Source organism: Macaca fascicularis, chromosome 20, assembly GCF_037993035.2.
Source record: "Macaca fascicularis isolate 582-1 chromosome 20, T2T-MFA8v1.1".
Taxonomy (NCBI): domain Eukaryota; kingdom Metazoa; phylum Chordata; class Mammalia; order Primates; family Cercopithecidae; genus Macaca; species Macaca fascicularis.
The window spans coordinates 36,514,370-36,586,206 of NC_088394.1; positions in this window are offsets into that span (position 1 = coordinate 36,514,370).

The window sequence follows — 71,837 nt, forward strand, 5'->3', positions numbered from 1 at the left end:
TTTGGAAGCCCATAGAAGGCTATGGTGAAAAAGGAAATATCCTCAGATTAAATCTGGAAAGAAGCTTTCTGAGAAACTGCTTAGTGTTCTGTTAATTCATCTCACAGAGTTACATCTGTATTTCGTGGATCTCTTTGCTAGCCTTATTTCTGTGGAATCTGAGAACAGATATTTCGGATCCCTTTGGAGACTATAGGGCCAAAGGAAATATCCTCTGATAACAAAGAGAAAGAAGCTTTCTGAGAAACTTCTTTGTGTTCTGTGAAATCATCTCACAGAGTTACAGCTTTCCCCTCAAGAAGCCTTTCGCTAAGACAGTTCTTGTGGAATTGGCAAAGTGATATTTGGAACCCCTAGAGGGCTATGGTGAAAAAGGAAATATCCTCAGATGAAATCTGGAAAGAAGCTTTCTGAGCAGCTGCTTAGTGTTCTGTTAATTCATCTCACAGAGTTACATCTGTATTTCGTGGATCTCTTTGCTAGCCTCATTTCTGTGGAATCTGAGAAGAGATATTTCGGTTCCCTTTGGAGACTATAGGGGCAAAGGAAATATCCTCCGATAACAAAGAGAAAGAAGCTTTCTGAGAAACTTCTTTGTGTTCTGTGAAATCATCTCACAGAGTTACAGCTTTCCCCTCAAGAAGCCTTTCCCTAAGACAGTTCTTGTGGAATTGGCATAGAGATATTTGGAAGCCCATAGAGGGCTATGGTGAAAAAGGAAATATCCTCAGATGAAATCTGGAAAGAAGCTTTCTGAGAAACTGCTTGGTGTTCTGTTAATTCATCTCACAGAGTTACATCTGTATTTCGTGGATGTCTTTGCTAGCCTCATTTCTGTGGAATCTGAGAACAGATATTTCGGTTCCCTTTGGAGACTATAGGGCCAAAGGAAATATCCTCCGATAACAAAGAGAAAGAAGCTTTCTCAGAAACTTCTTTGTGTTCTGTGAAATCATCTCACAGAGTTACAACTTTCCCCTCAAGAAGCCTTTCGCTAAGACAGTTCTTGGGGAATTGGCAAAGTGATATTTGAAAGCCCATAGAGGGCTGTGGTGAAAAAGGAAATATCCTCAGATGAAATCTGGAAAGAAGCTTTCTGAGATACTGCTTAGTGTTCTGTTAATTCATCTCACAGAGTTACATGTGTATTTCGTGGATCTCTTTGCTAGCCTTATTTCTGTGGAATCTGAGAACAGATATTTCGGATCCCTTTGGAGATTATAGGGCCAAAAGAAATATCCTCCGATAACAAAGAGAAAGAAGCTTTCTGAGAAACTTCTTTGTGTTCTGTGAAATCATCTCACAGAGTTACAGATTTCCCCTCAAGAAGCCTTTCGCTAAGACAGTTCTTGTGGAATTGGCAAAGTGATATTTGGAAGCCCTTAGAGGGCTATGGTGAAAAAGGAAATATCCTCAGATGAAATCTGGAAAGAAGCTTTCTGAGAAACTGCTTAGTGTTCTGTTAATTCATCTCACAGAGTTACATCTGTATTTCGTGGATCTCTTTGCTAGCCTTATTTCTGTGGAATCTGAGAACAGATATTTCGGTTCCCTTTGGAGACTATAGGGCCAAAGGAAATATCCTCCGATAACAAAGAGAAAGAAGCTTTCTGAGAAACTTTTTTGTGTCCTGTGAAATCATCTCACAGAGTTACAGCTTTCCCCTAAAGAAGCCTTTCGCTAAGACAGTTCTTGTGGAATTGGCAAAGTCATATTTGGAAGCCCATAGAGGGCTATGGTGAAAAAGGAAATATCCTCAGATGAAATCTGGAAAGAAGCTTTCTGAGAAACTGCTTAGTGTTCTGTTAATTCATCTCACAGAGTTACATCTGTATTTCGTGGATCTCTTTGCTAGCCTTATTTCTGTGGAATCTGAGAACAGATATTTCGGATCCCTTTGGAGACTATAGGGCCAAAGGAAATATCCTCCGATAACAAAGAGAAAGAAGCTTTCTGAGAAACTTCTTTGTGTTCTGTGAAATCATCTCACAGAGTTACTGCTTTCCCCTCAAGAAGCCTTTCGCTAAGACAGTTCTTGTGGAATTGGCAAAGTGATATTTGGAAGCCCATAGAGGGCTATGGTGAAAAAGGAAATATCCTTAGATAAAATCTGGAAAGAAGCTTTCTGAGAAACTGCTTAGTGTTCTGTTAATTCATCTCACAGAGTTACATCTGTATTTCGTGGATCTCTTTGCTAGCCTTATTTCTGCGGAATCTGAGAACAGATATTTCGGTTCCCTTTGGAGACTATAGGGCCAAAGGAAATATCCTCCGATAACAAAGAGAAAGAAGCTTTCTGAGAAACTTCTTTGTGTCCTGTGAAATCATCTCACAGAGTTACAGCTTTCCCCTCAAGAAGCCTTTCGCTAAGACAGTTCTTGTGGAATTGGCAAAGTGATATTTGGAAGCCCATAGAGGGCTATGGTGAAAAAGGAAATATCCTCAGATGAAATCTGGAAAGAAGCTTTCTGAGAAACTGCTTAGTGTTCTGTTAATTCATCTCACAGAGTTACATCTGTATTTCGTGGATCTCTTTGCTAGCCTTATTTCTGTGGAATCTGAGAACAGATATATCGGATCCCTTTGGAGACTATAGGGCCAAAGAAAATATCCTCCGATAACAAAGAGAAAGAAGCTTTCTGAGAAACTTCTTTGTGTTCTGTGAAATCATCGCACAGAGTTACAGCTTTCCCCTCAAGAAGCCTTTCGCTAAGACAGTTCTTGTGGAATTGGCAAAGTGATATTGGGAAGCCCATAGAGGGCTATGGTGAAAAAGGAAATATCCTCAGATGAAATCTGGAAAGAAGCTTTCTGAGAAACTGCTTAGTGTTCTGTTAATTCATCTCACAGAGTTACATCTGTATTTCGTGGATCGCTTTGCTAGCCTCATTTCTCTGGAATCTGAGAACAGATATTTCTGTTCCCTTTGGAGACTATACGGCCAAAGGAAATATCCTCTGATATCAAAGAGAAAGAAGCTTCTGAGAAACTTCTTTGTGTTCTGTGAAATCATCTCACAGAGTTACAGCTTTCCCCTCAAGAAGCCTTTCGCTAAGACAGTTCTTGTGGAATTGGCAAAGTGATATTTGGAAGCCCATAGAGGGCTATGGTGAAAAAGGAAATATCCTCAGATGAAATCTGAAAAGAAGCTTTCTGAGAAACTTCTTAGTGTTCTGTTAATTCATCTCACAGAGTTACATCTGTATTTCGTGGATCTCTTTGCTAGCCTTATTTCTGTGGAATCTGAGAACAGATATTTCGGTTCCCTTTGGAGACTATAGGGCCAAAGGAAATATCCTCCGATAACAAAGAGAAAGAAGGTTTCTGAGAAACTTCTTTGTGTTCTGTGAAATCATCTCACAGAGTTACAGCTTTCCCCTCAAGAAGCCTTACGCTAAGACAGTTCTTGAGGAATTGGCAAAGTGATATTTGGAAGCCCATAGAGGGCATTGGTGAAAAAGGAAATATCCTCAGATGAAATCTGGAAAGAAGCTTTCTGAGAAACTACTTAGTGTTCTTTTAATTCATCTCACAGAGTTACATCCGTATTTCGTGGATCTCTTTGCTAGCCTTATTTCTGTGGAATCTGAGAACAGATATTTCGGATTCCTTTGGAGACTACAGGGCCAAAGGAAATATCCTCCGATAACAAAGAGAAACAAGCTTTCGGAGAAACTTCTTTGTGTTCTGTGAAATCATCTCACAGAGTTACAGATTGCCCCTCAAGAAGACTTTCGCTAAGACAGTTCTTGTGGAATTGGCAAAGTGATATTTGGAAGCCCATAGAGGGCTATGGTGAAAAAGGAAATATCCTCACATGAAATCTGGAAAGAAGCTTTCTGAGAAACTGCTTAGTGTTCTGTTAATTCATCTCACAGAGTTACACCTGTATTTCGTGGATCTCTTTGCTAGCCTTATTTCTGTGGAATCTGAGAACAGCTATTTCGGTTCCCTTTGGAGACTATAGGGCCAAAGGAAATATCCTCCGATAACAACGAGAAAGAAGCTTTCTGAGAAACTTCTTTGTGTCCTGTGAAATCATCTCACAGAGTTACAGCTTTCCCCTCAAGAAGCCTTTCGCTAAGACAGTTCTTGTGGAATTGGCAAAGTGATATTTGGAAGCCCATAGATGGCTATGGTGAAAATGGAAATATCCTCAGATGAAATCTGGAAAGAAGCTTTCTGAGAAACTGCTTAGTGTTCTGTTAATTCATCTCACAGAGTTACATCTGTATTTCGTGGATCTCTTTGCTAGCCTTATTTCTGTGGAATCTGAGAACAGATATTTCGGATCCCTTTGGAGACTATAGGGCCAAAGGAAATATCCTCCGATAACAAAGAGAAAGAAGCTTTCTGAGAAACTTCTTTGTGTCCTGTGAAATCATCTCACAGAGTTACAGTTTTCCCCTCAAGAAGCCTTTCGCTAAGACAGTTCTTGTGGAATTGGCAAAGTGATATTTGGAAGCCCATAGAGGGCTATGGTGAAAAAGGAAATATCCTCAGATGAAATCTGGAAAGAAGCTTTCTGAGAAACTGCTTAGTGTTCTGTTAATTCATCTCACAGAGATACATGTGTATTTCGTGGATCTCTTTGCTAGCCTTATTTCTGTGGAATCTGAGAACAGATATTTCGGATCCCTTTGGAGACTATAGGGCCAAAGGAAATATCCTCCGATAACAAAGAGAAAGAAGCTTTCTGAGAAACTTCTTTGTGTTCTGTGAAATCATCTCACAGAGTTACAGATTTCCCCTCAAGAAGCCTTTCGCTAAGACAGTTCTTGTGGAATTGGCAAAGTGATATTTGGAAGCCCATAGAGGGCTATGGTGAAAAAGGAAATATCCTCAGATGAAATCTGGAAAGAAGCTTTCTGAGAAACTGATTAGTGTTCTGTTAATTCATCTCACAGAGTTACATCTGTATTTCGTGGATCTCTTTGCTAGCCTTATTTCTGTGGAATCTGAGAACAGATATTTCGGTTCCCTTTGGAGACTATAGGGCCAAAGGAAATATCCTCCGATAACAAAGAGAAAGAAGCTGTCTGAGAAACTTCTTCGTGTCCTGTGAAATCATCTCACAGAGTTACAGCTTTCCCCTCAAGAAGCCTTTCGCTAAGACAGTTCTTGTGGAATTGGCAAAGTGATATTTGGAAGCCCATAGACGGCTATGGTGAAAAAGGAAATATCCTCAATGAAATCTGGAAAGAAGCTTTCTGAGAAACTGCTTAGTGTTCTGTTAATTCATCTCACAGAGTTACATCTGTATTTCGTGGATCTCTTGGCTAGCCTTATTTCTGTGGAATCTGAGAACAGATATTTCGGTTCCCTTTGGAGACTATAGGGCCAAAGGAAATATCCTCCGATAACAAAGAGAAAGAAGCTTTCTGAGAAACTTCTTTGTGTCCTGTGAAATCATCTCACAGAGTTACAGCTTTCCCCTCAAGAAGCCTTTCGCTAAGACAGTTCTTGTGGAATTGGCAAAGTGATATTTGGAAGCCCATAGAGGGCTATGGTGAAAAAGGAAATATCCTCAGATGAAATCTGGAAAGAAGCTTTCTGAGAAACTGCTTAGTGTTCTGTTAATTCATCTCACAGAGTTACATCTGTATTTCGTGGATCTCTTTGCTAGCCTTATTTCTGTGGAATCTGAGAACAGATATTTCGGATCCCTTTGGAGACTATAGGGCCAAAGGAAATATCCTCCGATAACAAAGGGAAACAAGCTTTCTGAGAAACTTCTTTGTGTTCTGTGAAATCATCGCACAGAGTTACAGCTTTCCCCTGAAGAAGCCTTTCGCTAAGACAGTTCTTGTGGAATTGGCAAAGTGATATTTGGAAGCCCATAGAGGGCTATGGTGAAAAAGGAAATATCCTCAGATGAAATCTGGAAAGAAGCTTTCTGAGAAACTGCTTAGTGTTCTGTTAATTCATCTCACAGAGTTACATCTGTATTTCGTGGATCTCTTTGCTAGCCTCATTTCTGTGGAATCTGAGAACAGATATTTCGGTTCCCTTTGGAGACTATAGGGCCAAAGGAAATATCCTCCGATAACAAAGAGAAAGAAGGTTTCTGAGAAACTTCTTTGTGTTCTGTGAAATCATCTCACAGAGTTACAGCTTTCCCCTCAAGAAGCCTTTCGCTAAGACAGTTCTTGAGGAATTGGCAAAGTGATATTTGGAAGCCCATAGAGGGCATTGGTGAAAAAGGAAATATCCTCAGATGAAATCTGGAAAGAAGCTTTCTGAGAAACTACTTAGTGTTCTTTTAATTCATCTCACAGAGTTACATCCGTATTTCGTGGATCTCTTTGCTAGCCTTATTTCTGTGGAATCTGAGAACAGATATTTCGGATCCCTTTGGAGACTATAGGGCCAAAGGAAATATCCTCCGATAACAAAGAGAAACAAGCTTTCTGAGAAACTTCTTTGTGTTCTGTGAAATCATCTCACAGAGTTACAGCTTTCCCCTCAAGAAGCCTTTCGCTAAGACAGTTCTTGTGGAATTGGCAAAGTGATATTTGGAAGCCCATAGAGGGCTATGGTGAAAAAGGAAATATCCTCAGATGAAATCTGGAAAGAAGCTTTCTGAGAAACTGCTTAGTGTTCTGTTAATTCATCTCACAGAGTTACATCTGTATTTCGTGGATCTCTTTGCTAGCCTTATTTCTGTGGAATCTAAGAACAGATATTTCGGTTCCCTTTGGAGACTATAGGGCCAAAGGAAATATCCTCCGATAACAAAGAGAAACAAGCTTTCTGAGAAACTTCTTTGTGTCCTGTGAAATCATCTCACAGAGTTACAGCTTTCCCCTCAAGAAGCCTTTCGCTAAGACAGTTCTTGTGGAATTGGCAAAGTGATATTTGGAAGCCCATAGATGGCTATGGTGAAAAAGGAAATATCCTCAGATGAAATCTGGAAAGAAGCTTTCTGAGAAACTGCTTAGTGTTCTGTTAATTCATCTCACAGAGTTACATCTGTATTTCGTGGATCTCTTTGCTAGCCTTATTTCTGTGGAATCTGAGAACAGATATTTCGGTTCCCTTTGGAGACTATAGGGCCAAAGGAAATATCCTCCGATAACAAAGAGAAAGAAGCTTCTGAGAAACTTCTTTGTGTTCTGTGAAATCATCTCACAGAGTTACAGCTTTCCCCTCAAGAAGCCTTTCGCTAAGACAGTTCTTGTGGAATTGGCAAAGTGATATTTGGAAGCCCATAGAGGGCTATGGTGAAAAAGGAAATATCCTCAGATGAAATTTGGAAAGAAGCTTTCTGAGAAACTGCTTACTGTTTTGTTAATTCATCTCACAGAGTTACAACTGTATTTCGTGGATCTCTTTGCTAGCCTAATTTCTGTGGAATCTGAGAACAGATATTTCCCATCCCTTTGAAGACTATAGGGCCAAAGGAAATATCCTCCGATAACAAAGAGAAAGAAGCTTTCTGAGAAACTTCTTTGTGTTCTGTGAAATCATCTCACAGAGTTACAGCTTTCCCCTCAAGAAGCCTTTCGCTAAGACAGTTCTTGTGGAATTGGCAAAGTGATATTTGGAAGCCCATAGAGGGCGCTGGTGAAAAAGGAAATATCCTCAGGTGAAATCTGGAAAGAAGCTTTCTGAGAAACATCTCTGTTATATGTGACTTCCACTCACAGAGTTACATCTGTATTTCGTGGATCTCTTTGCTAGCCTTATTTCTGTGGAATCTGAGAACAGATATTTCGGATCCCTTTGAAGACTAGAGGGCCAAAGGAAATATCCTCCGATAACAAAGAGAAAGAAGCTTTCTGAGAAACTTCTTTGTGTTCTGTGAAATCATCTCACAGAGTTACAGCTTTCCCCTCAAGAAGCCTTTCGATAAGACAGTTCTTGTGGAATTGGCAAAGTGATATTTGGAAGCCCATAGAGGGCTATGGTGAAAAAGGAAATATCCTCAGATGAAGTCTGGAAAGAAGCTTTCTGAGAAACTGCTTACTGTTCTGTTAATTCATCTCACAGAGTTACATCTGTATTTCGAGGATCTCTTTGCTAGCCTTATTTTTGTGGAATCTGAAAACAGATATTTCGGATCCCTTTGAAGACTACAGGGCCAAAGGAAATATCCTCCGATAACAAAGAGAAAGAAGCTTTCTGAGAAACTTCTTTGTGTTCTGTGAAATCATCTCACAGAGTTAAAGCTTTCCCCTCAAGAAGCCTTTCGCTAAGACAGTTCTTGTGAAATGGGCAAAGTGATATTTCGAAGGCCATAGAGGGCTATGGTGAAAAAGGAAATATCCTCAGATGAAATCTGGAAAGAAGCTTTCTGAGAAACTGCTTAGTGTTCTGTTAATTCATCTGAAAGAATTACATCTGTATTTCGTGGATCTCTTTGCTTGCATTATTTCTGTGGAATCTGAGAACAGATATTTCGGAACCCTTTGAAAACTATAGGGCCAAAGGATATATCCTCCGATAACAAAGAGAAAGAAACTTTCTGAGAAACTTCTTTGTGTTCTGTGAAATCATCTCACAGAGTTACAGCTTTACCCTCAAGAAGCCTTTCGCTAAGACAATTCTTGTGGAATTGGAAAAGTGATATTTGGAAGCCCATAGAGGGCTCTGGTGAAAAAGGAAATATCCTCAGATGAAATCTGGAAAGAAGCTTTCTGAGAAACTGCTTAGTGTTTTGTTAATTCATCTCACAGAGTTACAACTGTATTTCGTGGATCTCTTTGCTAGCCTAATTTCTGTGGAATCTGAGAGCAGATATTGCCCATCCCTTTGAAGACTATAGGGCCAAAGGAAATATCCTCCGATAACAAAGAGAAAGAAGCTTTCTGAGAAACTTCTTTGTGTTCTGTGAAATCATCTCACAGAGTTACAGCTTTCCCCTCAAGAAGCCTTTCGCTAAGACAGTTCTTGTGGAATTGGCAAAGTGATATTTGGAAGCCCATAGAGGGCGCTGGTGAAAAAGGAAATATCCTCAGGTGAAATCTGGAAAGAAGCTTTCTGAGAAACATCTCTGTTATATGTGACTTCCACTCACAGTGTTACATCTGTATTTCGTGGATCTCTTTGCTAGCCTTATTTCTGTGGAATCTGAGAACAGATATTTCGGTTCCCTTTGGAGACTATAGGGCCAAAGGAAATATCCTCCGATAACAAAGAGAAAGAAGCTTCTGAGAAACTTCTTTGTGTTCTGTGAAATCATCTCACAGAGTTACAGCTTTCCCCTCAAGAAGCCTTTCGCTAAGACAGTTCTTGTGGAATTGGCAAAGTGATATTTGGAAGCCCATAGAGGGCTATGGTGAAAAAGGAAATATCCTCAGATGAAATCTGGAAAGAAGCTTTCTGAGAAACTGCTTAGTGTTTTGTTAATTCATCTCACAGAGTTACAACAGTATTTCGTGGATCTCTTTGCTAGCCTAATTTCTGTGGAATCTGAGAACAGATATTTCCCATCCCTTTGAAGACTATAGGGCCAAAGGAAATATCCTCCGATAACAAAGAGAAAGAAGCTTTCTGAGAAACTTCTTTGTGTTCTGTGAAATCATCTCACAGAGTTACAGCTTTCCTCTCAAGAAGCCTTTCGCTAAGACAGTTCTTGTGGAATTGGCAAAGTGATATTTGGAAGCCCATAGAGGGCGCTGGTGAAAAAGGAAATATCCTCAGGTGAAATCTGGAAAGAAGCTTTCTGAGAAACATCTCTGTTATATGTGACTTCCACTCACAGAGTTACATCTGTATTTCGTGGATCTCTTTGCTAGCCTTATTTCTGTGGAATCTGAGAACAGATATTTCGGATCCCTTTGAAGACTAGAGGGCCAAAGGAAATATCCTCCGATAACAAAGACAAAGAAGCTTTCTGAGAAACTTCTTTGTGTTCTGTGAAATCATCTCACAGAGTTACAGCTTTCCCCTCAAGAAGCCTTTCGCTAAGACAGTTCTTGTGGAATTGGCAAAGTGATATTTGGAAGCCCATAGAGGACTATGGTGAAAAAGGAAATATCCTCAGATGAAGTCTGGAAAGAAGCTTTCTGAGAAACTGCTTACTGTTCTGTTAATTCATCTCACAGAGTTACATCTGTATTTCGAGGATCTCTTTGCTAGCCTTATTTTTGTGGAATCTGATAACAGATATTTCGGATCCCTTTGAAGACTACAGGGCCAAAGGAAATATCCTCCGATAACAAAGAGAAAGAAGCTTTCTGAGAAACTTCTTTGTGTTCTGTGAAATCATCTCACAGAGTTAAAGCTTTCCCCTCAAGAAGCCTTTCGCTAAGACAATTCTTGTGGAATTGGAAAAGTGATATTAGGAAGCCCATAGAGGGCTATGGTGAAAGAGGAAATATCCTCAGATGAAATCTGGAAAGAAGCTTTCTGAGAAACTGCTTAGTGTTTTGTTAATTCATCTGAAAGAATTACAACTGTATTTCGTGGATCTCTTTGCTAGCCTAATTTCTGTGGAATCTGAGAGCAGATATTGCCCATCCCTTTGAAGACTATAGGGCCAAAGGTAATATCCTCCGATAACAAAGAGAAAGAAGCTTTCTGAGAAACTTCTTTGTGTTCTGTGAAATCATCTCACAGAGTTACAGCTTTCCCCTCAAGAAGCCTTTCGCTAAGACAGTTCTTGCGGAATTGGCAAAGTGATATTTGGAAGCCCATAGAGGGCGCTGGTGAAAAAGGAAATATCCTCAGGTGAAATCTGGAAAGAAGCTTTCTGAGAAACATCTCTGTTATATGTGACTTCCACTCACAGAGTTACATCTGTATTTCGTGGATCTCTTTGCTAGCCTTATTTCTGTGGAATCTGAGAACAGATATTTCGGATCCCTTTGAAGACTAGAGGGCCAAAGGAAATATCCTCCGATAACAAAGAGAAAGAAGCTTTCTGAGAAACTTCTTTGTGTTCTGTGAAATCATCTCACAGAGTTACAGCTTTCCCCTCAAGAAGCCTTTCGCTCAGACAGTTCTTGTGGAATTGGCAAAGTGATATTTGGAAGCCCATAGAGGGCTATGGTGAAAAAGGAAATATCCTCAGATGAAGTCTGGAAAGAAGCTTTCTGAGAAACTGCTTAGTGTTCTGTTAATTCATCTCACAGAGTTACATCTGTATTTCGTGGATCTCTTTGCTAGCCTTATTTTTGTGGAATCTGATAACAGATATTTCGGATCCCTTTGAAGACTACAGGGCCAAAGGAAATATCCTCCGATAACAAAGAGAAAGAAGCTTTCTGAGAAACTTCTTTGTGTTCTGTGAAATCATCTCACAGAGTTAAAGCTTTCCCCTCAAGAAGCCTTTCGCTAAGACAGTTCTTGTGGAATGGGCAAAGTGATATTTGGAAGGCCACAGAGGGCTATGGTGAAAAAGGAAATATCCTCAGATGAAATCTGGAAAGAAGCTTTCTGAGAAACTGCTTAGTGTTCTGTTAATTCATCTGAAACAATTACATCTGTATTTCGTGGATCTCTTTGCTAGCCTCATTTCTGTGGAATCTGAGAAGGGATATTTCGGTTCCCTTTGGAGACTATAGGGACAAAGGAAATATCCTCCGATAACAAAGAGAAAGAAGCTTTCTGAGAAACTGCTTAGTGTTCTGTTAATTCATCTCACAGAGTTACATCTGTATTTCGTGGATCTCTTTGCTAGCCTCATTTCTGTGGAATCTGAGAACAGATATTTCGGTTCCCTTTGGAGACTATAGGGCCAAAGGAAATATCCTCCGATAACAAAGAGAAAGAAGCTTTCTGAGAAACTTCTTTGTGTTCTGTGAAATCATCTTACAGAGTTACAACTTTCCCCTCAAGAAGCCTTTCGCTAAGACAGTTCTTGTGGAATTGGCAAAGTGATATTTGGAAGCCCATAGAGGGCTGTGGTGAAAAAGGAAATATCCTCAGATGAAATCTGGAAAGAAGCTTTCTGAGAAACTGCTTAGTGTTCTGTTAATTCATCTCACAGAGTTACATCTGTATTTCGTGGATCTCTTTGCTAGCCTCATTTCTGTGGATTCTGAGAACAGATATTTCGGTTCCCTTTGGAGACTATAGGGCCAAAGGAAATATCCTCCGATAACAAAGAGAAAGAAGCTTTCTGAGAAACTTCTTTGTGTTCTGTGAAATCATCTCACAGAGTTACAGCTTTCCCCTCAAGAAGCCTTTCGCTAAGACAGTTCTTGTGGAATTGGCAAAGTGATATTTGGAAGCCCATAGAGGGCATTGGTGAAAAAGGAAATATCCTCAGATGAAATCTGGAAAGAAGCTTTCTGAGAAACTGCTTAGTGTTCTGTTAATTCATCTCACAGAGTTACATCTGTATTTCGTGGATCTCTTTGGTAGCCTTATTTCTGTGGAATCTGAGAACAGATATTTCGGATCCCTTTGGAGACTATAGGGCCAAAGAAAATATCCTCCGATAACAAAGGGAAACAAGCTTTCTGAGAAACTTCTTTGTGTTCTGTGAAATCATCGCACAGAGTTACAGCTTTCCCCTGAAGAAGCCTTTCGCTAAGACAGTTCTTGTGGAATTGGCAAAGTGATATTTGGAAGCCCATAGAGGGCTATGGTGAAAAAGGAAATATCCTCAGATGAAATCTGGAAAGAAGCTTTCTGAGAAACTGCTTAGTGTTCTGTTAATTCATCTCACAGAGTTACATCTGTATTTCGTGGATCTCTTTGCTAGCCTCATTTCTGTGGAATCTGAGAACAGATATTTCGGTTCCCTTTGGAGACTATAGGGCCAAAGGAAATATCCTCCGATAACAAAGAGAAAGAAGGTTTCTGAGAAACTTCTTTGTGTTCTGTGAAATCATCTCACAGAGTTACAGCTTTCCCCTCAAGAAGCCTTTCGCTAAGACAGTTCTTGAGGAATTGGCAAAGTGATATTTGGAAGCCCATAGAGGGCATTGGTGAAAAAGGAAATATCCTCAGATGAAATCTGGAAAGAAGCTTTCTGAGAAACTACTTAGTGTTCTTTTAATTCATCTCACAGAGTTACATCCGTATTTCGTGGATCTCTTTGCTAGCCTTATTTCTGTGGAATCTGAGAACAGATATTTCGGATCCCTTTGGAGACTATAGGGCCAAAGGAAATATCCTCCGATAACAAAGAGAAACAAGCTTTCTGAGAAACTTCTTTGTGTTCTGTGAAATCATCTCACAGAGTTACAGCTTTCCCCTCAAGAAGCCTTTCGCTAAGACAGTTCTTGTGGAATTGGCAAAGTGATATTTGGAAGCCCATAGAGGGCTATGGTGAAAAAGGAAATATCCTCAGATGAAATCTGGAAAGAAGCTTTCTGAGAAACTGCTTAGTGTTCTCTTAATTCATCTCACAGAGTTACATCTGTATTTCGTGGATCTCTTTGCTAGCCTTATTTCTGTGGAATCTAAGAACAGATATTTCGGTTCCCTTTGGAGACTATAGGGCCAAAGGAAATATCCTCCGATAACAAAGAGAAACAAGCTTTCTGAGAAACTTCTTTGTGTCCTGTGAAATCATCTCACAGAGTTACAGCTTTCCCCTCAAGAAGCCTTTCGCTAAGACAGTTCTTGTGGAATTGGCAAAGTGATATTTGGAAGCCCATAGATGGCTATGGTGAAAAAGGAAATATCCTCAGATGAAATCTGGAAAGAAGCTTTCTGAGAAACTGCTTAGTGTTCTGTTAATTCATCTCACAGAGTTACATCTGTATTTCGTGGATCTCTTTGCTAGCCTTATTTCTGTGGAATCTGAGAACAGATATTTCGGTTCCCTTTGGAGACTATAGGGCCAAAGGAAATATCCTCCGATAACAAAGAGAAAGAAGCTTCTGAGAAACTTCTTTGTGTTCTGTGAAATCATCTCACAGAGTTACAGCTTTCCCCTCAAGAAGCCTTTCGCTAAGACAGTTCTTGTGGAATTGGCAAAGTGATATTTGGAAGCCCATAGAGGGCTATGGTGAAAAAGGAAATATCCTCAGATGAAATTTGGAAAGAAGCTTTCTGAGAAACTGCTTACTGTTTTGTTAATTCATCTCACAGAGTTACAACTGTATTTCGTGGATCTCTTTGCTAGCCTAATTTCTGTGGAATCTGAGAACAGATATTTCCCATCCCTTTGAAGACTATAGGGCCAAAGGAAATATCCTCCGATAACAAAGGGAAAGAAGCTTTCTGAGAAACTTCTTTGTGTTCTGTGAAATCATCTCACAGAGTTACAGCTTTCCCCTCAAGAAGCCTTTCGCTAAGACAGTTCTTGTGGAATTGGCAAAGTGATATTTGGAAGCCCATAGAGGGCGCTGGTGAAAAAGGAAATATCCTCAGGTGAAATCTGGAAAGAAGCTTTCTGAGAAACATCTCTGTTATATGTGACTTCCACTCACAGAGTTACATCTGTATTTCGTGGATCTCTTTGCTAGCCTTATTTCTGTGGAATCTGAGAACAGATATTTCGGATCCCTTTGAAGACTAGAGGGCCAAAGGAAATATCCTCCGATAACAAAGAGAAAGAAGCTTTCTGAGAAACTTCTTTGTGTTCTGTGAAATCATCTCACAGAGTTACAGCTTTCCCCTCAAGAAGCCTTTCGATAAGACAGTTCTTGTGGAATTGGCAAAGTGATATTTGGAAGCCCATAGAGGGCTATGGTGAAAAAGGAAATATCCTCAGATGAAGTCTGGAAAGAAGCTTTCTGAGAAACTGCTTACTGTTCTGTTAATTCATCTCACAGAGTTACATCTGTATTTCGAGGATCTCTTTGCTAGCCTTATTTTTGTGGAATCTGAAAACAGATATTTCGGATCCCTTTGAAGACTACAGGGCCAAAGGAAATATCCTCCGATAACAAAGAGAAAGAAGCTTTCTGAGAAACTTCTTTGTGTTCTGTGAAATCATCTCACAGAGTTAAAGCTTTCCCCTCAAGAAGCCTTTCGCTAAGACAGTTCTTGTGAAATGGGCAAAGTGATATTTCGAAGGCCATAGAGGGCTATGGTGAAAAAGGAAATATCCTCAGATGAAATCTGGAAAGAAGCTTTCTGAGAAACTGCTTAGTGTTCTGTTAATTCATCTGAAAGAATTACATCTGTATTTCGTGGATCTCTTTGCTTGCATTATTTCTGTGGAATCTGAGAACAGATATTTCGGAACCCTTTGAAAACTATAGGGCCAAAGGATATATCCTCCGATAACAAAGAGAAAGAAACTTTCTGAGAAACTTCTTTGTGTTCTGTGAAATCATCTCACAGAGTTACAGCTTTCCCCTCAAGAAGCCTTTCGCTAAGACAATTCTTGTGGAATTGGAAAAGTGATATTTGGAAGCCCATAGAGGGCTCTGGTGAAAAAGGAAATATCCTCAGATGAAATCTGGAAAGAAGCTTTCTGAGAAACTGCTTAGTGTTTTGTTAATTCATCTCACAGAGTTACAACTGTATATCGTGGATCTCTTTGCTAGCCTAATTTCTGTGGAATCTGAGAGCAGATATTGCCCATCCCTTTGAAGACTATAGGGCCAAAGGAAATATCCTCCGATAACAAAGAGAAAGAAGCTTTCTGAGAAACTTCTTTGTGTTCTGTGAAATCATCTCACAGAGTTACAGCTTTCCCCTCAAGAAGCCTTTCGCTAAGACAGTTCTTGTGGAATTGGCAAAGTGATATTTGGAAGCCCATAGAGGGCGCTGGTGAAAAAGGAAATATCCTCAGGTGAAATCTGGAAAGAAGCTTTCTGAGAAACATCTCTGTTATATGTGACTTCCACTCACAGTGTTACATCTGTATTTCGTGGATCTCTTTGCTCGCCTTATTTCTGTGGAATCTGAGAACAGATATTTCGGTTCCCTTTGGAGACTATAGGGCCAAAGGAAATATCCTCCGATAACAAAGAGAAAGAAGCTTCTGAGAAACTTCTTTGTGTTCTGTGAAATCATCTCACAGAGTTACAGCTTTCCCCTCAAGAAGCCTTTCGCTAAGACAGTTCTTGTGGAATTGGCAAAGTGATATTTGGAAGCCCATAGAGGGCTATGGTGAAAAAGGAAATATCCTCAGATGAAATCTGGAAAGAAGCTTTCTGAGAAACTGCTTAGTGTTTTGTTAATTCATCTCACAGAGTTACAACAGTATTTCGTGGATCTCTTTGCTAGCCTAATTTCTGTGGAATCTGAGAACAGATATTTCCCATCCCTTTGAAGACTATAGGGCCAAAGGAAATATCCTCCGATAACAAAGAGAAAGAAGCTTTCTGAGAAACTTCTTTGTGTTCTGTGAAATCATCTCACAGAGTTACAGCTTTCCTCTCAAGAAGCCTTTCGCTAAGACAGTTCTTGTGGAATTGGCAAAGTGATATTTGGAAGCCCATAGAGGGCGCTGGTGAAAAAGGAAATATCCTCAGGTGAAATCTGGAAAGAAGCTTTCTGAGAAACATCTCTGTTATATGTGACTTCCACTCACAGAGTTACATCTGTATTTCGTGGATCTCTTTGCTAGCCTTATTTCTGTGGAATCTGATAACAGATATTTCGGATCCCTTTGAAGACTAGAGGGCCAAAGGAAATATCCTCCGATAACAAAGACAAAGAAGCTTTCTGAGAAACTTCTTTGTGTTCTGTGAAATCATCTCACAGAGTTACAGCTTTCCCCTCAAGAAGCCTTTCGCTAAGACAGTTCTTGTGGAATTGGCAAAGTGATATTTGGAAGCCCATAGAGGACTATGGTGAAAAAGGAAATATCCTCAGATGAAGTCTGGAAAGAAGCTTTCTGAGAAACTGCTTACTGTTCTGTTAATTCATCTCACAGAGTTACATCTGTATTTCGAGGATCTCTTTGCTAGCCTTATTTTTGTGGAATCTGATAACAGATATTTCGGATCCCTTTGAAGACTACAGGGCCAAAGGAAATATCCTCCGATAACAAAGAGAAAGAAGCTTTCTGAGAAACTTCTTTGTGTTCTGTGAAATCATCTCACAGAGTTAAAGCTTTCCCCTCAAGAAGCCTTTCGCTAAGACAATTCTTGTGGAATTGGAAAAGTGATATTAGGAAGCCCATAGAGGGCTATGGTGAAAGAGGAAATATCCTCAGATGAAATCTGGAAAGAAGCTTTCTGAGAAACTGCTTAGTGTTTTGTTAATTCATCTGAAAGAATTACAACTGTATTTCGTGGATCTCTTTGCTAGCCTAATTTCTGTGGAATCTGAGAGCAGATATTGCCCATCCCTTTGAAGACTATAGGGCCCAAGGTAATATCCTCCGATAACAAAGAGAAAGAAGCTTTCTGAGAAACTTCTTTGTGTTCTGTGAAATCATCTCACAGAGTTACAGCTTTCCCCTCAAGAAGCCTTTCGCTAAGACAGTTCTTGCGGAATTGGCAAAGTGATATTTGGAAGCCCATAGAGGGCGCTGGTGAAAAAGGAAATATCCTCAGGTGAAATCTGGAAAGAAGCTTTCTGAGAAACATCTCTGTTATATGTGACTTCCACTCACAGAGTTACATCTGTATTTCGTGGATCTCTTTGCTAGCCTTATTTCTGTGGAATCTGAGAACAGATATTTCGGATCCCTTTGAAGACTAGAGGGCCAAAGGAAATATCCTCCGATAACAAAGAGAAAGAAGCTTTCTGAGAAACTTCTTTGTGTTCTGTGAAATCATCTCACAGAGTTACAGCTTTCCCCTCAAGAAGCCTTTCGCTCAGACAGTTCTTGTGGAATTGGCAAAGTGATATTTGGAAGCCCATAGAGGGCTATGGTGAAAAAGGAAATATCCTCAGATGAAGTCTGGAAAGAAGCTTTCTGAGAAACTGCTTAGTGTTCTGTTAATTCATCTCACAGAGTTACATCTGTATTTCGTGGATCTCTTTGCTAGCCTTATTTTTGTGGAATCTGATAACAGATATTTCGGATCCCTTTGAAGACTACAGGGCCAAAGGAAATATCCTCCGATAACAAAGAGAAAGAAGCTTTCTGAGAAACTTCTTTGTGTTCTGTGAAATCATCTCACAGAGTTAAAGCTTTCCCCTCAAGAAGCCTTTCGCTAAGACAGTTCTTGTGGAATGGGCAAAGTGATATTTGGAAGGCCACAGAGGGCTATGGTGAAAAAGGAAATATCCTCAGATGAAATCTGGAAAGAAGCTTTCTGAGAAACTGCTTAGTGTTCTGTTAATTCATCTGAAACAATTACATCTGTATTTCGTGGATCTCTTTGCTAGCCTCATTTCTGTGGAATCTGAGAAGGGATATTTCGGTTCCCTTTGGAGACTATAGGGACAAAGGAAATATCCTCCGATAACAAAGAGAAAGAAGCTTTCTGAGAAACTGCTTAGTGTTCTGTTAATTCATCTCACAGAGTTACATCTGTATTTCGTGGATCTCTTTGCTAGCCTCATTTCTGTGGAATCTGAGAACAGATATTTCGGTTCCCTTTGGAGACTATAGGGCCAAAGGAAATATCCTCCGATAACAAAGAGAAAGAAGCTTTCTGAGAAACTTCTTTGTGTTCTGTGAAATCATCTTACAGAGTTACAACTTTCCCCTCAAGAAGCCTTTCGCTAAGACAGTTCTTGTGGAATTGGCAAAGTGATATTTGGAAGCCCATAGAGGGCTGTGGTGAAAAAGGAAATATCCTCAGATGAAATCTGGAAAGAAGCTTTCTGAGAAACTGCTTAGTGTTCTGTTAATTCATCTCACAGAGTTACATCTGTATTTCGTGGATCTCTTTGCTAGCCTCATTTCTGTGGATTCTGAGAACAGATATTTCGGTTCCCTTTGGAGACTATAGGGCCAAAGGAAATATCCTCCGATAACAAAGAGAAAGAAGCTTTCTGAGAAACTTCTTTGTGTTCTGTGAAATCATCTCACAGAGTTACAGCTTTCCCCTAAAGAAGCCTTTCGCTAAGACAGTTCTTGTGGAATTGGCAAAGTGATATTTGGAAGCCCATAGAGGGCATTGGTGAAAAAGGAAATATCCTCAGATGAAATCTGGAAAGAAGCTTTCTGAGAAACTGCTTAGTGTTCTGTTAATTCATCTCACAGAGTTACATCTGTATTTCGTGGATCTCTTTGGTAGCCTTATTTCTGTGGAATCTGAGAACAGATATTTCGGATCCCTTTGGAGACTATAGGGCCAAAGAAAATATCCTCCGATAACAAAGAGAAAGAAGCTTTCTGAGAAACTTCTTTGTGTTCTGTGAAATCATCTCACAGAGTTACAGATTTCCCCTCAAGAAGCCTTTCGCTAAGACAGTTCTTGTGGAATTGGCAAAGTGATATTTGGAAGCCCATAGAGGGCTATGATGAAAAAGGAAATATCCTCAGATGAAATCTGGAAAGAAGCTTTCTGAGAAACTGCTTAGTGTTCTGTTAATTCATCTCACAGAGTTACATCTGTATTTCGTGGATCTCTTTGCTAGCCTTATTTCTGTGGAATCTGAGACAGATATTTCGGTTCCCTTTGGAGACTATAGGGCCAAAGGAAATATCCTCCGATAACAAAGAGAAAGAAGCTTTCTGAGAAACTTTTTTGTGTCCTGTGAAATCATCTCACAGAGTTACAGCTTTCCCCTCAAGAAGCCTTTCGCTAAGACAGTTCTTGTGGAATTGGCAAAGTGATATTTGGAAGCCCTTAGAGGGCTAAGGTGAAAAAGGAAATATCCTCAGATGAAATCTGGAAAGAAGCTTTCTGAGAAACTGCTTAGTGTTCTGTTAATTCATCTCACAGAGTTACATCTGTATTTCGTGGATCTCTTTGCTAGCCTTATTTCTGTGGAATCTGAGAACAGATATTTCGGTTCCCTTTGGAGTCTATAGGGCCAAAGGAAATATCCTCCGATAACAAAGAGAAAGAAACTTTCTGAGAAACTTTTTTGTGTCCTGTGAAATCATCTCACAGAGTTACAGCTTTCCCCTCAAGAAGCCTTTCGCTAAGACAGTTCTTGTGGAATTGGCAAAATGATATTTGGAAGCCCATAGAGGGCTATGGTGAAAAAGGAAATATCCTCAGATGAAATCTGGAAAGAAGCTTTCTGAGAAACTGCTTAGTGTTCTGTTAATTCATCTCACAGAGTTACATCTGTATTTCGTGGATCTCTTTGCTAGCCTTATTTCTGTGGAATTTGAGAACAGATATTTCGGATCCCGTTGGAGACTATAGGGCCAAAGGAAATATCCTCCGATAACAAAGACAAAGAAGGTTTCTGAGAAACTTCTTTGTGTTCTGTGAAATCATCTCACAGAGTTACAGCTTTCCCCTCAAGAAGCCTTTCGCTAAGACAGTTCTTGTGGAATTGGCAAAGTGATATTTGGAAGCCCATAGAGGGCATTGGTGAAAAAGGAAATATCCTCAGATGAAATCTGGAAAGTAGCTCTGAGAAACTGCTTAGTGTTCTGTTAATTCATCTCACAGAGTTACATCTGTATTTCGTGGATCTCTTTGCTAGCCTTATTTCTGTGGAATCTGAGAACAGATATTTCGGATCCCTTTGGAGACTATAGGGCCGAAGGAAATATCCTCCGATAACAAAGAGAAACAAGCTTTCTGAGAAACTTCTTTGTGTTCTGTGAAATCATCTCACAGAGTTACAGATTCCCCTCAAGAAGCCTTTCGCTAAGACAGTTCTTGTGGAATTGGCAAATTGATATTTGGAAGCCCATAGAGGGCTATGGTGAAAAAGGAAATATCCGCAGATGAAATCTGGAAAGAAGCTTTCTGAGAAACTGCTTAGTGTTCTGTTAATTCATCTCACAGAGTTACATCTGTATTTCGTGGATCTCTTTGCTAGCCTTATTTCTGTGGAATCTGAGAACAGATATTTCGGTTCCCTTTGGAGACTATAGGGCCAAAGGAAATATCCTCCGATAACAAAGAGAAAGAAGCTTACTGCAAACTTCTTTGTGTCCTGTGAAATCATCTCACAGAGTTACAGCTTTCCCCTCAAGAAGCCTTTCGCTAAGACAGTTCTTGTGGAATTGGCAAAGTGATATTTCTAAGCCCATAGATGGCTATGGTGAAAAAGGAAATATCCTCAGATGAAATCTGGAAAGAAGCTTTCTGAGAAACTGCTTAGTGTTCTGTTAATTCATCTCACAGAGTTACATCTGTATTTCGTGGATCTCTTTGCTAGCCTTATTTCTGTGGAATCTGAGAACAGATATTTCTGTTCCCTTTGGAGACTATAGGGCCAAAGGAAATATCCTCCGATAACAAAGAGAAAGAAGCTTTCTGAGAAACTTCTTTGTGTCCTGTGAAATCATCTCACAGAGTTACAGCTTTCCCCTCAAGAAGCCTTTCGCTAAGACAGTTCTTGTGGAATTGGCAAAGTGATATTTGGAAGCCCATAGAGGGCTATGGTGAAAAAGGAAATATCCTCAGATGAAATCTGGAAAGAAGCTTTCTGAGAAACTGCTTAGTGTTCTGTTAATTCAACTCACAGAGTTACATCTGTATTTCGTGGATCTCTTTGCTAGCCTTATTTCTGTGGAATCTGAGAACAGATATTTCGGATCCCTTTGGAGACTATAGGGCCAAAGGAAATATCCTCCGATAACAAAGAGAAAGAAGCTTTCTGAGAAACTTCTTTGTGTCCTGTGAAATCATCTCACAGAGTTACAGCTTTCCCCTCAAGAAGCCTTTCGCTAAGACAGTTCTTGTGGAATTGGCAAGGTGATATTTGGAAGCACATAGAGGGCTATGGTGAAAAAGGAAATATCCTCAGATGAAATCTGGAAAGAAGCTTTCTGAGAAACTGCTTAGTGTTCTGTTAATTCATCTCACAGAGTTACATCTGTATTTCGTGGATCTGTTTCCTAGGCTTATTTCTGTGGAATCTGAGAACAAATATTTCGGTTCCCTTTGGAGACTACAGGGCCAAAGGAAATATCCTCCGATAACAAAGAGAAAGAAGCTTTCTGAGAAACTTCTTTGTGTCCTGTGAAATCATCTCACAGAGTTACAGCTTTCCCCTCAAGAAGCCTTTCGCTAAGACAGTTCTTGTGGAATTGGCAAAGTGATATTTGGAAGCCCATAGAGGGCTATGGTGAAAAAGGAAATATCCTCAGATGAAATCTGGAAAGAAGCTTTCTGAGAAACTGCTTAGTGTTCTGTTAATTCATCTCACAGAGTTACATCTGTATTTCGTGGATCTCTTTGCTAGCCTTATTTCTGTGGAATCTGAGAACAGATATTTCTGTTCCCTTTGGAGACTATAGGGCCAAAGGAAATATCCTCCGATAACAAAGAGAAAGAAGCTTTCTGAGAAACTTCTTTGTGTCCTGTGAAATCATCTCACAGAGTTACAGCTTTCCCCTCAAGAAGCCTTTCGCTAAGACAGTTCTTGTGGAATTGGCAAATTGATATTTGGAAGCCCATAGAGGGCTATGGTGAAAAAGGAAATATCCGCAGATGAAATCTGGAAAGAAGCTTTCTGAGAAACTGCTTAGTGTTCTGTTAATTCATCTCACAGAGTTACATCTGTATTTCGTGGATCTCTTTGCTAGCCTTATTTCTGTGGAATCTGAGAACAGATATTTCGGTTCCCTTTGGAGACTATAGGGCCAAAGGAAATATCCTCCGATAACAAAGAGAAAGAAGCTTACTGCAAACTTCTTTGTGTCCTGTGAAATCATCTCACAGAGTTACAGCTTTCCCCTCAAGAAGCCTTTCGCTAAGACAGTTCTTGTGGAATTGGCAAAGTGATATTTGGAAGCCCATAGATGGCTATGGTGAAAAAGGAAATATCCTCAGATGAAATCTGGAAAGAAGCTTTCTGAGAAACTGCTTAGTGTTCTGTTAATTCATCTCACAGAGTTACATCTGTATTTGGTGGATCTCTTTGCTAGCCTTATTTCTGTGGAATCTGAGAAAAGATATTTCTGTTCCCTTTGGAGACTATAGGGCCAAAGGAAATATCCTACGATAACAAAGAGAAAGAAGCTTTCTGAGAAACTTCTTTGTGTCCTGTGAAATCATCTCACAGAGTTACAGCTTTCCCCTCAAGAAGCCTTTCGCTAAGACAGTTCTTGTGGAATTGGCAAAGTGATATTTGGAAGCCCATAGAGGGCTATGGTGAAAAAGGAAATATCCTCAGATGAAATCTGGAAAGAAGCTTTCTGAGAAACTGCTTAGTGTTCTGTTAATTCAACTCACAGAGTTACATCTGTATTTCGTGGATCTCTTTGCTAGCCTTATTTCTGTGGAATCTGAGAACAGATATTTCGGATCCCTTTGGAGACTATAGGGCCAAAGGAAATATCCTCCGATAACAAAGAGAAAGAAGCTTTCTGAGAAACTTCTTTGTGTTCTGTGAAATCATCGCACAGAGTTACAGCTTTCCCCTCAAGAAGCCTTTCGCTAAGACAGTTCTTGTGGAATTGGCAAAGTGATATTTGGAAGCCCATAGAGGGCTATGGTGAAAAAGGAAATATCCTCAGATGAAATCTGGAAAGAAGCTTTCTGAGAAACTGCTTAGTGTTCTGTTAATTCATCTCACATAGTTACATCTGTATTTCGTGGATCTCTTTGCTAGCCTCATTTCTGTGGAATCTGAGAACAGATATTTCGGTTCCCTTTGGAGACTATAGGGCCAAAGGAAATATCCTCCGATAACAAAGAGAAAGAAGCTTCTGAGAAACTTCTTTTTGTTCTGTGAAATCATCTCACAGAGTTACAGCTTTCCCCTCAAGAAGCCTTTCGCTAAGACAGTCCTTGTGGAATTGGCAAAGTGATATTTGGAAGCCCATAGAGGGTTATGGTGAAAAAGGAAATATCCTCAGATGAAATCTGGAAAGAAGCTTTCTGAGAAACTTCTTAGTGTTCTGTTAATTCATCTCACAGAGTTACATCTGTATTTCGTGGATCTCTTTGCTAGCCTTATTTCTGTGGAATCTGAGAACAGATATTTCGGTTCCCTTTGGAAACTATAGGGCCAAAGGAAATATCCTCCGATAACAAAGAGAAAGAAGGATTCTGAGAAACTTCTTTGTGTTCTGTGAAATCATCTCACAGAGTTACAGCTTTCCCCTCAAGAAGCCTTTCGCTAAGACAGTTCTTGAGGAATTGGCAAAGTGATATATTGGAAGCCCATAGAGGGCATTGGCGAAAAAGGAAATATCTTCAGATGAAATCTGGAAAGAAGCTTTCTGAAAAACTACTTAGTGTTCTTTTAATTCATCTCACAGAGTTACATCCGTATTTCGTGGATCTCTTTGCTAGCCTTATTTCTGTGGAATCTGAGAACAGATATTTCGGATCCCTTTGGAGACTATAGGGCCAAAGGAAATATCCTCCGATAACAAAGAGAAACAAGCTTTCTGAGAAACTTCTTTGTGTTCTGTGAAATCATCTCACAGAGTTACAGCTTTCCCCTCAAGAAGCCTTTCGCTAAGACAGTTCTTGTGGAATTGGCAAAGTGATATTTGGAAGCCCATAGAGGGCTATGGTGAAAAAGGAAATATCCTCAGATGAAATCTGGAAAGAAGCTTTCTGAGAAACTGCTTAGTGTTCTGTTAATTCATCTCACAGAGTTACATCTGTATTTCGTGGATCTCTTTGCTAGCCTTATTTCTGTGGAATCTGAGAACAGATATTTCGGTTCCCTTTGGAGACTATAGGGCCAAAGGAAATATCCTCCGATAACAAAGAGAAAGAAGCTTTCTGAGAAACTTCTTTGTGTCCTGTGAAATCATCTCACAGAGTTACAGCTTTCCCCTCAAGAAGCCTTTCGCTAAGACAGTTCTTGTGGAATTGGCAAAGTGATATTTGGAAGCCCATAGAGGGCTATGGTGAAAAAGGAAATATCCTCAGATGAAATCTGGAAAGAAGCTTTCTGAGAAACTGCTTAGTGTTCTGTTAATTCATCTCACAGAGTTACATCTGTATTTCGTGGATCTCTTTGCTAGCCTTATTTCTGTGGAATCTGAGAACAGATATTTCGGATCCCTTTGGAGACTATAGGGCCAAAGGAAATATCCTCCGATAACAAAGAGAAAGAAGCTTTCTGAGAAACTTCTTTGTGTTCTGTGAAATCATCGCACAGAGTTACAGCTTTCCCCTCAAGAAGCCTTTCGCTAAGACAGTTCTTGTGGAATTGGCAAAGTGATATTTGGAAGCCCATAGAGGGTTATGGTGAAAAAGGAAATATCCTCAGATGAAATCTGGAAAGAAGCTTTCTGAGAAACTTCTTAGTGTTCTGTTAATTCATCTCACAGAGTTACATCTGTATTTCGTGGATCTCTTTGCTAGCCTTATTTCTGTGGAATCTGAGAACAGATATTTCGGTTCCCTTTGGAAACTATAGGGCCAAAGGAAATATCCTCCGATAACAAAGAGAAAGAAGGATTCTGAGAAACTTCTTTGTGTTCTGTGAAATCATCTCACAGAGTTACAGCTTTCCCCTCAAGAAGCCTTTCGCTAAGACAGTTCTTGAGGAATTGGCAAAGTGATATATTGGAAGCCCATAGAGGGCATTGGCGAAAAAGGAAATATCTTCAGATGAAATCTGGAAAGAAGATTTCTGAAAAACTACTTAGTGTTCTTTTAATTCATCTCACAGAGTTACATCCGTATTTCGTGGATCTCTTTGCTAGCCTTATTTCTGTGGAATCTGAGAACAGATATTTCGGATCCCTTTGGAGACTATAGGGCCAAAGGAAATATCCTCCGATAACAAAGAGAAACAAGCTTTCTGAGAAACTTCTTTGTGTTCTGTGAAATCATCTCACAGAGTTACAGCTTTCCCCTCAAGAAGCCTTTCGCTAAGACAGTTCTTGTGGAATTGGCAAAGTGATATTTGGAAGCCCATAGAGGGCTATGGTGAAAAAGGAAATATCCTCAGATGAAATCTGGAAAGAAGCTTTCTGAGAAACTGCTTAGTGTTCTGTTAATTCATCTCACAGAGTTACATCTGTATTTCGTGGATCTCTTTGCTAGCCTTATTTCTGTGGAATCTGAGAACAGATATTTCGGTTCCCTTTGGAGACTATAGGGCCAAAGGAAATATCCTCCGATAACAAAGAGAAAGAAGCTTTCTGAGAAACTTCTTTGTGTCCTGTGAAATCATCTCACAGAGTTACAGCTTTCCCCTCAAGAAGCCTTTCGCTAAGACAGTTCTTGTGGAATTGGCAAAGTGATATTTGGAAGCCCATAGAGGGCTATGGTGAAAAAGGAAATATCCTCAGATGAAATCTGGAAAGAAGCTTTCTGAGAAACTGCTTAGTGTTCTGTTAATTCATCTCACAGAGTTACATCTGTATTTCGTGGATCTCTTTGCTAGCCTTATTTCTGTGGAATCTGAGAACAGATATTTCGGATCCCTTTGGAGACTATAGGGCCAAAGGAAATATCCTCCGATAACAAAGAGAAAGAAGCTTTCTGAGAAACTTCTTTGTGTTCTGTGAAATCATCGCACAGAGTTACAGCTTTCCCCTCAAGAAGCCTTTCGCTAAGACAGTTCTTGTGGAATTGGCAAAGTGATATTTGGAAGCCCATAGAGGGCTATGGTGAAAAAGGAAATATCCTCAGATGAAATCTGGAAAGAAGCTTTCTGAGAAACTGCTTAGTGTTCTGTTAATTCATCTCACAGAGTTACATCTGTATTTCGTGGATCTCTTTGCTAGCCTCATTTCTGTGGAATCTGAGAACAGATATTTCGGTTCCCTTTGGAAACTATAGGGCCAAAGGAAATATCCTCCGATAACAAAGAGAAAGAAGGTTTCTGAGAAACTTCTTTGTGTTCTGTGAAATCATCTCACAGAGTTACAGCTTTCCCCTCAAGAAGCCTTTCGCTAAGACAGTTCTTGAGGAATTGGCAAAGTGATATTTGGAAGCCCATAGAGGGCATTGGCGAAAAAGGAAATATCTTCAGATGAAATCTGGAAAGAAGCTTTCTGAAAAACTACTTAGTGTTCTTTTAATTCATCTCACAGAGTTACATCCGTATTTCGTGGATCTCTTTGCTAGCCTTATTTCTGTGGAATCTGAGAACAGATATTTCGGATCCCTTTGGAGACTATAGGGCCAAAGGAAATATCCTCCGATAGCAAAGAGAAAGAAGCTTTCTGAGAAACTTCTTTGTGTTCTGTGAAATCATCTCACAGAGTTACAGCTTTCCCCTCAAGAAGCCTTTCGCTAAGACAGTTCTTGTGGAATTGGCAAAGTGATATTTGGAAGCCCATAGAGGGCTATGGTGAAAAAGGAAATATCCTCAGATGAAATCTGGAAAGAAGCTTTCTGAGAAACTGCTTAGTGTTCTGTTAATTCATCTCACAGAGTTACATCTGTATTTCGTGGATCTCTTTGCTAGCCTTATTTCTGTGGAATCTGAGAACAGATATTTCGGTTCCCTTTGGAGACTATAGGGCCAAAGGAAATATCCTCCGATAACAAAGAGAAAGAAGCTTTCTGAGAAACTTCTTTGTGTCCTGTGAAATCATCTCACAGAGTTACAGCTTTCCCCTCAAGAAGACTTTCGCTAAGACAGTTCTTGTGGAATTGGCAAAGTGATATTTGGAAGCCCATAGAGGGCTATGGTGAAAAAGGAAATATCCTCAGATGAAATCTGGAAAGAAGCTTTCTGAGAAACTGCTTAGTGTTCTGTTAATTCATCTCACAGAGTTACATCTCTATTTCGTGGATCTCTTTGCTAGCCTTATTTCTGTGGAATCTGAGAACAGATATTTCGGTTCCCTTTGGAGACTATAGGGCCAAAGGAAATATCCTCCGATAACAAAGAGAAAGAAGCTTTCTGAGAAACTTCTTTGTGTCCTGTGAAATCATCTCACAGACTTACAGCTTTCCCCTCAAGAAGCCTTTCGCTAAGACAGTTCTTGTGGAATTGGCAAAGTCATATTTGGAAGCCCATAGAGGGCTATGGTGAAAAAGGAAATATCCTCAGATGAAATCTGGAAAGAAGCTTTCTGAGAAACTGCTTAGTGTTCTGTTAATTCAACTCACAGAGTTACATCTGTATTTCGTGGATCTCTTTGCTAGCCTTATTTCTGTGGAATCTGAGAACAGATATTTCGGATCCCTTTGGAGACTATAGGGCCAAAGGAAATATCCTCCGATAACAAAGAGAAAGAAGCTTTCTGAGAAACTTCTTTGTGTCCTGTGAAATCATCTCACAGAGTTACAGCTTTCCCCTCAAGAAGCCTTTCGCTAAGACAGTTCTTGTGGAATTGGCAAGGTGATATTTGGAAGCCCATAGAGGGCTATGGTGAAAAAGGAAATATCCTCAGATGAAATCTGGAAAGAAGCTTTCTGAGAAACTGCTTAGTGTTCTGTGAATTCATCTCACAGAGTTACATCGGTATTTCGTGGATCTCTTTGCTAGCCTTATTTCTGTGGAATCTGAGAACAAATATTTCGGTTCCCTTTGGAGACTATAGGGCCAAAGGAAATATCCTCCGATAACAAAGAGAAAGAAGCTTTCTGAGAAACTTCTTTGTGTCCTGTGAAATCATCTCACAGAGTTACAGCTTTCCCCTCAAGAAGCCTTTCGCTAAGACAGTTCTTGTGGAATTGGCAAGGTGATATTTGGAAGCCCATAGAGGGCTATGGTGAAAAAGGAAATATCCTCAGATGAAATCTGGAAAGAAGCTTTCTGAGAAACTGCTTAGTGTTCTGTTAATTCATCTCACAGAGTTACATCTGTATTTCGTGGATCTGTTTGCTAGCCTTATTTCTGTGGAATCTGAGAACAAATATTTCGGTTCCCTTTGGAGACTATAGGGCCAAAGGAAATATCCTCCGATAACAAAGAGAAAGAAGCTTTCTGAGAAACTTCTTTGTGTCCTGTGAAATCATCTCACAGAGTTACAGCTTTCCCCTCAAGAAGCCTTTCGCTAAGACAGTTCTTGTGGAATTGGCAAAGTGATATTTGGAAGCCCATAGAGGGCTATGGTGAAAAAGGAAATATCCTCAGATGAAATCTGGAAAGAAGCTTTCTGAGAAACTGCTTAGTGTTCTGTTAATTCATCTCACAGAGTTACATCTGTATTTCGGGGATCTCTTTGCTAGCCTTATTTCTGTGGAATCTGAGAACAGATATTTCGGATCCCTTTGGAGACTATAGGGCCAAAGGAAATATCCTCCGATAACAAAGAGAAAGAAGCTTTCTGAGAAACTTCTTTGTGTTCTGTGAAATCATCTCACAGAGTTACAGCTTTCCCCTCAAGAAGCCTTTCGCTAAGACAGTTCTTGTGGAATTGGCAAAGTGATATTTGGAAGCCCATAGAGGGCTATGGTGAAAAAGGAAATATCCTCAGATGAAATCTGGAAAGAAGCTTTCTGAGAAACTGCTTAGTGTTCTGTTAATTCATCTCACAGAGTTACATCTGTATTTCGTGGATCTCTTTGCTAGCCTTATTTCTGTGGAATCTGAGAACAGATATTTCGGTTCCCTTTGGAGACTATAGGGCCAAAGGAAATATCCTCCGATAAGAAAGAGAAAGAAGCTTTCTGAGAAACTTCTTTGTGTCCTGTGAAATCATCTCACAGAGTTACAGCTTTCCCCTCAAGAAGCCTTTGGCTAAGACAGTTCTTGTGGAATTGGCAAAGTGATATTTGGAAGCCCATAGAGGGCTATGGTGAAAAAGGAAATATCCTCAGATGAAATCTGGAAAGAAGCTTTCTGAGAAACTGCTTAGTGTTCTGTTAATTCATCTCACAGAGTTACATCTGTATTTCGTGGATCTCTTTGCTAGCCTTATTTCTGTGGAATCTGAGAACAGATATTTCGGATCCCTTTGGAGACTATAGGGCCAAAGGAAATATCCTCCGATAACAAAGAGAAAGAAGCTTTCTGAGAAACTTCTTTGTGTTCTGTGAAATCATCGCACAGAGTTACAGCTTTCCCCTCAAGAAGCCTTTCGCTAAGACAGTTCTTGTGGAATTGGCAAAGTGATATTTGGAAGCCCATAGAGGGCTATGGTGAAAAAGGAAATATCCTCAGATGAAATCTGGAAAGAAGCTTTCTGAGAAACTGCTTAGTGTTCTGTTAATTCATCTCACAGAGTTACATCTGTATTTCGTGGATCTCTTTGCTAGCCTCATTTCTGTGGAATCTGAGAACAGATATTTCGGTTCCCTTTGGAAACTATAGGGCCAAAGGAAATATCCTCCGATAACAAAGAGAAAGAAGGTTTCTGAGAAACTTCTTTGTGTTCTGTGAAATCATCTCACAGAGTTACAGCTTTCCCCTCAAGAAGCCTTTCGCTAAGACAGTTCTTGAGGAATTGGCAAAGTGATATTTGGAAGCCCATAGAGGGCATTGGCGAAAAAGGAAATATCTTCAGATGAAATCTGGAAAGAAGCTTTCTGAAAAACTACTTAGTGTTCTTTTAATTCATCTCACAGAGTTACATCCGTATTTCGTGGATCTCTTTGCTAGCCTTATTTCTGTGGAATCTGAGAACAGATATTTCGGATCCCTTTGGAGACTATAGGGCCAAAGGAAATATCCTCCGATAACAAAGAGAAAGAAGCTTTCTGAGAAACTTCTTTGTGTTCTGTGAAATCATCTCACAGAGTTACAGCTTTCCCCTCAAGAAGCCTTTCGCTAAGACAGTTCTTGTGGAATTGGCAAAGTGATATTTGGAAGCCCATAGAGGGCTATGGTGAAAAAGGAAATATCCTCAGATGAAATCTGGAAAGAAGCTTTCTGAGAAAGTGCTTAGTGTTCTGTTAATTCATCTCACAGAGTTACATCTGTATTTCGTGGATCTCTTTGCTAGCCTTATTTCTGTGGAATCTGAGAACAGATATTTCGGTTCCCTTTGGAGACTATAGGGCCAAAGGAAATATCCTCCGATAACAAAGAGAAAGAAGCTTTCTGAGAAACTTCTTTGTGTCCTGTGAAATCATCTCACAGAGTTACAGCTTTCCCCTCAAGAAGCCTTTCGCTAAGACAGTTCTTGTGGAATTGGCAAAGTGATATTTGGAAGCCCATAGAGGGCTATGGTGAAAAAGGAAATATCCTCAGATGAAATCTGGAAAGAAGCTTTCTGAGAAACTGCTTAGTGTTCTGTTAATTCATCTCACAGAGTTACATCTCTATTTCGTGGATCTCTTTGCTAGCCTTATTTCTGTGGAATCTGAGAACAGATATTTCGGTTCCCTTTGGAGACTATAGGGCCAAAGGAAATATCCTCCGATAACAAAGAGAAAGAAGCTTTCTGAGAAACTTCTTTGTGTCCTGTGAAATCATCTCACAGACTTACAGCTTTCCCCTCAAGAAGCCTTTCGCTAAGACAGTTCTTGTGGAATTGGCAAAGTCATATTTGGAAGCCCATAGAGGGCTATGGTGAAAAAGGAAATATCCTCAGATGAAATCTGGAAAGAAGCTTTCTGAGAAACTGCTTAGTGTTCTGTTAATTCAACTCACAGAGTTACATCTGTATTTCGTGGATCTCTTTGCTAGCCTTATTTCTGTGGAATCTGAGAACAGATATTTCGGATCCCTTTGGAGACTATAGGGCCAAAGGAAATATCCTCCGATAACAAAGAGAAAGAAGCTTTCTGAGAAACTTCTTTGTGTCCTGTGAAATCATCTCACAGAGTTACAGCTTTCCCCTCAAGAAGCCTTTCGCTAAGACAGTTCTTGTGGAATTGGCAAGGTGATATTTGGAAGCCCATAGAGGGCTATGGTGAAAAAGGAAATATCCTCAGATGAAATCTGGAAAGAAGCTTTCTGAGAAACTGCTTAGTGTTCTGTGAATTCATCTCACAGAGTTACATCGGTATTTCGTGGATCTCTTTGCTAGCCTTATTTCTGTGGAATCTGAGAACAAATATTTCGGTTCCCTTTGGAGACTATAGGGCCAAAGGAAATATCCTCCGATAACAAAGAGAAAGAAGCTTTCTGAGAAACTTCTTTGTGTCCTGTGAAATCATCTCACAGAGTTACAGCTTTCCCCTCAAGAAGCCTTTCGCTAAGACAGTTCTTGTGGAATTGGCAAGGTGATATTTGGAAGCCCATAGAGGGCTATGGTGAAAAAGGAAATATCCTCAGATGAAATCTGGAAAGAAGCTTTCTGAGAAACTGCTTAGTGTTCTGTTAATTCATCTCACAGAGTTACATCTGTATTTCGTGGATCTGTTTGCTAGCCTTATTTCTGTGGAATCTGAGAACAAATATTTCGGTTCCCTTTGGAGACTATAGGGCCAAAGGAAATATCCTCCGATAACAAAGAGAAAGAAGCTTTCTGAGAAACTTCTTTGTGTCCTGTGAAATCATCTCACAGAGTTACAGCTTTCCCCTCAAGAAGCCTTTCGCTAAGACAGTTCTTGTGGAATTGGCAAAGTGATATTTGGAAGCCCATAGAGGGCTATGGTGAAAAAGGAAATATCCTCAGATGAAATCTGGAAAGAAGCTTTCTGAGAAACTGCTTAGTGTTCTGTTAATTCATCTCACAGAGTTACATCTGTATTTCGTGGATCTCTTTGCTAGCCTTATTTCTGTGGAATCTGAGAACAGATATTTCGGATCCCTTTGGAGACTATAGGGCCAAAGGAAATATCCTCCGATAACAAAGAGAAAGAAGCTTTCTGAGAAACTTCCTTGTGTTCTGTGAAATCATCGCACAGAGTTACAGCTTTCCCCTCAAGAAGCCTTTCGCTAAGACAGTTCTTGTGGAATTGGCAAAGTGATATTTGGAAGCCCATAGAGGGCTATGGTGAAAAAGGAAATATCCTCAGATGAAATCTGGAAAGAAGCTTTCTGAGAAACTGCTTAGTGTTCTGTTAATTCATCTCACATAGTTACATCTGTATTTCGTGGATCTCTTTGCTAGCCTCATTTCTGTGGAATCTGAGAACAGATATTTCGGTTCCCTTTGGAGACTATAGGGCCAAAGGAAATATCCTCCGATAACAAAGAGAAAGAAGCTTTTGAGAAACTTCTTTTTGTTCTGTGAAATCATCTCACAGAGTTACAGCTTTCCCCTCAAGAAGCCTTTCGCTAAGACAGTTCTTGTGGAATTGGCAAAGTGATATTTGGAAGCCCATAGAGGGTTATGGTGAAAAAGGAAATATCCTCAGATGAAATCTGGAAAGAAGCTTTCTGAGAAACTGCTTAGTGTTCTGTTAATTCATCTCACAGAGTTACATCTGTATTTCGTGGATCTCTTTGCTAGCCTTATTTCTGTGGAATCTGAGAACAGATATTTCGGTTCCCTTTGGAGACTGTAGGGCCAAAGGAAATATCCTCCGATAACAAAGAGAAAGAAGCTTTCTGAGAAACTTCTTTGTGTCCTGTGAAATCATCTCACAGAGTTACAGCTTTCCCCTCAAGAAGCCTTTCGCTAAGACAGTTCTTGTGGAATTGGCAAAGTGATATTTGGAAGCCCATAGAGGGCTATGGTGAAAAAGGAAATATCCTCAGATGAAATCTGGAAAGAAGCTTTCTGAGAAACTGCTTAGTGTTCTGTTAATTCATCTCACAGAGTTACATCTCTATTTCGTGGATCTCTTTGCTAGCCTTATTTCTGTGGAATCTGAGAACAGATATTTCGGTTCCCTTTGGAGACTATAGGGCCAAAGGAAATATCCTCCGATAACAAAGAGAAAGAAGCTTTCTGAGAAACTTCTTTGTGTCCTGTGAAATCATCTCACAGAGTTACAGCTTTCCCCTCAAGAAGCCTTTCGCTAAGACAGTTCTTGTGGAATTGGCAAAGTGATATTTGGAAGCCCATAGAGGGCTATGGTGAAAAAGGAAATATCCTCAGATGAAATCTGGAAAGAAGCTTTCTGAGAAACTGCTTAGTGTTCTGTTAATTCATCTCACATAGTTACATCTGTATTTCGTGGATCTCTTTGCTAGCCTCATTTCTGTGGAATCTGAGAACAGATATTTCGGTTCCCTTTGGAGACTATAGGGCCAAAGGAAATATCCTCCGATAACAAAGAGAAAGAACCTTCTGAGAAACTTCTTTTTGTTCTGTGAAATCATCTCACAGAGTTACAGCTTTCCCCTCAAGAAGCCTTTCGCTAAGACAGTTCTTGTGGAATTGGCAAAGTGATATTTGGAAGCCCATAGAGGGTTATGGTGAAAAAGGAAATATCCTCAGATGAAATCTGGAAAGAAGCTTTCTGAGAAACTTCTTAGTGTTCTGTTAATTCATCCCACAGAGTTACATCTGTATTTCGTGGATCTCTTTGCTAGCCTTATTTCTGTGGAATCTGAGAACAGATATTTCGGTTCCCTTTGGAAACTATAGGGCCAAAGGAAATATCCTCCGATAACAAAGAGAAAGAAGGTTTCTGAGAAACTTCTTTGTGTTCTGTGAAATCATCTCACAGAGTTACAGCTTTCCCCTCAAGAAGCCTTTCGGTAAGACAGTTCTTGTGGAATTGGCAAAGTGATATTTGGAAGCCCATAGAGGGCTATGGTGAAAAAGGAAATATCCTCAGATGAAATCTGGAAAGAAGCTTTCTGAGAAACTGCTTAGTGTTCTGTTAATTCATCTCACATAGTTACATCTGTATTTCGTGGATCTCTTTGCTAGCCTCATTTCTGTGGAATCTGAGAACAGATATTTCGGTTCCCTTTGGAGACTATAGGGCCAAAGGAAATATCCTCCGATAACAAAGAGAAAGAAGCTTTTGAGAAACTTCTTTTTGTTCTGTGAAATCATCTCACAGAGTTACAGCTTTCCCCTCAAGAAGCCTTTCGCTAAGACAGTTCTTGTGGAATTGGCAAAGTGATATTTGGAAGCCCATAGAGGGTTATGGTGAAAAAGGAAATATCCTCAGATGAAATCTGGAAAGAAGCTTTCTGAGAAACTGCTTAGTGTTCTGTTAATTCATCTCACAGAGTTACATCTGTATTTCGTGGATCTCTTTGCTAGCCTTATTTCTGTGGAATCTGAGAACAGATATTTCGGTTCCCTTTGGAGACTATAGGGCCAAAGGAAATATCCTCCGATAACAAAGAGAAAGAAGCTTTCTGAGAAACTTCTTTGTGTCCTGTGAAATCATCTCACAGAGTTACAGCTTTCCCCTCAAGAAGCCTTTCGCTAAGACAGTTCTTGTGGAATTGGCAAAGTGATATTTGGAAGCCCATAGAGGGCTATGGTGAAAAAGGAAATATCCTCAGATGAAATCTGGAAAGAAGCTTTCTGAGAAACTGCTTAGTGTTCTGTTAATTCATCTCACAGAGTTACATCTCTATTTCGTGGATCTCTTTGCTAGCCTTATTTCTGTGGAATCTGAGAACAGATATTTCGGTTCCCTTTGGAGACTATAGGGCCAAAGGAAATATCCTCCGATAACAAAGAGAAAGAAGCTTTCTGAGAAACTTCTTTGTGTCCTGTGAAATCATCTCACAGAGTTACAGCTTTCCCCTCAAGAAGCCTTTCGCTAAGACAGTTCTTGTGGAATTGGCAAAGTGATATTTGGAAGCCCATAGAGGGCTATGGTGAAAAAGGAAATATCCTCAGATGAAATCTGGAAAGAAGCTTTCTGAGAAACTGCTTAGTGTTCTGTTAATTCATCTCACATAGTTACATCTGTATTTCGTGGATCTCTTTGCTAGCCTCATTTCTGTGGAATCTGAGAACAGATATTTCGGTTCCCTTTGGAGACTATAGGGCCAAAGGAAATATCCTCCGATAACAAAGAGAAAGAACCTTCTGAGAAACTTCTTTGTGTTCTGTGAAATCATCTCACAGAGTTACAGCTTTCCCCTCAAGAAGCCTTTCGCTAAGACAGTTCTTGTGGAATTGGCAAAGTGATATTTGGAAGCCCATAGAGGGCTATGGTGAAAAAGGAAATATCCTCAGATGAAATCTGGAAAGAAGCTTTCTGAGAAACTTCTTAGTGTTCTGTTAATTCATCTCACAGAGTTACATCTGTATTTCGTGGATCTCTTTGCTAGCCTTATTTCTGTGGAATCTGAGAACAGATATTTCGGTTCCCTTTGGAAACTATAGGGCCAAAGGAAATATCCTCCGATAACAAAGAGAAAGAAGGTTTCTGAGAAACTTCTTTGTGTTCTGTGAAATCATCTCACAGAGTTACAGCTTTCCCCTCAAGAAGCCTTTCGCTAAGACAGTTCTTGAGGAATTGGCAAAGTGATATTTGGAAGCCCATAGAGGGCATTGGCGAAAAAGGAAATATCTTCAGATGAAATCTGGAAAGAAGCTTTCTGAAAAACTACTTAGTGTTCTTTTAATTCATCTCACAGAGTTACATCCGTATTTCGTGGATCTCTTTGCTAGCCTTATTTCTGTGGAATCTGAGAACAGATATTTCGGATCCCTTTGGAGACTATAGGGCCAAAGGAAATATCCTCCGATAACAAAGAGAAAGAAGCTTTCTGAGAAACTTCTTTGTGTTCTGTGAAATCATCTCACAGAGTTACAGCTTTCCCCTCAAGAAGACTTTCGCTAAGACAGTTCTTGTGGAATTGGCAAAGTGATATTTGGAAGCCCATAGAGGGCTATGGTGAAAAAGGAAATATCCTCAGATGAAATCTGGAAAGAAGCTTTCTGAGAAACTGCTTAGTGTTCTGTTAATTCATCTCACAGAGTTACATCTGTATTTCGTGGATCTCTTTGCTAGCCTTATTTCTGTGGAATCTGAGAACAGATATTTCGGTTCCCTTTGGAGACTATAGGGCCAAAGGAAATATCCTCCGATAACAAAGAGAAAGAAGCTTTCTGAGAAACTTCTTTGTGTCCTGTGAAATCATCTCACAGAGTTACAGCTTTCCCCTCAAGAAGCCTTTCGCTAAGACAGTTCTTGTGGAATTGGCAAAGTGATATTTGGAAGCCCATAGAGGGCTATGGTGAAAAAGGAAATATCCTCAGATGAAATCTGGAAAGAAGCTTTCTGAGAAACTGCTTAGTGTTCTGTTAATTCATCTCACAGAGTTACATCTGTATTTCGTGGATCTCTTTGCTAGCCTCATTTCTGTGGAATGAGAGAGCAGATATTTCGGCTCTCTTTGGAGACTATAGGGCCAAAGGAAATATCCTCTGATAACAAAGAGAAAGAAGCTTTCTGAGAAACTTCTTTGTGTTCTGTGAAATCATCGCACAGAGTTACAGCTTTCCCCTCAAGAAGCCTTTGGCTAAGACAGTTCTTGTGGAATTGGCAAAGTGATATTTGGAAGCCCATAGAGGGCTATGGTGAAAAAGGAAATATCCTCAGATGAAATCTGGAAAGAAGCTTTCTGAGAAACTGCTTAGTGTTCTGTTAATTCATCTCACAGAGTTACATCTGTATTTCGTGGATCTCTTTGCTAGCCTCATTTCTGTGGAATCAGAGAACAGATATTTCGGTTCCCTTTGGAGACTATAGGGCCAAAGGAAATATCCTCCGATAACAAAGAGAAAGAAGCTTCTGAGAAACTTCTTTGTGTTCTGTGAAATCATCTCCCAGAGTTACAGCTTCGCCCTCAAGAAGCCTTTCGCTAAGACAGTTCTTGTGGAATTGGCAAAGTGATATTTGGAAGCCCATAGAGGGCTATGGTGAAAAAGGAAATATCCTCAGATGAAATCTGGAAAGAAGCTTTCTGAGAAACTGCTTAGTGTTCTGTTAATTCATCTCACAGAGTTACATCGTATTTCGTGGATCTCTTTGCTAGCCTTATTTCTGTGGAATCTGAGAACAGATATTTCGGTTCCCTTTGGAGAGTATAGGGCCAAAGGAAATATCCTCCGATAACAAAGAGAAACAAGCTTTCTGAGAAACTTCTTTGTGTTCTGTGAAATCATCTCACAGAGTTACAGCTTTCCCCTCAAGAAGCCTTTCGCTAAGACAGTTCTTGTGGAATTGGCAAAGTGATATTTGGAAGCCCATAGAGGGCTATGGTGAAAAAGGAAATATCCTCAGATGAAATCTGGAAAGAAGCTTTCTGAGAAACTTCTAAGTGTTCTGTTAATTCATCTCACAGAGTTACATCTGTATTTCGGGGATCTCTTTGCTAGCCTTATTTCTGTGGAACCTGAGAACAGATATTTCGGTTCCCTTTGGAGCCTATAGGGCCAAAGGAAATATCCTCCGATAACAAAGAGAAGGAAGCTTTCTGAGAAACTTCTTTGTGTTCTGTGAAATCATCTCACAGAGTTACAGCTTTCCCCTCAAGAAGCCTTTCGCTAAGACAGTTCTTGTGGAATTGGCAAAGTGATATTTCGAAGCCCATGGAGGGCTATGGTGAAAAAGGAAATTTCCTGAGATGAAAACTGGAAAGAAGCTTTCTGAGAAACTGCTTAGTGTTCTGTTAATTCATCTCACAGAGTTACATCTGTATTTCGTGGATCTCTTTGCTAGCCTTATTTCTGTGGAATCTGAGAACAGATATTTCGGATCCCTTTGGAGACTATAGGGCCAAAGGAAATATCCTCCGATAACAAAGAGAAAGAAGCTTTCTGAGAAACTTCTTTGTGTTCTGTGAAATCATCTCACAGAGTTACAGCTTTCCCCTCAAGAAGCCTTTCGCTAAGAAAGTTCTTGAGGAATTGGCAAAGTGATATTTGGAAGCCCATAGAGGGCATTGGCGAAAAAGGAAATATCTTCAGATGAAATCTGGAAAGAAGCTTTCTGAAAAACTACTTAGTGTTCTTTTAATTCATCTCACAGAGTTACATCCGTATTTCGTGGATCTCTTTGCTAGCCTTATTTCTGTGGAATCTGAGAACAGATATTTCGGATCCCTTTGGAGACTATAGGGCCAAAGGAAATATCCTCCGATAACAAAGAGAAAGAAGCTTTCTGAGAAACTTCTTTGTGTTCTGTGAAATCATCTCACAGAGTTACAGCTTTCCCCTCAAGAAGCCTTTCGCTAAGACAGTTCTTGTGGAATTGGCAAAGTGATATTTGGAAGCCCATAGAGGGCTGTGGTGAAAAAGGAAATATCCTCAGATGAAATCTGGAAAGAAGCTTTCTGAGAAACTGCTTAGTGTTCTGTTAATTCATCTCACAGAGTTACATCTGTATTTCGTGGATCTCTTTGCTAGCCTTATATCTGTGGAATCTGAGAACAGATATTTCGGTTCCCTTTGGAGACTATAGGGCCAAAGGAAATATCCTCCGATAACAAAGAGAAAGAAGCTTTCTGAGAAACTTCTTTGTGTCCTGTGAAATCATCTCACAGAGTTACAGCTTTCCCCTCAAGAAGCCTTTCGCTAAGACAGTTCTTGTGGAATTGGCAAAGTGATATTTGGAAGCCCATAGAGGGCTATGGTGAAAAAGGAAATATCCTCAGATGAAATCTGGAAAGAAGCTTTCTGAGAAACTGCTTAGTGTTCTGTTAATTCATCTCACAGAGTTACATCTGTATTTCGTGGATCTCTTTGCTAGCCTCATTTCTGTGGAATCAGAGAGCAGATATTTCGGCTCTCTTTGGAGACTATAGGGCCAAAGGAAATATCCTCCGATAACAAAGAGAAAGAAGCTTTCTGAGAAACTTCTTTGTGTTCTGTGAAATCATCGCACAGAGTTACAGCTTTCCCCTCAAGAAGCCTTTGGCTAAGACAGTTCTTGTGGAATTGGCAAAGTGATATTTGGAAGCCCATAGAGGGCTATGGTGAAAAAGGAAATATCCTCAGATGAAATCTGGAAAGAAGCTTTCTGAGAAACTGCTTAGTGTTCTGTTAATTCATCTCACAGAGTTACATCGTATTTCGTGGATCTCTTTGCTAGCCTTATTTCTGTGGAATCTGAGAACAGATATTTCGGTTCCCTTTGGAGAGTATAGGGCCAAAGGAAATATCCTCCGATAACAAAGAGAAACAAGCTTTCTGAGAAACTTCTTTGTGTTCTGTGAAATAATCTCACAGAGTTACAGCTTTCCCCTCAAGAAGCCTTTCGCTAAGACAGTTCTTGTGGAATTGGCAAAGTGATATTTGGAAGCCCATAGAGGGCTATGGTGAAAAAGGAAATATCCTCAGATGAAATCTGGAAAGAAGCTTTCTGAGAAACTTCTAAGTGTTCTGTTAATTCATCTCACAGAGTTACATCTGTATTTCGGGGATCTCTTTGCTAGCCTTATTTCTGTGGAACCTGAGAACAGATATTTCGGTTCCCTTCGGAGCCTATAGGGCCAAAGGAAATATCCTCCGATAACAAAGAGAAGGAAGCTTTCTGAGAAACTTCTTTGTGTTCTGTGAAATAATCTCACAGAGTTACAGCTTTCCCCTCAAGAAGCCTTTCGCTAAGACAGTTCTTGTGGAATTGGCAAAGTGATATTTGGAAGCCCATAGAGGGCTATGGTGAAAAAGGAAATATCCTCAGATGAAATCTGGAAAGAAGCTTTCTGAGAAACTGCTTAGTGTTCTGTTAATTCATCTCACAGAGTTACATCTGTATTTCGTGGATCTCTTTGCTACCCTTATTTCTGTGGAAACTGAGAACAGATATTTCGGTTCCCTTTGGAGACTATAGGGCCAAAGGAAATATCCTCCGATAACAAAGAGAAAGAAGCTTTCTGAGAAACTTCTTTGTGTTCTGTGAAATCATCTCACAGAGTTACAGCTTTCCCCTCAAGAAGCCTTTCGCTAAGACAGTTCTTGAGGAATTGGCAAAGTGATATTTGGAAGCCCATAGAGGGCATTGGTGAAAAAGGAAAAATCCTCAGATGAAATCTGGAAAGAAGCTTTCTGAGAAACTGCTTAGTGTTCTTTTAATTCATGTCACAGAGTTACATCCGTATTTCTTGGATCTCTTTGCTAGCCTTATTTCTGTGGAATCTGAGAACAGATATTTCGGATCCCTTTGGAGACTATAGGGCCAAAGGAAATATCCTCCGATAACAAAGAGAAACAAGCTTTCTGAGAAACTTCTTTGTGTTCTGTGAAATCATCTCACAGAGTTACAGCTTTCCCCTCAAGAAGCCTTTCGCTAAGACAGTTCTTGTGGAATTGGCAAAGTGATATTTGGAAGCCCATGGAGGGCTATGGTGAAAAAGGAAATTTCCTGAGATGAAAACTGGAAAGAAGCTTTCTGAGAAACTGCTTAGTGTTCTGTTAATTCATCTCACAGAGTTACATCTGTATTTCGTGGATCTCTTTGCTAGCCTTATTTCTGTGGAATCTGAGAACAGATATTTCGGATCCCTTTGGAGACTATAGGGCCAAAGGAAATATCCTCCGATAACAAAGAGAAAGAAGCTTTCTGAGAAACTTCTTTGTGTTCTGTGAAATCATCTCACAGAGTTACAGCTTTCCCCTCAAGAAGCCTTTCGCTAAGAAAGTTCTTGAGGAATTGGCAAAGTGATATTTGGAAGCCCATAGAGGGCATTGGCGAAAAAGGAAATATCTTCAGATGAAATCTGGAAAGAAGCTTTCTGAAAAACTACTTAGTGTTCTTTTAATTCATCTCACAGAGTTACATCCGTATTTCGTGGATCTCTTTGCTAGCCTTATTTCTGTGGAATCTGAGAACAGATATTTCGGATCCCTTTGGAGACTATAGGGCCAAAGGAAATATCCTCCGATAACAAAGAGAAAGAAGCTTTCTGAGAAACTTCTTTGTGTTCTGTGAAATCATCTCACAGAGTTACAGCTTTCCCCTCAAGAAGCCTTTCGCTAAGACAGTTCTTGTGGAATTGGCAAAGTGATATTTGGAAGCCCATAGAGGGCTGTGGTGAAAAAGGAAATATCCTCAGATGAAATCTGGAAAGAAGCTTTCTGAGAAACTGCTTAGTGTTCTGTTAATTCATCTCACAGAGTTACATCTGTATTTCGTGGATCTCTTTGCTAGCCTTATTTCTGTGGAATCTGAGAACAGATATTTCGGTTCCCTTTGGAGACTATAGGGCCAAAGGAAATATCCTCCGATAACAAAGAGAAAGAAGCTTTCTGAGAAACTTCTTTGTGTCCTGTGAAATCATCTCACAGAGTTACAGCTTTCCCCTCAAGAAGCCTTTGGCTAAGACAGTTCTTGTGGAATTGGCAAAGTGATATTTGGAAGCCCATAGAGGGCTATGGTGAAAAAGGAAATATCCTCAGATGAAATCTGGAAAGAAGCTTTCTGAGAAACTGCTTAGTGTTCTGTTAATTCATCTCACAGAGTTACATCTCTATTTCGTGGATCTCTTTGCTAGCCTTATTTCTGTGGAATCTGAGAACAGATATTTCGGTTCCCTTTGGAGACTATAGGGCCAAAGGAAATATCCTCCGATAACAAAGAGAAAGAAGCTTTCTGAGAAACTTCTTTGTGTCCTGTGAAATCATCTCACAGAGTTACAGCTTTCCCCTCAAGAAGCCTTTCGCTAAGACAGTTCTTGTGGAATTGGCAAAGTGATATTTGGAAGCCCATAGAGGGCTATGGTGAAAAAGGAAATATCCTCAGATGAAATCTGGAAAGAAGCTTTCTGAGAAACTGCTTAGTGTTCTGTTAATTCAACTCACAGAGTTACATCTGTATTTCGTGGATCTCTTTGCTAGCCTTATTTCTGTGGAATCTGAGAACAGATATTTCGGATCCCTTTGGAGACTATAGGGCCAAAGGAAATATCCTCCGATAACAAAGAGAAACAAGCTTTCTGAGAAACTTCTTTGTGTCCTCTGAAATCATCTCACAGAGTTACAGCTTTCCCCTCAAGAAGCCTTTCGCTAAGACAGTTCTTGTGGAATTGGCAAGGTGATATTTGGAAGCCCATAGAGGGCTATGGTGAAAAAGGAAATATCCTCAGATGAAATCTGGAAAGAAGCTTTCTGAGAAACTGCTTAGTTTTCTGTTAATTCATCTCACAGAGTTACATCTGTATTTCGTGGATCTGTTTGCTAGCCTTATTTCTGTGGAATCTGAGAACAGATATTTCGGATCCCTTTGGAGACTATAGGGCCAAAGGAAATATCCTCCGATAACAAAGAGAAAGAAGCTTTCTGAGAAACTTCTTTGTGTTCTGTGAAATCATCTCACAGAGTTACAGCTTTCCCCTCAAGAAGCCTTTCGCTAAGACAGTTCTTGTGGAATTGGCAAAGTGATATTTGGAAGCCCATAGAGGGCTATGGTGAAAAAGGAAATTTCCTGAGATGAAATCTGGAAAGAAGCTTTCTGAGAAACTGCTTAGTGTTCTGTTAATTCATCTCACAGAGTTACATCTGTATTTCGTGGATCTCTTTGCTAGCCTTATTTCTGTGGAATATGAGAACAGATATATCGGATCCCTTTGGAGACTATATGGCCAAGGAAATATCCTCCGATAACAAAGAGAAAGAAGCTTTCTGAGAAACTTCTTTGTGTTCTGTGAAATCATCTCACAGAGTTACAGCTTTCCCCTCAAGAAGCCTTTCGCTAAGACAGTTCTTGTGGAATTGGCAAAGTGATATTTGGAAGCCCATAGAGGGCTATGGTGAAAAAGGAAATATCCTCAGATGAAATCTGGAAAGAAGCTTTCTGAGAAACTGCTTAGTGTTCTGTTAATTCATCTCACAGAGTTACATCTGTATTTCGTGGATCTCTTTGCTAGCCTTATTTCTGTGGAATCTGAGAACAGATATTTCGGATCCCTTTGGAGACTATAGGGCCAAAGGAAATATCCTCCGATAACAAAGAGAAAGAAGCTTTCTGAGAAACTTCTTTGTGTTCTGTGAAATCATCTCACAGAGTTACAGCTTTCCCCTCAAGAAGCCTTTCGCTAAGACAGTTCTGGTGGAATTGGCAAAGTGATATTTGGAAGCCCATAGAGGGCTATGGTGAAAAAGGAAATTTCCTGAGATGAAATCTGGAAAGAAGCTTTCTGAGAAACTGCTTAGTGTTCTGTTAATTCATCTCACAGAGTTACATCTGTATTTCGTGGATCTCTTTGCTAGCCTTATTTCTGTGGAATCTGAGAACAGATATTTCGGTTCCCTTTGGAGACTATAGGGCCAAAGGAAATATCCTCCGATAACAAAGAGAAAGAAGCTTTCTGAGAAACTTCTTTGTGTTCTGTGAAATCATCTCACAGAGTTACAGCTTTCCCCTCAAGAAGCCTTTCGCTAAGACAGTTCTTGTGGAATTGGCAAAGTGATATTTGGAAGCCCATAGAGGGCTATGGTGAAAAAGGAAATATCCTCAGATGAAATCTGGAAAGAAGCTTTCTGAGAAACTGCTTAGTGTTCTGTTAATTCATCTCACAGAGTTACATCTGTATTTCGTGGATCTCTTTGCTAGCCTTATTTCTGTGGAATCTGAGAACAGATATTTCGGATCCCTTTGGAGAGTATAGGGCCAAAGGAAATATCCTCCGATAAGAAAGAGAAAGAAGCTTTCTGAGAAACTTCTTTGTGTTCTGTGAAATCATCTCACAGAGTTACAGCTTTCCCCTCAAGAAGCCTTTTGCTAAGACAGTTCTTGTGGAATTGGCAAAGTGATATTTGGAAGCCCATAGAGGGCTATGGTGAAAAAGGAAATATCCTCAGATGAAATCTGGAAAGAAGCTTTCTGAGAAACTGCTTAGTGTTCTGTTAATTCATCTCACAGAGTTACATCTGTATTTCGTGGATCTCTTTGCTAGCCTTATTTCTGTGGAATCTGAGAACAGGTATTTCGGTTCCCTTTGGAGACTGTAGGGCCAAAGGAAATATCCTCCGATAACAAAGAGAAAGAAGCTTTCTGAGAAACTGCTTAGTGTTCTGTTAATTCATCTCACAGAGTTACATCTGTATTTCGTGGATCTCTTTGCTAGCCTTATTTCTGTGGAATCTGAGCACAGATATTTCGGTTCCCTTTGGAGACTATAGGGCCAAAGGAAATATCCTCTGATAACAAAGAGAAAGAAGCTTTCTGAGAAACTTCTTTGTGTTTTGTGAAATCATCTCACAGAGTTACAGCTTTCCCCTCAAGAAGCCTTTCGCTAAGACAGTTCTTGTGGAATTGGCAAAGTGATATTTGGAAGCCCATAGAGGGCTATGGTGAAAAAGGAAATATCCTCAGATGAAATCTGGAAAGAAGCTTTCTGAGAAACTGCTTAGTGTTCTGTTAATTCATCTCACAGAGTTACATCTGTATTTCGTGGATCTCTTTGGTAGCCTTATTTCTGTGGAATCTGAGAACAGATATTTCGGTTCCCTTTGGAGACCATAGGGCCAAAGGAAATATCCTCTGATAACAAAGAGAAAGAAGCTTTCTGAGAAACTTCTTTGTGTTCTGTGAAATCATCTCACAGAGTTACAGCTTTCCCCTCAAGAAGCCTTTCGCTAAGACAGTTCTTGTGGAATTGGCAAAGTGATATTTGGAAGCCCATAGAGGGCTACGGTGAAAAAGGAAATATCCTCAGATGAAATCTGGAAAGAAGCTTTCTGAGAAACTGCTTAGTGTTCTGTTAATTCATCTCACAGAGTTACATGTGTATTTCGTGGATCTCTTTGCTAGCCTTATTTCTGTGGAATCTGAGAACAGATATTTCGGATCCCTTTGGAGACTATAGGGCCAAAGGAAATATCCTCCGATAACAAAGAGAAAGAAGCTTTCTGAGAAACTTCTTTGTGTTCTGTGAAATCATCTCACAGAGTTACAGCTTTCCCCTCAAGAAGCCTTTTGCTAAGACAGTTCTTGTGGAATTGGCAAAGTGATATTTGGAAGCCCATAGAGGGCTATGGTGAAAAAGGAAATATCCTCAGATGAAATCTCGAAAGAAGCTTTCTGAGAAATTGCTTAGTGTTCTGTTAATTCATCTAACAGAGTTACATCTGTATTTCGTGGATCTCTTTGGTAGCCTTATTTCTGTGGAATCTGAGAACAGATATTTCTTATCCCTTTGGAGACTATAGGGCCAAAGGAAATATCCTCCGATAACAAAGAGAAAGAAGCTTTCTGAGAAACTTCTTTGTGTTCTGTGAAATCACCTCACAGAGTTACAGGTTTCCCCTCAAAAAGCCTGTCGCTAAGACACTTCTTGTGGAATTGGCAAAGTGATATTTGGAAGCCCATATAGGGATATGGTGAAAAAGGAAATATCCTCAGATGAAATCTGGAAAGAAGCTTTCTGAGAAACTACTTAGTGTTCTCTTAATTCATCTCACAGAGTTACATCTGTATTTCGTGGATCTCTTTGCTAGCCTTATTTCTGTGGAATCTGAGAACAGATATTTCGGTTCCCTTTGGAGACTATAGGGCCAAAGGAAATATCCTCCGATAACAAAGAGAAAGAAGCTTTCTGAGAAACTTCTTTGTTTTCTGTGAAATCATCTCACAGAGTTACAGCTTTCCCCTCAAGAAGCCTTTCGCTAAGACAGTTCTTGTGGAATTGGCAAAGTGATATTTGGAAGCCCATAGAGGGCTATGGTGAAAAAGGAAATATCCTCAGATGAAATCTGGAAAGAAGCTTTCTGAGAAACTGCTTAGTGTTCTGTTAATTCATCTCACAGAGTTACATCTGTATTTCGTGGATCTCTTTGCTAGCCTTATTTCTGTGGAATCTGAGAACAGATATTTCGGTTCCCTTTGGAGACCATAGGGCCAAAGGAAATATCCTCCGATAACAAAGAGAAAGAAGCTTTCTGAGAAACTTCTTTGTGTTCTGTGAAATCATCTAACAGAGTTACAACTTTCCCCTCAAGAAGCCTTTCGCTAAGACAGTTCTTGGGGAATTGGCAAAGTGATATTTGGAAGCCCAAAGAGGGCTATGGTGAAAAAGGAAATATCCTCAGATGAAATCTGGAAAGAAGCTTTCTGAGAAATTGCTTAGAGTTCTGTTAATTCATCTCACAGAGTTACATCTGTATTTCGTGGATCTCTTTGCTAGCCTTATTCCTTTGGAATCTGAGAACAGATATTTCGGTTCCCTTTGGAGACTATAGGGCCAAAGGAAATATCCTCCGATAACAAAGAGAAAGAAGCTTTCTGAGAAACTTCTTTGTGTTCTGTGAAATCATCTCACAGAGTTACAGATTTCCCCTCAAGAAGCCTTTCGCTAAGACAGTTCTTGTGCAATTGGCAAAGTGATATTTGGAAGCCCATGGAGGGCTATGGTGAAAAAGGAAATTTCCTGAGATGAAATCTGGAAAGAAGCTTTCTGAGAAACTGCTTAGTGTTCTGTTAATTCATCTCACAGAGTTACATGTGTATTTCGTGGATCTCTTTGCTAGCCTTATTTCTGTGGAATCTGAGAACAGATATTTCGGATCCCTTTGGAGACTATAGGGCCAAAGGAAATATCCTCCGATAACAAAGAGAAACAAGCTTTCTGAGAAACTTCTTTGTGTTCTGTGAAATCATCTCACAGAGTTACAGCTTTCCCCTCAAGAAGCCTTTCGCTAAGACAGTTCTTGTGGAATTGGCAAAGTGATATTTGGAAGCCCATGGAGGGCTATGGTGAAAAAGGAAATTTCCTGAGATGAAATCTGGAAAGAAGCTTTCTGAGAAACTGCTTAGTGTTCTGTTAATTCATCTCACAGAGCTACATGTGTATTTCGTGGACCTCTTTGCTAGCCTTATTTCTGTGGAATCTGAGAACAGATATTTCGGATCCCTTTGGAGACTTTAGGGCCAAGGGAAATATCCTCCGATAACAAAGAGAAAGAAGCTTTCTGAGAAACTTCTTTGTGTTCTGTGAAATCATCTCACAGAGTTACAGATTTCCCCTCAAGAAGCCTTTCGCTAAGACAGTTCTTGTGGAATTGGCAAAGTGATATTTGGAAGCCCATAGAGGGCTATGGTGAAAAAGGAAATATCCTCAGATGAAATCTGGAAAGAAGCTTTCTGAGAAACTGCTTAGTGTTCTGTTAATTCATCTCACAGAGTTACATCTGTATTTCGTGGATCTCTTTGCTAGCCTTATATCTGGGGAATCTGAGAACAGATATTTCGGATCCCTTTGGAGACTATAGGGACAAAGGAAATATCCTCCGATAACAAAGAGAAAGAAGCTTTCTGAGAAACTTCTTTGTGTTCTGTGAAATCATCTCACAGAGTTACAGCTTTCCCCTCAAGAAGCCTTTCGCTAAGACAGTTCTTGTGGAATTGGCAAAGTGATATTTGGTAGCCCATAGAGGGCTATGCTGAAAAAGGAAATATCCTCAGATGAAATCTGGAAAGAAGCTTTCTGAGAAACTACTTAGTGTTCTGTTAATTCATCTCACAGAGTTACATCTGTATTTCGTGGATCTCTTTGCTAGCCTTATTTCTGTGGATTCTGAGAACAGATATTTCGGATCCCTTTGGAGACTATAGGGCCAAATGAAATATCCTCCGATAACAAAGAGAAAGAAGCTTTCTGAGAAACTTCTTTGTGTTCTGTGAAATCATCTCACAGAGTTACAGCTTTCCCCTCAAGAAGCCTTTCGCTAAGACAGTTCTTGTAGAATTGGCAAAGTGATATTGGGAAGCCCATAGAGGGCTATGGTGAAAAAGGAAATATCCTCAGATGAAATCTCGAAAGAAGCTTTCTGAGAAATTGCTTAGTGTTCTGTTAATTCATCTCACAGAGTTACATATGTATTTCGTGGATCTCTTTGCTAGCCTTATTTCTGTGGAATCTGAGAACAGATATTTCGGTTCCCTTTGGAGACTATAGGGCCAAAGGAAATATCCTCCGATAACAAAGAGAAAGAAGCTTTCTGAGAAACTTCTTTTTGTTCTGTGAAATCATCACACAGAGTTACAGCTTTCCCCTCAAGAAGCCTTTCGCTAAGACAGTTCTTGTGGAATTGGCAAAGTGATATTTGGAAGCCCATAGAGGGCATTGGTGAAAAAGGAAATATCCTCAGATGAAATCTGGAAAGAAGCTTTCTGAGAAACTGATTAGTGTTCTTTTAATTCATCTCACAGAGTTACATCCGTATTTCGTGGATCTCTTTGCTAGCCTTATTTCTGTGGAATCTGAGAACAGATATTTCGGATCCCTTTGGAGACTATAGGGCCAAAGGAAATATCCTCCGATAACAAAGAGAAACAAGCTTTCTGCGAAACTTCTTTGTGTTCTGTGAAATCATCTCACAGAGTTACAGCTTTCCCCTCAAGAAGCCTTTCGCTAAGACAGTTCTTGTGGAATTGGCAAAGTGATATTTGGAAGCCCATAGAGCGCTATGGTGAAAAAGGAAATATCCTCAGATGAAATCTGGAAAGAAGCTTTCTGAGAAGATGCTTAGTGTTCTGTTAATTCATCTCACAGAGTTACATCTGTATTTCGTGGATCTCTTTGCTACCCTTATTTCTGTGGAAACTGAGAACAGATATTTCGGTTCCCTTTGGAGACTATAGGGCCAAAGGAAATATCCTCCGATAAGAAAGAGAAAGAAGCTTTCTGAGAAACTTCTTTGTGTTCTGTGAAATTATCTCACAGAGTTACAGCTTTCCCCTCAAGAAGCCTTTCGCTAAGACAGTTCTTGTGGAATTGGCAAAGTGATATTTGGAAGCCCATAGAGGGCTATGGTGAAAAAGGAAATATCCTCAGATGAAATCTGGAAAGAAGCTTTCTGAGAAACTGCTTAGTGTTCTGTTAATTCATCTCACAGAGTTACATCTGTATTTCGTCGATCTCTGTGCTAGCCTTATTTCTGTGGAATCTGAGAACAGATATTTCGGATCCCTTTGGAGACTATAGGGCCAAAGGAAATATCCTCCGATAACAAAGAGAAAGAAGCTCTCTGAGAAACTTCTTTGTGTTCTGTGAAATCATCTCACAGAGTTACAGCTTTCCCCTCAAGAAGCCTTTCGCTAAGACAGTTCTTGTGGAATTGGCAAAGTGATATTTGGAAGCCCATAGAGGGCTATGGTGAAAAAGGAAATATCCTCAGATGAAATCTGGAAAGAAGCTTTCTGAGAAACTGCTTAGTGTTCTGTTAATTCATCTCACAGAGTTACATCTGTATTTCGTGGATCTCTTTGCTAGCCTTATTTCTGTGGAATATGAGAACAGATATATCGGATCCCTTTGGAGACTATATGGCCAAGGAAATATCCTCCGATAACAAAGAGAAAGAAGCTTTCTGAGAAACTTCTTTGTGTTCTGTGAAATCATCTCACAGAGTTACAGCTTTCCCATCAAGAAGCCTTTCGCTAAGACAGTTCTTGTGGAATTGGCAAAGTGATATTTGGAAGCCCATAGAGGGCTATGGTGAAAAAGGAAATATCCTCAGATGAAATCTGGAAAGAAGCTTTCTGAGAAACTGCTTAGTGTTCTGTTAATTCATCTCACAGAGTTACATCTGTATTTCGTGGATCTCTTTGCTAGCCTTATTTCTGTGGAATCTGAGAACAGATATTTCGGATCCCTTTGGAGACTATAGGGCCAAAGGAAATATCCTCCGATAACAAAGAGAAAGAAGCTTTCTGAGAAACTTCTTTGTGTTCTGTGAAATCATCTCACAGAGTTACAGCTTTCCCCTCAAGAAGCCTTTCGCTAAGACAGTTCTTGTGGAATTGGCAAAGTGATATTTGGAAGCCCATAGAGGGCTATGGTGAAAAAGGAAATATCCTCAGATGAAATCTCGAAAGAAGCTTTCTGAGAAATTGCTTAGTCTTCTGTTAATTCATCTCACAGAGTTACATCTGTATTTCGTGGATCTCTTTGCTAGCCTTATTTCTGTGGAATCTGAGAACAGATATGTCGGTTCCCTTTGGAGACTATAGGGCCAAAGGAAATATCCTCCGATAACAAAGAGAAAGAAGCTTTCTGAGAAACTTCTTTGTGTTCTGTGAAATCATCTCACAGAGTTACAGCTTTCCCCTCAAGAAGCCTTTCGCTAAGACAGTTCTTTTGGAATTGGAAAAGTGATATTTGGAAGCCCATAGAGGGCTATGGTGAAAAAGGAAATATCCTCAGATGAAATCTGGAAAGAAGCTTTCTGAGAAACTGCTTAGTGTTCTGTTAATTCATCTCACAGAGTTACATCTGTATTTCGTGGATCTCTTTGCTAGCCTTATTTCTGTGGAATCTGAGAACAGATATTTTGGTTCCCTTTGGAGACTATAGGGCCAAAGGAAATATCCTCCGATAACAAAGAGAAAGAAGCTTTCTGAGAAACTTCTTTGTGTTCTGTGAAATCATCTCACTGAGTTACAGCTTTCCCCTCAAGAAGCCTTTCGCTAAGACACTTCTTGTGGAATTGGCAAAGTGATATTTGGAAGCCCATATAGGGATAAGGTGAAAAAGGAAATATCTTCAGATGAAATCTGGAAAGAAGCTTTCTGAGCAACTGCTTAGTGTTCTGTTAATTCATCTCACAGAGTTACATCTGTATTTCGTGGATCTCTTTGCTAGCCTTATTTCTGTGGAATCTGAGAACAGATATTTCGGTTCCCTTTGGAGACTATAGGGCCAAAGGAAATATCCTCCGATAACAAAGAGAAAGAAGCTTTCTGAGAAACTTCTTTGTGTTCTGTGAAATCATCTCACAGAGTTACAGCTTTCCCCTCAAGAAGCCTTTCGCTAAGACAGTTCTTGTGGAATTGGCAAAGTGATATTTGGATGCCCATAGAGGGCTATGGTGAAAAAGGAAATATCCTCAGATGAAATCTGGAAAGAAGCTTTCTGAGAAACTGCTTAGTGTTCTGTTAATTCATCTCACAGAGTTACATCTGTATTTCGTGGATCTCTTTGCTAGCCTTATTTCTGTGGAATCTGAGAACAGATATTTCGGATCCCTTTGGAGACTATAGGGCCAAAGGAAATATCCTCCGATAAGAAAGAGAAAGAAGCTTTCTGAGAAACTTCTTTGTGTTCTGTGAAATCATCTCACAGAGTTACAGCTTTCCCCTCAAGAAGCCTTTCGCTAAGACAGTTCTTGTGGAATTGGCAAAGTGATATTTGGAAGCCCATAGAGGGCTACGGTGAAAAAGGAAATATCCTCAGATGAAATCTGGAAAGAAGCTTTCTGAGAAAATGCTTAGTGTTCTGTTAATTCATCTCAAAGAGTTACATCTGTATGTCGTGAATCTCTTTGCTAGCCTTATTTCTGTGGAATCTGAGAACAAGTATTTCGGTTCCCTTTGGAGACTGTAGGGCCAAAGGAAGTATCCTCCGATAACAAAGAGAAAGAAGCTTTCTGAGAAACTGCTTAGTGTTCTGTTAATTCATCTCACAGAGTTACATCTGTATTTCGTGGATCTCTTTGCTAGCCTTATTTCTGTGGAATCTGAGCACAGATATTTCGGTTCCCTTTGGAGACTATAGGGCCAAAGGAAATATCCTCTGATAACAAAGAGAAAGAAGCTTTCTGAGAAACTTCTTTGTGTTCTGTGAAATCATCTCACAGAGTTACAGCTTTCCCCTCAAGAAGCCTTTCGCTAAGACAGTTCTTGTGGAATTGGCAAAGTGATATTTGGAAGCCCATAGAGGGCTATGGTGAAAAAGGAAATATCCTCAGATGAAATCTGGAAAGAAGCTTTCTGAGCAACTGCTTAGTGTTCTGTTAATTCATCTCACAGAGTTACATCTGTATTTCGTGGATCTCTTTGCTAGCCTTATTTCTGTGGAATCTGAGAACAGTTATTTCGGTTCCCTTTGGAGACCATAGGGCCCAAGGAAATATCCTCCGATAACAAAGAGAAAGAAGCTTTCTGAGAAACTTCTTTGTGTTCTGTGAAATCATCTCACAGAGTTACAGCTTTCCCCTCAAGAAGCCTTTCGCTAAGACAGTTCTTGTGGAATTGGCAAAGTGATATTTGGAAGCCCATAGAGGGCTACGGTGAAAAAGGAAATATCCTCAGATGAAATCTGGAAAGAAGCTTTCTGAGAAACTGCTTAGTGTTCTGTTAATTCATCTCACTGAGTTACATCTGTATTTCGTGGATCTCTTTGCTAGCCTTATTTCTGTGGAATCTGAGAACAGATATTTCGGATCCCTTTGGAGACTATAGGGCCAAAGGAAATATCCTCCGATAACAAAGAGAAAGAAGCTTTCTGAGAAACTTCTTTGTGTTCTGTGAAATCATCTCACAGAGTTACAGCTTTCCCCTCAAGAAGCCTTTCGCTAAGACAGTTCTTGTGGAATTGGCAAAGTGATATTTGGAAGCCCATAGAGGGCTATGGTGAAAAAGGAAATATCCTCAGATGAAATCTCGAAAGAAGCTTTCTGAGAAATTGCTTAGTGTTCTGTTAATTCATCTAACAGAGTTACATCTGTATTTCGTGGATCTCTTTGCTAGCCTTATTTCTGTGGAATCTGAGAACAGATATTTCGGTTCCCTTTGGAGACTATAGGGCCAAAGGAAATATCCTCCGATAACAAAGAGAAAGAAGCTTTCTGAGAAACTTCTTTGTGTTCTGTGAAATCATCTCACAGAGTTACAGGTTTCCCCTCAAGAAGCCTGTCGCTAAGACACTTCTTGTGGAATTGGCAAAGTGATATTTGGAAGCCCATATAGGGATATGGTGAAAAAGGAAATATCCTCAGATGAAATCTGGAAAGAAGCTTTCTGAGAAACTGCTTAGTGTTCTCTTAATTCATCTCACAGAGTTACATCTGTATTTCGTGGATCTCTTTGCTAGCCTTATTTCTGTGGAATCTGAGAACAGATATTTCGGTTCCCTTTGGAGACCATAGGGCCAAAGGAAATATCCTCCGATAACAAAGAGAAAGAAGCTTTCTGAGAAACTTCTTTGTGTTCTGTGAAATCATCTAACAGAGTTACAACTTTCCCCTCAAGAAGCCTTTCGCTAAGACAGTTCTTGGGGAATTGGCAAAGTGATATTTGGAAGCCCATAGAGGGCTATGGTGAAAAAGGAAATATCCTCAGATGAAATCTGGAAAGAAGCTTTCTGAGAAATTGCTCAGAGTTCTGTTAATTCATCTCACAGAGTTACATCTGTATTTCGTGGATCTCTTTGCTAGCCTCATTTCTGTGGAATCTGAGAACAGATATTTCGGTTCCCTTTGGAGACTATAGGGCCAAAGGAAATATCCTCCGATAACAAAGAGAAAGAAGCTTTCTGAGAAACTTCTTTGTGTTCTGTGAAATCATCTCACAGAGTTACAGCTTTCCCCTCAAGAAGTCTTTCGCTAAGACAGTTCTTGTGGAATTGGCAAAGTGATATTTGGAAGCCCATAGAGGGCATTGGTGAAAAAGGAAATATCCTCAGATGAAATCTGGGAAGAAGCTTTCTGAGAAACTGCTTAGTGTTCTGTTAATTCATCTCACAGAGTTACATGTGTATTTCGTGGATCTCTTTGCTAGCCTTATTTCTGTGGAATCTGAGAACAGATATTTTGGATCCCTTTGGAGACTATAGGGGCAAAGGAAATATCCTCCGATAACAAAGAGAAACAAGCCTTCTGAGAAACTTCTCTGTCTTCTGTGAAATCATCTCACAGAGTTACAGATTTCCCCTCAAGAAGCCTTTCGCTAAGACAGTTCTTGTGGAATTGGCAAAGTGATATTTGGAAGCCCATAGAGGGCTATGGTGAAAAAGGAAATATCCTCAGATGAAATCTGGAAAGAAGCTTTCTGAGAAACTGCTTAGTGTTCTGTTAATTCATCTCACAGAGTTACATCTGTATTTCGTGGATCTCTTTGCTAGCCTTATTTCTGTGGAATCTGAGAACAGATATTTCGGATCCCTTTGGAGACTATAGGGCCAAAGGAAATATCCTCCGATAACAAAGAGAAAGAAGCTTTCTGAGAAACTTCTTTGTGTTCTCTGAAATCATCTCACAGAGTTACAGCTTTCCCCTCAAGAAGCCTTTCGCTAAGACAGTTCTTGTGGAATTGGCAAAGTGATATTTGGAAGCCCATAGAGGGCTATGGTGAAAAAGGAAATTTCCTGAGATGAAATCTGGAAAGAAGCTTTCTGAGAAACTGCTTGGTGTTCTGTTAATTCATCTCACAGAGTTACATCTGTATTTCGTGGATCTCTTTGCTAGCCTTATTTCTTTGGAATATGAGAACAGATATATCGGATCCCTTTGGAGACTATAGGGACAAAGGAAATATCCTCCGATAACAAAGAGAAAGAAGCTTTCTGAGAAACTTCTTTGTGTTCTGTGAAATCATCTCACAGAGTTACAGATTTCCCCTCAAGAAGCCTTTCGCTAAGACAGTTCTTGTGGAATTGGCAAAGTGATATTTGGAAGCCCATAGAGGGCTATGGTGAAAAAGGAAATATCCTCAGATGAAATCTGGAAAGAAGCTTTCTGAGAAACTGCTTAGTGTTCTGTTAATTCATCTCACAGAGTTACATGTGTATTTCGTGGATCTCTTTGCTAGCCTTATTTCTGTGGAATCTGAGAACAGATATTTCGGTTCCCTTTGGAGACTATAGGGCCAAAGGAAATATCCTCCGATAACAAAGAGAAAGAAGCTTTCTTAGAAACTTCTTTGTGTTCTGTGAAATCATCTCACAGAGTTACAGCTTTCCCCTCAAGAAGCCTTTCGCTAAGACAGTTCTTGTGGAATTGGCAAAGTGATATTTGGAAGCCCATAGAGGGCATTGGTGAAAAAGGAAATATCCTCAGATGAAATCTGGAAAGAAGCTTTCTGAGAAACTGCTTAGTGTTCTGTTAATTCATCTCACAGAGTTACATCTGTATTTCGTGGATCTCTTTGCTAGCCTTATTTCTGTGGAATCTGAGCACAGATATTTCGGTTCCCTTTGGAGACTATAGGGCCAAAGGAAATATCCTCTGATAACAAAGAGAAAGAAGCTTTCTGAGAAACTTCTTTGTGTTCTGTGAAATCATCTCACTGAGTTACAGCTTTCCCCTCAAGAAGCCTTTCGCTAAGACACTTCTTGTGGAATTGGCAAAGTGATATTTGGAAGCCCATATAGGGATAAGGTGAAAAAGGAAATATCTTCAGATGAAATCTGGAAAGAAGCTTTCTGAGCAACTGCTTAGTGTTCTGTTAATTCATCTCACAGAGTTACATCTGTATTTCGTGGATCTCTTTGCTAGCCTTATTTCTGTGGAATCTGAGAACAGATATTTCGGTTCCCTTTGGAGACTATAGGGCCAAAGGAAATATCCTCCGATAACAAAGAGAAAGAAGCTTTCTGAGAAACTTCTTTGTGTTCTGTGAAATCATCTCACAGAGTTACAGCTTTCCCCTCAAGAAGCCTTTCGCTAAGACAGTTCTTGTGGAATTGGCAAAGTGATATTTGGATGCCCATAGAGGGCTATGGTGAAAAAGGAAATATCCTCAGATGAAATCTGGAAAGAAGCTTTCTGAGAAACTGCTTAGTGTTCTGTTAATTCATCTCACAGAGTTACATCTGTATTTCGTGGATCTCTTTGCTAGCCTTATTTCTGTGGAATCTGAGAACAGATATTTCGGATCCCTTTGGAGACTATAGGGCCAAAGGAAATATCCTCCGATAAGAAAGAGAAAGAAGCTTTCTGAGAAACTTCTTTGTGTTCTGTGAAATCATCTCACAGAGTTACAGCTTTCCCCTCAAGAAGCCTTTCGCTAAGACAGTTCTTGTGGAATTGGCAAAGTGATATTTGGAAGCCCATAGAGGGCTACGGTGAAAAAGGAAATATCCTCAGATGAAATCTGGAAAGAAGCTTTCTGAGAAAATGCTTAGTGTTCTGTTAATTCATCTCAAAGAGTTACATCTGTATGTCGTGAATCTCTTTGCTAGCCTTATTTCTGTGGAATCTGAGAACAAGTATTTCGGTTCCCTTTGGAGACTGTAGGGCCAAAGGAAGTATCCTCCGATAACAAAGAGAAAGAAGCTTTCTGAGAAACTGCTTAGTGTTCTGTTAATTCATCTCACAGAGTTACATCTGTATTTCGTGGATCTCTTTGCTAGCCTTATTTCTGTGGAATCTGAGCACAGATATTTCGGTTCCCTTTGGAGACTATAGGGCCAAAGGAAATATCCTCTGATAACAAAGAGAAAGAAGCTTTCTGAGAAACTTCTTTGTGTTCTGTGAAATCATCTCACAGAGTTACAGCTTTCCCCTCAAGAAGCCTTTCGCTAAGACAGTTCTTGTGGAATTGGCAAAGTGATATTTGGAAGCCCATAGAGGGCTATGGTGAAAAAGGAAATATCCTCAGATGAAATCTGGAAAGAAGCTTTCTGAGCAACTGCTTAGTGTTCTGTTAATTCATCTCACAGAGTTACATCTGTATTTCGTGGATCTCTTTGCTAGCCTTATTTCTGTGGAATCTGAGAACAGTTATTTCGGTTCCCTTTGGAGACCATAGGGCCCAAGGAAATATCCTCCGATAACAAAGAGAAAGAAGCTTTCTGAGAAACTTCTTTGTGTTCTGTGAAATCATCTCACAGAGTTACAGCTTTCCCCTCAAGAAGCCTTTCGCTAAGACAGTTCTTGTGGAATTGGCAAAGTGATATTTGGAAGCCCATAGAGGGCTACGGTGAAAAAGGAAATATCCTCAGATGAAATCTGGAAAGAAGCTTTCTGAGAAACTGCTTAGTGTTCTGTTAATTCATCTCACTGAGTTACATCTGTATTTCGTGGATCTCTTTGCTAGCCTTATTTCTGTGGAATCTGAGAACAGATATTTCGGATCCCTTTGGAGACTATAGGGCCAAAGGAAATATCCTCCGATAACAAAGAGAAAGAAGCTTTCTGAGAAACTTCTTTGTGTTCTGTGAAATCATCTCACAGAGTTACAGCTTTCCCCTCAAGAAGCCTTTCGCTAAGACAGTTCTTGTGGAATTGGCAAAGTGATATTTGGAAGCCCATAGAGGGCTATGGTGAAAAAGGAAATATCCTCAGATGAAATCTCGAAAGAAGCTTTCTGAGAAATTGCTTAGTGTTCTGTTAATTCATCTAACAGAGTTACATCTGTATTTCGTGGATCTCTTTGCTAGCCTTATTTCTGTGGAATCTGAGAACAGATATTTCGGTTCCCTTTGGAGACTATAGGGCCAAAGGAAATATCCTCCGATAACAAAGAGAAAGAAGCTTTCTGAGAAACTTCTTTGTGTTCTGTGAAATCATCTCACAGAGTTACAGGTTTCCCCTCAAGAAGCCTGTCGCTAAGACACTTCTTGTGGAATTGGCAAAGTGATATTTGGAAGCCCATATAGGGATATGGTGAAAAAGGAAATATCCTCAGATGAAATCTGGAAAGAAGCTTTCTGAGAAACTGCTTAGTGTTCTCTTAATTCATCTCACAGAGTTACATCTGTATTTCGTGGATCTCTTTGCTAGCCTTATTTCTGTGGAATCTGAGAACAGATATTTCGGTTCCCTTTGGAGACCATAGGGCCAAAGGAAATATCCTCCGATAACAAAGAGAAAGAAGCTTTCTGAGAAACTTCTTTGTGTTCTGTGAAATCATCTAACAGAGTTACAACTTTCCCCTCAAGAAGCCTTTCGCTAAGACAGTTCTTGGGGAATTGGCAAAGTGATATTTGGAAGCCCATAGAGGGCTATGGTGAAAAAGGAAATATCCTCAGATGAAATCTGGAAAGAAGCTTTCTGAGAAATTGCTCAGAGTTCTGTTAATTCATCTCACAGAGTTACATCTGTATTTCGTGGATCTCTTTGCTAGCCTCATTTCTGTGGAATCTGAGAACAGATATTTCGGTTCCCTTTGGAGACTATAGGGCCAAAGGAAATATCCTCCGATAACAAAGAGAAAGAAGCTTTCTGAGAAACTTCTTTGTGTTCTGTGAAATCATCTCACAGAGTTACAGCTTTCCCCTCAAGAAGTCTTTCGCTAAGACAGTTCTTGTGGAATTGGCAAAGTGATATTTGGAAGCCCATAGAGGGCATTGGTGAAAAAGGAAATATCCTCAGATGAAATCTGGGAAGAAGCTTTCTGAGAAACTGCTTAGTGTTCTGTTAATTCATCTCACAGAGTTACATGTGTATTTCGTGGATCTCTTTGCTAGCCTTATTTCTGTGGAATCTGAGAACAGATATTTTGGATCCCTTTGGAGACTATAGGGGCAAAGGAAATATCCTCCGATAACAAAGAGAAACAAGCCTTCTGAGAAACTTCTCTGTCTTCTGTGAAATCATCTCACAGAGTTACAGATTTCCCCTCAAGAAGCCTTTCGCTAAGACAGTTCTTGTGGAATTGGCAAAGTGATATTTGGAAGCCCATAGAGGGCTATGGTGAAAAAGGAAATATCCTCAGATGAAATCTGGAAAGAAGCTTTCTGAGAAACTGCTTAGTGTTCTGTTAATTCATCTCACAGAGTTACATCTGTATTTCGTGGATCTCTTTGCTAGCCTTATTTCTGTGGAATCTGAGAACAGATATTTCGGATCCCTTTGGAGACTATAGGGCCAAAGGAAATATCCTCCGATAACAAAGAGAAAGAAGCTTTCTGAGAAACTTCTTTGTGTTCTCTGAAATCATCTCACAGAGTTACAGCTTTCCCCTCAAGAAGCCTTTCGCTAAGACAGTTCTTGTGGAATTGGCAAAGTGATATTTGGAAGCCCATAGAGGGCTATGGTGAAAAAGGAAATTTCCTGAGATGAAATCTGGAAAGAAGCTTTCTGAGAAACTGCTTGGTGTTCTGTTAATTCATCTCACAGAGTTACATCTGTATTTCGTGGATCTCTTTGCTAGCCTTATTTCTTTGGAATATGAGAACAGATATATCGGATCCCTTTGGAGACTATAGGGACAAAGGAAATATCCTCCGATAACAAAGAGAAAGAAGCTTTCTGAGAAACTTCTTTGTGTTCTGTGAAATCATCTCACAGAGTTACAGATTTCCCCTCAAGAAGCCTTTCGCTAAGACAGTTCTTGTGGAATTGGCAAAGTGATATTTGGAAGCCCATAGAGGGCTATGGTGAAAAAGGAAATATCCTCAGATGAAATCTGGAAAGAAGCTTTCTGAGAAACTGCTTAGTGTTCTGTTAATTCATCTCACAGAGTTACATGTGTATTTCGTGGATCTCTTTGCTAGCCTTATTTCTGTGGAATCTGAGAACAGATATTTCGGTTCCCTTTGGAGACTATAGGGCCAAAGGAAATATCCTCCGATAACAAAGAGAAAGAAGCTTTCTTAGAAACTTCTTTGTGTTCTGTGAAATCATCTCACAGAGTTACAGCTTTCCCCTCAAGAAGCCTTTCGCTAAGACAGTTCTTGTGGAATTGGCAAAGTGATATTTGGAAGCCCATAGAGGGCATTGGTGAAAAAGGAAATATCCTCAGATGAAATCTGGAAAGAAGCTTTCTGAGAAACTGCTTAGTGTTCTGTTAATTCATCTCACAGAGTTACATGTGTATTTCGTGGATCTCTTTGCTAGCCTTATTTCTGTGGAATCTGAGAAGAGATATTTCGGATCCGTTTGGAGACAATAGGGCCAAAGGAAATATCCTCCGATAACAAAGAGAAACAAGCTTTCTGAGAAACTTCTTTGTGTTCTGTGAAATCATCTCACAGAGTTACAGCTTTCCCCTCAAGAAGCCTTTCGCTAAGACAGTTCTTGTGGAATTGGCAAAGTGATATTTGGAAGCCCATAGAGGGCTATGGTGAAAAAGGAAATATCCTCAGATGAAATCTCGAAAGAAGCTTTCTGAGAAATTGCTTAGTGTTCTGTTAATTCATCTCACAGAGTTACATCTGTATTTCGTGGATCTCTTTGCTAGCCTTATTTCTGTGGAATCTGAGAAGAGATATTTCGGTTCCCTTTGGAGACTATAGGGCCAAAGGAAATATCCTCCGATAACAAAGAGAAAGAAGCTTTCTGAGAAACTTCTTTGTGTTCTGTGAAATCATCTCACTGAGTTACAGCTTTCCCCTCAAGATGCCTTTCGCTAAGACACTTCTTGTGGAATTGGCAAAGTGATATTTGGAAGCCCATATAGGGATAAGGTGAAAAAGGAAATATCTTCAGATGAAATCTGGAAAGAAGCTTTCTGAGCAACTGCTTAGTGTTCTGTTAATTCATCTCACAGAGTTACATCTGTATTTCGTGGATCTCTTTGCTAGCCTTATTTCTGTGGAATCTGAGAACAGATATTTCGGTTCCCTTTGGAGACTATAGGGCCAAAGGAAATATCCTCCGATAAGAAAGAGAAAGAAGCTTTCTGAGAAACTTCTTTGTGTTCTGTGAAATCATCTCACAGAGTTACAGCTTTCCCCTCAAGAAGCCTTTCGCTAAGACAGTTCTTGTGGAATTGGCAAAGTGATATTTGGAAGCCCATAGGGGGCTATGGTTAAAAAGGAAATATCCTCAGATGAAATCTGGAAAGAAGCTTTCTGAGAAAATGCTTAGTGTTCTGTTAATTCATCTCAAAGAGTTACATCTGTATTTCGTGGATCTCTTTGCTAGCCTTATTTCTGTGGAATCTGAGAACAAGTATTTCGGTTCCCTTTGGAGACTGTAGGGCCAAAGGAAATATCCTCCGATAACAAAGAGAAAGAAGCTTTCTGAGAAACTGCTTAGTGTTCTGTTAATTCATCTCACAGAGTTACATCTGTATTTCGTGGATCTCTTTGCTAGCCTTATTTCTGTGGAATCTGAGCACAGATATTTCGGTTCCCTTTGGAGACTATAGGGCCAAAGGAAATATCCTCTGATAACAAAGAGAAAGAAGTTTCTGAGAAACTTCTTTGTGTTCTGTGAAATCATCTCACAGAGTTACAGCTTTCCCCTCAAGAAGCCTTTCGCTAAGACAGTTCTTGTGGAATTGGCAAAGTGATATTTGGAAGCCCATAGAGGGCTATGGTGAAAAAGGAAATATCCTCAGATGAAATCTGGAAAGAAGCTTTCTGAGCAACTGCTTAGTGTTCTGTTAATTCATCTCACAGAGTTACATCTGTATTTCGTGGATCTCTTTGCTAGCCTTATTTCTGTGGAATCTGAGAACAGTTATTTCGGTTCCCTTTGGAGACCATAGGGCCAAAGGAAATATCCTCCGATAACAAAGAGAAAGAAGCTTTCTGAGAAACTTCTTTGTGTTCTGTGAAATCATCTCACAGAGTTACAGCTTTCCCCTCAAGAAGCCTTTCGCTAAGACAGTTCTTCTGGAATTGGCAAAGTGATATTTGGAAGCCCATAGAGGGCTACGGTGAAAAAGGAAATATCCTCAGATGAAATCTGTAAAGAAGCTTTCTGAGAAACTGCTTAGTGTTCTGTTAATTCATCTCACAGAGTTACATCTGTATTTCGTGGATCTCTTTGCTAGCCTTATTTCTGTGGAATCTGAGAACAGATATTTCGGATCCCTTTGGAGACTATAGGGCCAAAGGAAATATCCTCTGATAACAAAGAGAAAGAAGCTTTCTGAGAAACTTCTTTGTGTTCTGTGAAATCATCTCACAGAGTTACAGCTTTCCCCTCAAGAAGCCTTTCGCTAAGACAGTTCTTGTGGAATTGGCAAAGTGATATTTGGAAGCCCATAGAGGGCTATGGTGAAAAAGGAAATATCCTCAGATGAAATCTCGAAAGAAGCTTTCTGAGAAATTGCTTAGTGTTCTGTTAATTCATCTAACAGAGTTACATCTGTATTTCGTGGATCTCTTTGCTAGCCTTATTTCTGTGGAATCTGAGAACAGATATTTCGGTTCCCTTTGGAGACTATAGGGCCAAAGGAAATATCCTCCGATAACAAAGAGAAAGAAGCTTTCTGAGAAACTTCTTTGTGTTCTGTGAAATCATCTCACAGAGTTACAGGTTTCCCCTCAAGAAGCCTGTCGCTAAGACACTTCTTGTGGAATTGGCAAAGTGATATTTGGAAGCCCATATAGGGATATGGTGAAAAAGGAAATATCCTCAGATGAAATCTGGAAAGAAGCTTTCTGAGAAACTGCTTAGTGTTCTCTTAATTCATCTCACAGAGTTACATGTGTATTTCGTGGACCTCTTTGCTAGCCTTATTTCTGTGGAATCTGAGAACAGATATTTCGGATCCCTTTGGAGACTATAGGGCCAAGGGAAATATCCTCCGATAACAAAGAGAAAGAAGCTTTCTGAGAAACTTCTTTGTGTTCTGTGAAATCATCTCACAGAGTTACAGATTTCCCCTCAAGAAGCCTTTCGCTAAGACAGTTCTTGTGGAATTGGCAAAGTGATATTTGGAAGCCCATATAGGGCTATGGTGAAAAAGGAAATATCCTCAGATGAAATCTGGAAAGAAGCTTTCTGAGAAACTGCTTAGTGTTCTGTTAATTCATCTCACAGAGTTACATGTGTATTTCGTGGATCTCTTTGCTAGCCTTATTTCTGTGGAATCTGAGAACAGATATTTCGGTTCCCTTTGGAGACTATAGGGCCAAAGGAAATATCCTCCGATAACAAAGAGAAAGAAGCTTTCTGAGAAACTTCTTTGTGTTCTGTGAAATCATCTCACAGAGTTACAGCTTTCCCCTCAAGAAGCCTTTCGCTAAGACAGTTCTTGTGGAATTGGCAAAGTGATATTTGGAAGCCCATAGAGGGCATTGGTGAAAAAGGAAATATCCTCAGATGAAATCTGGAAAGAAGCTTTCTGAGAAACTGCTTAGTGTTCTGTTAATTCATCTCACAGAGTTACATGTGTATTTCGTGGATCTCTTTGCTAGCCTTATTTCTGTGGAATCTGAGAACAGATATTTCGGATCCCTTTGGAGACTATAGGGCCAAAGGAAATATCCTCCGATAACAAAGAGAAACAAGCTTTCTGGGAAACTTCTTTGTGTTCTGTGAAATCATCTCACAGAGTTACAGCTTTCCCCTCAAGAAGCCTTTCGCTAAGACAGTTCTTGTGGAATTGGCAAAGTGATATTTGGAAGCCCATAGAGGGCTATGGTGAAAAAGGAAATATCCTCAGATGAAATCTCGAAAGAAGCTTTCTGAGAAATTGCTTAGTGTTCTGTTAATTCATCTCACAGAGTTACATCTGTATTTCGTGGATCTCTTTGCTAGCCTTATTTCTGTGGAATCTGAGAACAGATATTTCGGTTCCCTTTGGAGACTATAGGGCCAAAGGAAATATCCTCCGATAACAAAGAGAAAGAAGCTTTCTGAGAAACTTCTTTGTGTTCTGTGAAATCATCTCACTGAGTTACAGCTTTCCCCTCAAGAAGCCTTTCGCTAAGACACTTCTTGTGGAATTGGCAAAGTGATATTTGGAAGCCCATATAGGGATAAGGTGAAAAAGGAAATATCTTCAGATGAAATCTGGAAAGAAGCTTTCTGAGCAACTGCTTAGTGTTCTGTTAATTCATCTCACAGAGTTACATCTGTATTTCGTGGATCTCTTTGCTAGCCTTATTTCTGTGGAATCTGAGAACAGATATTTCGGTTCCCTTTGGAGACTATAGGGCCAAAGGAAATATCCTCCGATAACAAAGAGAAAGAAGCTTTCTGAGAAACTTCTTTGTGTTCTGTGAAATCATCTCACAGAGTTACAGCTTTCCCCTCAAGAAGCCTTTCGCTAAGACACTTCTTGTGGAATTGGCAAAGTGATATTTGGAAGCCCATAGAGGGCTATGGTGAAAAAGGAAATATCCTCAGATGAAATCTGGAAAGAAGCTTTCTGAGAAACTGCTTAGTGTTCTGTTAATTCATCTCACAGAGTTACATCTGTATTTCGTGGATCTCTTTGCTAGCCTTATTTCTGTGGAATCTGAGAACAGATATTTCGGATCCCTATGGAGACTATAGGGCCAAAGGAAATATCCTCCGATAAGAAAGAGAAAGAAGCTTTCTGAGAAACTTCTTTGTGTTCTGTGAAATCATCTCACAGAGTTACAGCTTTCCCCTCAAGAAGCCTTTTGCTAAGACAGTTCTTGTGGAATTGGCAAAGTGATATTTGGAAGCCCATAGAGGGCTATGGTGAAAAAGGAAATATCCTCAGATGAAATCTGGAAAGAAGCTTTCTGAGAAAATGCTTAGTGTTCTGTTAATTCATCACAAAGAGTTACATCTGTATTTCGTGGATCTCTTTGCTAGCCTTATTTCTGTGGAATCTGAGAACAAGTATTTCGGTTCCCTTTGGAGACTGTAGGGCCAAAGGAAATATCCTCCGATAACAAAGAGAAAGAAGCTTTCTGAGAAACTGCTTAGTGTTCTGTTAATTCACGTCACAGAGTTACATCTGTATTTCGTGGATCTCTTTGCTAGCCTTATTTCTGTGGAATCTGAGCACAGATATTTCGTTTCCCTTTGGAGACTATAGGGCCAAAGGAAATATCCTCTGATAACAAAGAGAAAGAAGCTTTCTGAGAAACTTCTTTGTGTTCTGTGAAATCATCTCACAGAGTTACAGCTTTCCCCTCAAGAAGCCTTTCGCTAAGACAGTTCTTGTGGAATTGGCAAAGTGATATTTGGAAGCCCATAGAGGGCTATGGTGAAAAAGGAAATATCCTCAGATGAAATCTGGAAAGAAGCTTTCTGAGCAACTGCTTAGTGTTCTGTTAATTCATCTCACAGAGTTACATCTGTATTTCGTGGATCTCTTTGCTAGCCTTATTTCTGTGGAATCTGAGAACAGTTATTTCGGTTCCCTTTGGAGACCATAGGGCCAAAGGAAATATCCTCCGATAACAAAGAGAAAGAAGCTTTCTGAGAAACTTCTTTGTGTTCTGTGAAATCATCTCACAGAGTTACAGCTTTCCCCTCAAGAAGCCTTTCGCTAAGACAGTTCTTGTGGAATTGGCAAAGTGATATTTGGAAGCCCATAGAGGGCTACGGTGAAAAAGGAAATATCCTCAGATGAAATCTGGAAAGAAGCTTTCTGAGAAACTGCTTAGTGTTCTGTTAATTCATCTCACAGAGTTACATCTGTATTTCGTGGATCTCTTTGCTAGCCTTATTTCTGTGGAATCTGAGAACAGATATTTCGGATCCCTTTGGAGACTATAGGGCCAAAGGAAATATCCTCCGATAACAAAGAGAAAGAAGCTTTCTGAGAAACTTCTTTGTGTTCTGTGAAATCATCTCACAGAGTTACAGCTTTCCCCTCAAGAAGCCTTTCGCTAAGACAGTTCTTGTGGAATTGGCAAAGTGATATTTGGAAGCCCATAGAGGGCAATGGTGAAAAAGGAAATATCCTCAGATGAAATCTCGAAAGAAGCTTTCTGAGAAATTGCTTAGTGTTCTGTTAATTCATCTAACAGAGTTACATCTGTATTTCGTGGATCTCTTTGCTAGCCTTATTTCTGTGGAATCTGAGAACAGATATTTCGGTTCCCTTTGGAGACTATAGGGCCAAAGGAAATATCCTCCGATAACAAAGAGAAAGAAGCTTTCTGAGAAACTTCTTTGTGTTCTGTGAAATCATCTCACAGAGTTACAGGTTTCCCCTCAAGAAGCCTTTCGCTAAGACAGTTCTTGTGGAATTGGCAAAGTGATATTTGGAAGCCCATAGAGGGCTATGGTGAAAAGGGAAATATCCTCAGATGAAATCTGGAAAGAAGCTTTCTGAGAAACTGCTTAGTGTTCTGTTAATTCATCTCACAGAGTTACATCTGTATTTCGTCGATCTCTTTGCTAGCCTTATTTCTGTGGAATCTGAGAACAGATATTTCGGATCCCTTTGGAGACTATAGGGCTAAAGGAAATATCCTCCGATAACAAAGAGAAAGAAGCTTTCTGAGAAACTTCTTTGTGTTCTGTGAAATCATCTCACAGAGTTACAACTGTCCCCTCAAGAAGCCTTTCGCTGAGACAGTTCTTGTGGAATTGGCAAAGTGATATTTGGAAGCCCATAGAGGGCTATGGTGAAAAAGGAAATATCCTCAGATGAAAACTGGAAAGAAGCTTTCTGAGAAACTGCTTAGTGTTCTGTTAATTCATCTCACAGAGTTACATCTGTATTTCATGGATCTCTTTGCTAGCCTTATTTCTGTGGAATCTGAGAACAGATATTTCGGTTCCCTTTGGAGACCATAGGGCCAAAGGAAATATCCTCCGATAACAAAGAGAAAGAAGCTTTCTGAGAAACTTCTTTGTGTTCTGTGAAATCATCTAACAGAGTTACAACTTTCCCCTCAAGAAGCCTTTCGCTAAGACAGTTCTTGGGGAATTGGCAAAGTGATATTTGGACGCCCATAGAGGGCTATGGTGAAAAAGGAAATATCCTCAGATGAAATCTGGAAAGAAGCTTTCTGAGAAATTGCTTAGAGTTCTGTTAATTCATCTCACAGAGTTACATCTGTATTTCGTGGATCTCTTTGCTAGCCTCATTTCTGTGGAATCTGAGAACAGATATTTCGGTTCCCTTTGGAGACTATAGGGCCAAAGGAAATATCCTCCGATAACAAAGAGAAAGAAGCTTTCTGAGAAACTTCTTTGTGTTCTGTGAAATCATCTCACAGAGTTACAGCTTTCCCCTCAAGAAGTCTTTCGCTAAGACAGTTCTTGTGGAATTGGCAAAGTGATATTTGGAAGCCCATAGAGGGCATTGGTGAAAAAGGAAATATCCTCAGATGAAATCTGGGAAGAAGCTTTCTGAGAAACTGCTTAGTGTTCTGTTAATTCATCTCACAGAGTTACATGTGTATTTCGTGGATCTCTTTGCTAGCCTTATTTCTGTGGAATCTGAGAACAGATATTTTGGATCCCTTTGGAGACTATAGGGGCAAAGGAAATATCCTCCGATAACAAAGAGAAACAAGCCTTCTGAGAAACTTCTCTGTGTTCTGTGAAATCATCTCACAGAGTTACAGATTTCCCCTGAAGAAGCCTTTCGCTAAGACAGTTCTTGTGGAATTGGCAAAGTGATATTTGGAAGCCCATAGAGGGCTATGGTGAAAAAGGAAATATCCTCAGATGAAATCTGGAAAGAAGCTTTCTGAGAAACTGCTTAGTGTTCTGTTAATTCATCTCACGGAGTTACATCTGTATTTCGTGGATCTCTTTGCTAGCCTTATTTCTGTGGAATCTGAGAACAGATATTTCGGATCCCTTTGGAGACTATAGGGCCAAAGGAAATATCCTCCGATAACAAAGAGAAAGAAGCTTTCTGAGAAACTTCTTTGTTTTCTCTGAAATCATCTCACAGAGTTACAGCTTTCCCCTCAAGAAGCCTTTCGCTAAGACAGTTCTTGTGGAATTGGCAAAGTGATATTTGGAAGCCCATAGAGGGCTATGGTGAAAAAGGAAATTTCCTGAGATGAAATCTGGAAAGAAGCTTTCTGAGAAACTGCTTGGTGTTCTGTTAATTCATCTCACAGAGTTACATCTGTATTTCGTGGATCTCTTTGCTAGCCTTATTTCTTTGGAATATGAGAACAGATATATCGGATCCCTTTGGAGACTATAGGGACAAAGGAAATATCCTCCGATAACAAAGAGAAAGAAGCTTTCTGAGAAACTTCTTTGTGTTCTGTGAAATCATCTCACAGAGTTACAGATTTCCCCTCAAGAAGCCTTTCGCTAAGACAGTTCTTGTGGAATTGGCAAAGTGATATTTGGAAGCCCATAGAGGGCTATGGTGAAAAAGGAAATATCCTCAGATGAAATCTCGAAAGAAGCTTTCTGAGAAACTGCTTAGTGTTCTGTTAATTCATCTCACAGAGTTACATGTGTATTTCGTGGATCTCTTTGCTAGCCTTATTTCTGTGGAATCTGAGAACAGATATTTCGGATCCCTTTGGAGACTATAGGGCCAAAGGAAATATCCTCCGATAACAAAGAGAAACAAGCTTTCTGAGAAACTTCTTTGTGTTCTGTGAAATCATCTCACAGAGTTACAGCTTTCCCCTCAAGAAGCCTTTCGCTAAGACAGTTCTTGTGGAATTGGCAAAGTGATATTTGGAAGCCCATGGAGGGCTATGGTGAAAAAGGAAATTTCCTGAGATGAAATCTGGAAAGAAGCTTTCTGAGAAACTGCTTAGTGTTCTGTTAATTCATCTCACAGAGTTACATGTGTATTTCGTGGACCTCTTTGCTAGCCTTATTTCTGTGGAATCTGAGAACAGATATTTCGGATCCCTTTGGAGACTATAGGGCCAAGGGAAATATCCTCCGATAACAAAGAGAAAGAAGCTTTCTGAGAAACTTCTTTGTGTTCTGTGAAATCATATCACAGAGTTACAGATTTCCCCTCAAGAAGCCTTTCGCTAAGACAGTTCTTGTGGAATTGGCAAAGTGATATTTGGAAGCCCATAGAGGGCTATGGTGAAAAAGGAAATATCCTCAGATGAAATCTGGAAAGAAGCTTTCTGAGAAACTGCTTAGTGTTCTGTTAATTCATCTCACAGAGTTACATCGGTATTTCGTGGATCTCTTTGCTAGCCTTATATCTGGGGAATCTGAGAACAGATATTTGGGATCCCTTTGGAGACTATAGGGACAAAGGAAATATCCTCCGATAACAAAGAGAAAGAAGCTTTCTGAGAAACTTCTTTGTGTTCTGTGAAATCATCTCACAGAGTTACAGCTTTCCTCCTCAAGAAGCCTTTCGCTAAGACAGTTCTTGGGGAATTGGCAGAGTGATATTTGGTAGCCCATAGAGGGCTATGGTGAAAAAGGAAATATCCTCAGATGAAATCTGGAAAGAAGCTTTCTGAGAAACTACTTAGTGTTCTGTTAATTCATCTCACAGAGTTACATCTGTATTTCGTGGACCTCTTTACTAGCCTTATTTCTTTGGATTCTGAGAACAGATATTTCGGATCCCTTTGGAGACTATAGGGCCAAAGGAAATATCCTCCGATAACAAAGAGAAAGAAGCTTTCTGAGAAACTTCTTTGTGTTCTGTGAAATCATCTCACAGAGTTACAGCTTTCCCCTCAAGAAGCCTTTCGCTAAGACAGTTCTTGTGGAATTGGCAAAGTGATATTGGGAAGCCCATAGAGGGCTATGGTGAAAAAGGAAATATCCTCAGATGAAATCTCGAAAGAAGCTTTCTGAGAAATTGCTTAGTGTTCTGTTAATTCATCTCACAGAGTTACATGTGTATTTCGTGGATCTCTTTGCTAGCCTTATTTCTGTGGAATCTGAGAACAGATATTTCGGTTCCCTTTGGAGACTATAGGGCCAAAGGAAATATCCTCCGATAACAAAGAGAAAGAAGCTTTCTGAGAAACTTCTTTGTGTTCTGTGAAATCATCACACAGAGTTACAGCTTTCCCCTCAAGAAGCCTTTCGCTAAGACAGTTCTTGTGGAATTGGCAAAGTGATATTTGGAAGCCCATAGAGGGCATTGGTGAAAAAGGAAATATCCTCAGATGAAATCTGGAAAGAAGCTTTCTGAGAAACTGCTTAGTGTTCTGTTAATTCATCTCACAGAGTTACATGTGTATTTCGTGGATCTCTTTGCTAGCCTTATTTCTGTGGAATCTGAGAACAGATATTTCGGATCCCTTTTGAGACTATAGGGCCAAAGGAAATATCCTCCGATAACAAAGAGAAACAAGCTTTCTGAGAAACTTCTTTGTGTTCTGTGAAATCATCTCACAGAGTTACAGCTTTCCCCTCAAGAAGCCTTTCGCTAAGACAGTTCTTGTGGAATTGGCAAAGTGATATTTGGTAGCCCATAGAGGGCTATGGTGAAAAAGGAAATATCCTCAGATGAAATCTGGAAAGAAGCTTTCTGAGAAACTACTTAGTGTTCTGTTAATTCATCTCACAGAGTTAAATCTGTATTTCGTGGATCTCTTTGCTAGCCTTATTTCTGTGGATTCTGAGAACAGATATTACGGATCCCTTTGGAGACTATAGGGCCAAAGGAAATATCCTCCGATAACAAAGAGAAAGAAGCTTTCTGAGAAACTTCTTTGTGTTCTGTGAAATCATCTCACAGAGTTACAGCTTTCCCCTCAAGAAGCCTTTCGCTAAGACAGTTCTTCTGGAATTGGCAAAGTGATATTGGGAAGCCCCTAGAGGGCTATGGTGAAAAAGGAAATATCCTCAGATGAAATCTGGAAAGAAGCTTTCTGAGAAACTGCTTAGTGTTCTGTTAATTCATCTCACAGAGTTACATGTGTATTTCGTGGATCTCTTTGCTAGCCTTATTTCTGTGGAATCTGAGAACAGATATTTCGGTTCCCTTTGGAGACTATAGGGCCAAAGGAAATATCCTCCGATAACAAAGAGAAAGAAGCTTTCTGAGAAACTTCTTTGTGTTCTGTGAAATCATCTCACAGAGTTACAGCTTTCCCCTCAAGAAGCCTTTCGCTAAGACAGTTCTTGTGGAATTGGCAAAGTGATATTTGGAAGCCCAAAGAGGGCATTGGTGAAAAAGGAAATATCCTCAGATGAAATCTGGAAAGAAGCTTTCTGAGAAACTGCTTAGTGTTCTGTTAATTCATCTCACAGAGTTACATCTGTATTTCGTCGATCTCTTTGCTAGCCTTATTTCTGTGGAACCTGAGAACAGATATTTCGGTTCCCTTTGGAGACTATAGGGCCAAAGGAAATATCCTCCGATAACAAAGAGAAAGAAGCTTTCTGAGAAACTTTTTTGTGTCCTGTGAAATCATCTCACAGAGTTACAGCTTTCCCCTCAAGAAGCCTTTCGCTAAGACAGTTCTTGTGGAATTGGCAAAGTGATATTTGGAAGCCCATAGAGGGCTATGGTGAAAAAGGAAATATCCTCAGATGAAATCTGGAAAGAAGCTTTCTGAGAAACTGCTTAGTGTTCTGTTAATTCATCTCACAGAGTTACATCTGTATTTCGTGGATCTCTTTGCTAGCCTCATTTCTGTGGAATCTGAGAAGAGATATTTCGGTTCCCTTTGGAGACTATAGGGACAAAGGAAATATCTTCCGATAACAAAGAGAAAGAAGCTTTCTGAGAAACTTCTTTGTGTTCTGTGAAATCATCTCACAGAGTTACAGCTTTCCCCTCAAGAAGACTTTCGCTAAGACAGTTCTTGTGGAATTGGCAAAGTGATATTTGGAAGCCCATGGAGGGCTATGGTGAAAAAGGAAATATCCTTAGATGAAATCTGGAAAGAAGCTTTCTGAGAAACTGCTTAGTGTTCTGTTAATTCATCTCACAGAGTTACATCTGCATTTCGTGGATCTCTTTGCTAGCCTTATTTCTGTGGAATCTGAGAACAGATATTTCGGTTCCCTTTGGAGACTATAGGGCCAAAGGAAATATCTTCCGATAACAAAGAGAAAGAAGCTTTCTGAGAAACTTCTTTGTGTTCTGTGAAATCATCTCACAGAGTTACAGCTTTCCCCTCAAGAAGCCTTTCGCTAAGACAGTTCTTGTGGAATTGGCAAAGTGATATTT